The sequence below is a fragment of the Desmodus rotundus genome, chromosome 7 (assembly GCF_022682495.2).
Source record: "Desmodus rotundus isolate HL8 chromosome 7, HLdesRot8A.1, whole genome shotgun sequence".
NCBI classification, from domain to species: domain Eukaryota; kingdom Metazoa; phylum Chordata; class Mammalia; order Chiroptera; family Phyllostomidae; genus Desmodus; species Desmodus rotundus.
The window spans coordinates 69,824,383-69,896,471 of NC_071393.1; positions in this window are offsets into that span (position 1 = coordinate 69,824,383).

Below are 72,089 nucleotides of genomic sequence, written 5' to 3' on the forward strand. Positions count from 1 at the left end.
AAAAAAGCATCACTGTTGAAATATATTTTGAAAGCAAAAAGTTGTCACTCAACTGGTTGATGAATATTATCTGTGAAACAATACTAAGGTAATTTTACTAAGATTAGAAAAACAAAGTTTAGAAATGACTTTAATTTAGAGGTGACTTTATGACAGGTTACATGACTGAGAATCAACTACCTCTGTCCTCTGCCTGAGACTATTGTCTTTTCATTTTATGAGATAAAAAGGATGAATTGTCTAGAAAAGGTATTGAATGGTGTTAGAGCACATCTGTTCCACCTGCCTGGTTTATAGCTGATGCAGTGGAGTGCGGAGAAGGGACTAAGATGTGAACTAAGTAAGTTTCTCTATTTCTCAGTAGAGAGTCCTCCAACTGCATTACTGTTAGCCAATGAAGAATTTTTGAAAAAATGGAACTGGTTAATCAAGAAAGTTTGAATTTTTTAAAACAAAGCTTGACAAGATAAGTGGCCCTGACCAAGATGAAAGCAAACAAATGGGACAGGTTGGCATCAGAATGCTGGAGTTCTGTTATCTCCTGCACTCTACCACATGTTAAATGGTTCAGACCAAGCATCTATTTCGTCCATGCTATGCACACTTTGGATTTTTATTATCTAATGACTAAGTATCTATTGATAGATCTAGGTTGAAGAGAACATTCCAATTTGGTGGGTTTCTGAGGCAGTGCAGTAAATAATGCTTCTCTTCGTTGCTCAGATTCTGAACTAATCAAGAAATAAATCAGCAGTGAGCTAATGGAGTGCTGAAAGATCACCTTTATTACTGATAGAACTCGAATAATATATCTTAGAGTGCATTCAGATGGGCTGGCTAAGATGATTCCCAGAATCCAATGGGCTTTACCAGTCGTGGGTGACGGTGACCTATGTGGGTGGAAAGGCCTGCTCCCTTGAGGCAAGGGGAGGGGCAGGGTCATATCAAACTTACTATTCTGATAAGTAACTTTTTATCTTTTTTGCTGGTGAAATAAAAGGGAAGCAAAGGAATCAGAGTTACATTCTTTGCACTCCCCCATAGGAAGAAATCTACATGGGGAAGAAGAGTTGCCTCCTAACAAGGGTGTTTGAATTTTGTGGATTTTATTTTTTATGATAATTTCCTTCCAGCTGGCTATAAAAGACATGAAACCCAACATTTTTGGAAAGTACCCTCCTTCTTTATCAGTTTAGGGGCCACTGAATATGTGTGAGTGTGAGGGTATGTTTTGAATGGCCTTGGCTCCATGGGCTGAGGGAACATCTCCCTCTAAGGGAGGGTGGGGAGAGAGGAAGGAGGGAGCAGTCAGCTCATTAGAGAAGCAATACAAAGTGGAAAAAGGGGAGTTAACGTTCAATTTCTAATATTCAAATGAGGATTTTTACAAATATATTTGCAACTAGGTGAGAAAAAGAATGAGTACGAAAAAGGGTTTTCTTTCTTTGCATGACAAAAATCAAGCCTAGAAAATTCACTTATCCATAATATTACTGAGTTATGACTATTGATTCAAGACTCTACTAAGCACTGGGAATATAGCAATGAGTCAAAGCTTATATATCCTAGTGGGGGCAGAGTTGAGACTTAGTAGCCTGCCATGGATCTGCTTTGCTGAGTCAATCAGAGCAGGGCCAAGTGCTGGATTCCTCCGTCACTTAAACAGTAAGAGTCAGGGGGTCACCAACAAGTCCCCATCATGTTGGAATGGGCCAAACATCAAGGAAACCAGCTACTGACTTCAGACCTGAATGCCAGCAGGAGAGTAGCAACCAGGGGAAAAAGAGACATGATGGCATAAATCCCATCAGAATGAGGACTCCTTCAATTCACTGTTACAAATACCTGGTAAGCTTCTTCCTCTGCCATACACCCAGACACCATTTTGAGTAGAGAAGGAAGAAGATCGAAAAATCTGCAAATGGCTAGATCTGCAAAGGAAAGGACTTGGATGGATCTTGACTAAGACTTGTGAAAATTAATTTTAAAAAAGCAACAACCTCATTTAAAATGGAATCAAGTTGCTAGAAGAGAGAACTCTCATGCAGATGCCACTCAACACACAATACTGACCCCAATAGGAAGAGACTACCTTTCATCTCCAGTGGAAAGTGACACTACTTTACTGCCTCAGCAGGAGAAAGCAGAGATTCCTTGTGGCCAGGAGGCAGCTCAGCCAATGAGAGACTAACGTAGCTCAGCCAATGAAGTCACTACACTTTGAACTTACACTTTTCTCCAAGGGACTCTCTGTGTATGAAAGCCCCTCCCAAGTTCATAAAAGAGCTTTTTTCTCCTTTGTTTCTGTGGATTTTAGCATGTTTCACCATTAGATCATGTGTCCCAAATTGCAATTATTATTTTTTTGTTCCAAAATAAGCCCATTTTGCAGAAGAAATATCTAGATATTTGTTTAAGGTCAACAGAGTGAGTTATTAGTGAGTGAACTGAATGTTTAAACTAAAGGGTGTTTTATACTACAGTGACTGAAATATTTTTATTTGAGTTAAATTTACTTCCTTTTTCCTGATATCTGCCAGGAGAGAGATCTGCCAGAGAGGTGTGGGTAATTTCATGACCTTGCCTCAAGATGCTGTGGAGATGATGTCACATATACATCAAAGGTACTTGTATGCCTCACTGCGGACTCTATCCCAGACAAATTTTGAGACATTTCCTTCCTTTCTTTGAAGCTGATAGTCTTTGGGAAACTTCACCAACTGCAGGGGAATTATTTGTCAGTAATTCCCACTGTACACTTTATCCTAAAGGTAGCAGAATGTTCAGAGGATAGGATAGAAATGGCCCGAGAACTTAGGACCACATAGACTACACATGGTTTAAGGTACTGAGATTTGGGCTCCTCTTGGGGAAGTGAAGATGTGCCTCAGTGGGAGAGAAAGGGAGTTGGTAAGTCACAGCAGGGCTGGAGCAATGACTGCCCAAAGGTTTTTGTTTGTTTCATTTGGCCCAATGGACCTCTTTAATCTTTTTTGTAATGTCTTGTCTTCTTCCCCTTTCTATTCTAAGTTCAACCCCCATTTTATCATTCAAACTGCTTTTTCAGATATCAGCAAAGACCTCCAAATTACAAATCCATCAACTCACCCACCACCCTCCCATTGCTTTCTTGTTTCTGGGATTCTCTGTTGAAAGTCTGCTTCTTTATGATTCTGAGAATGCAGTGCTGATTTCTTCTATCTTTTAAAAAATTCTTTGTCATTCTCTGTTATGGACTAATCTGTGTTTCCCCAAATTCACTGAAGCCTTAACTCCCAATACCTCAGAATATGACTAAATTTGGAGACAGGGTCTTTAAGGGGGTAAATGAGTTAAAATGAGGTTATTAGGGTTGGGTCTAATGCCATATGAGTTGTGTCTTTGAAAAGAGGAAATTAAGACACAGACATGTACAGAGGGAAGACATATGAAGACAGAGGGAGAAAATGGTCATCTAAAACCCAAGGAGAGAGGCCTCCAAAGAAACCGTACCTGCTGACATCTTGATCCCAGACTTCTAGCCTTCAGAACTATGAGAAAATAAATTTCTGTCATATGCCACTCCATCTGGTTACAGCAGCCCTAGTAGTTTTCTTCATTATTTTTGTTCTCTGCTCATCCTCTAAATGTAGACATTTCCCAAGGATCAGTCAGCACCTCAGTCTTCGTGCTTAGCTTTACTAATGTTATATACTTCCAAACATTTGGAAGTTGTTACCTCCATGAAAATGAACAAATTTATTAAGTTGAACCATATGACATGCCATTTTTATAGGTTAAAGTGGCTGGCTATTGGCAGTTTCAGATGGCTCAACCTAATATGCTTCTACAGTGAATTTTCCTGAAGCTCCAAGCTTGCATGTCCCCATGGTTTTTACATGTATCTACATGATTATACCATAAAAACCTCCTGAATAAGACATCCCAAATAGAACTTACCATCTTCTTAGGAAACCTCTGGGCTTAGAGCATTGGCCTTATCTTTGGGTCATTCTTTTCTTTCAATGTCATATACTATGGTAATGACATGTGTGGTATTATTGCCTACCTGCCACGCCCCCTTCTTAGCACAGCTCTTAAAGGGGAGTACCTGTTATTGAGGAACCTAACACCACTTTGCAGTTTAAAGTACAGTCCCTAGACCTGCACCAAGCTCCTTGCCTGGAAGCTTGTTAGAAATAATGAACTTCAATCCCCAATCAGACTTGCTCAATCAGAACCTGTTTTTAATTTTTTTAAAGGTCCCAAGTGATTCTTTGATCCACCTCTGCCCTGGCTGCCTTAAAATGAGTGGTGGCCATTGAAATTCTATTTTTCCAGAGAGATTATAAAAATTTATTTTCCACTGGCAGCAGGAGAATATAGTGTATAAGAAAGCCCAGCACATGATAGTCTCACATGGACAGCCCTTAATTTAAAAAAATAACTCCATATTTGATTGGTGAAAAGTTATATTTCAAAAATATTAATATTTATCTCTTTAATTACTGGTAAGGTTTTTTAACTAATATTTGGCCATGAGTTCTCTGTACATAGCATTTGATAGTTCTTTTTCTGATCTAATTATTTATGTACTTTTCTGAATTCCATTATTCTTACTCTTATTATTGCAATGTGGACAACTCCCAGGATCGTTTGTTTACCTGCTGAACTTGAACTGGAGGATTCTCAGTGTTCATGACAGCCATGCTTTTAAACTATGTGGAATTTGAGGGATAAATTGTTTTTTCCCAAATTTTCATAGTCATCTATACAAGTCATCTATACTTTGCTTAATTTGTGAGGATGATTTGAGAAAATTAATGAATAATGATGATTTTTGCAAAGAATGCTACAGTGTTTGACACACACTAGGAACTGAGGATGATTCTGAACCAAGTTGAGAGCAGAAAACATAGCGAAGTGGGACTCTATTCAGCAACCACTTCAACACACACGTGCATGCGCACACACAGACTGGCAGTGCCTCTAGAGAGCCAGTGTAGGTACTGAGACACGGTCACTAGGAATCATGCCCTTTCTTATCATTCAGAATGATTAGTTTGATGGTCGTGGCGATCTGGGCAACCTAGGAGGTAGCTTGACAAGGTTACTTAGGTCAAAGCAGGATAACAAGCAGCAGAAGAAAGAGTTCTACGCTATTGAAGAAAATAAATAAACAGACCTGATCATGCTTGAGAGCTGGCAGCTTCACTTTGCAGTTGAATAAGCTGTACTTGTCTTCCTTGTTTCTCTTTGTTTATGAGGATTTCTATGTTCTTGCCTGTTGATAATGTAATTCGCTTAGCCAAACAAGCAGGTACTGTACACAATAAGTTATTCTAAATAAAAAGGGTGATTAATCAAGGAAAATCAAACTGTGAGCCCTAGTACCACTCCTTCCTGGCTGGTCCCAGACCCCCAGCTTGTTTATTTAATGTCACCCATAGTCTGTCATGGCTGACCTAAAACTATCAGGAACAGCCACAATGGCAGCCAAGCATAAACAAAAATCCGAACTGAAGGTGCAGAGGGACTGCCGTTGCACAGATAAGATCTATTGCTGTAATAGCCCTTGATTATGAAGACCAAAGGAGAAAAAAATGCCAAATATACAGACACTTTTCTGTTTATTTATACATGAAGAAGGAGGGGGAAGCAAATCATTTACGAAAAAGAGGGGGGAAAGGGACTAAGGTTTCATTACATGTCAGTGTTTCTCAGTTTATACAACAAGATTCTGTGATAGCAGGGGTTTGCTTCTGGTCTCCTTTGTTTGTGTATTGACATTTTGCAACGCTTTAAAAAAATGGCACGCTGGGTCCAGAGAGAGCAGAGAGAAAGAGGAATTGAGGCAAGAAAACCGGCTAGACTGTTCACCTAGAGAAAAAAGGATTTTTACTTCCATGCAGCTATTGTAACTGAGCAATAGATTTAGGCCAAAAATGAGTACATTGTGAAACCCTCTTTAGTGTGAAACGATGTGTTAGGTTACGCTTTTCAGATGAAGAGGGTCCCTTCCTTACTGCAGACGTGCACAATGCATTTCCAACACGCAGGAAGCAGTCCCGGGTAAATTCCTCAGTCCTGCGTTCGCCATAGTATTCTTTCAGCAATGGGATCCTTTTACTTTTCATCAGATTATTTAATTTAATAAAGTTTGGGAATTATTTGGAAAGAAAGTTAGCTGGAGATGCTTCTTATCAGAATGGGATAAACGTAGGTGCCAGCTTCAGAGCCCACCTGGTTACTACCGTAAGATACACCATGAGAAGATTACTTTCACCCTAAGAGCTCCGCAAGTTCTGAGAAGCAATGGAAATGGATCTTTTCTTTGTTGTTTGTAGGTACCTTGCTGCTGTTGCTCCTGTTCCAGGAGCCAAATTTATCCACTTAATGGAGAAGTGTGCTTGTCCTACTAGCCTTCCGATTTATAAAATGTGTAAGAGGAAGGGCGAGATGCTTCCAATAGGATACTGCTATGGAGGAATACTGCTTTACTGCTCTCTGTTGGTCAATTACTGGGACTAACGGCTGCAAGGAGTTCTCCCCAATCTATTCCCTCGCAGCCCATGCAGTATTACATTTCACTGCAAAGAGGACAGCTCTAATGCTTTATCACATTCCAATGCGCAAAAGGGAAATTGCTAGTAAGGTATTTAATGCTAAATGCACCCATTTTGGTATACTGACATTGCCTGGGATTCCAGATAAATTTCAACAAGTCACTCTCATGCACGAAGGAATTGGGATCTCATTCTCCGAGGTGCTGGTGAAAATAGAAGGCTCTGCCTAAAGAGGGCACAAAATAGGGTTGACATTGTCAAGATGCTGCACTGAATAGGTGAAATGTTCTATCAGCTACTGTGAACTCCCCAACTGTGCTCACCCACGTGACTGACTGACAATTCATTTTCCCTCTTGGATGCTTTGTGGTTTGGAAAAATGCATTTGGGGTGGGGGGCTGGCATTCGGACACAGGAGTCTGAGAAAGAAGAACATGTGCTGGGCTCTAAACTAACATCCACATTTAGATGGATACTTCAGTCCCTTTCCTCCTAACTGTTCTAAGTTCCTATTTCTACTTTAGCAGTCTCTTAATGAGTTAGCATCCAAAGTCTCCAAAGTGCTTCTGAAGTACCATACTAATTTTTCTTCGCCTGCTTAAAGCCTAGCATGCTCTTCCTCGGATCCCTGCCAGTCCTTTCCACAAGGCTCCACTTCTACCTTGGAAGAGCTATTTGGGCCTGAAAGTTGTTTGTCAGGGGCTGCTTCGGTACACACAGATTACTATTGTCATTTTTCTATTTAATTTTTCTTGTCTATAAAAAATGTTTTTCCTCATATAATTTTTAAGTTCAGATATAATTCACATTGTAAAATTTATTCTTTAAAAGCATACAATTCAGTGGCTTTTAGTATATGTATAAAGTTATGTAACCATCACCACTATCTAATTCCAGAATACGTTTATTATCCCACAAAGAAACCCGACTTCAGCAGTCAATCCCCATGCTTCCCTCTTCCCAGCTCCTGGTAACAACTAATTCGCTTTCTGTCTCTACGAATTTGCCTATTCTGGGATTTCATATAAATGGAATCATACTATATGTGGTCCTTTGTTATCTGGCTTTTTTCATTTAGCATATCCATAGATTGTAGTTTGTATTGGTATTCTTTTATTTTTACCTATTTTAGGTTTACATTGAGCAACATTGAGAAAGAAGTACAGAGATTTCCCACTTAGTCCCTGCCCCCACACATGCATAGCTGCCCCTGTTGTCAGCATCACCCACCAGAACAGTACATTTTGCCAAGAATAACCCTACACTGACACCTTATAAACACCAAAAGTCCATAGTTTACATTACTGTTCACTTTGGGCAGTGTACATTCTATGGGCTTGGACAAATACAGAATGACATAACATCATTATAGTATCATACAGAGTATTTTCACCTGCCCTAAAAATCCTGTGTGCTCTGCTTATTCATCTCCCTGCTTCAATAACTCCTGTTCTTTTTATTTTCCAGAATGGCATATAGTTGGAGTTGTACTGCATGCAGTCTTTTTAGATTGGCTTCTTTCACTTAGCAACATGCATTCAAGCTTTCTCCAGGACTGTTTATGGCTTGACCGTTCATTTCTTTTTAGAGATGAATAATATTCTGTTGTCTGAATGTACCACAGTTTATCCATTCAGCTACTGAGAGATGTCTTGGTTGCTTCCAAATTTTGACAATTATGAAAAAGCTGCTATAAACATCCTTGTGCAGGTGTCTGTATAGATATGTTTCTAAATCTTTGGGTCAATATTAGTGATTGCTGGGTCATGTGGTAACACTATGTTTAGAATTGTAAGAAATTAACAAACTGCCTTCCAGAGTGGCTGTACCATGTTTGCATTCACAGCAGCTTTGAATACGAGCTTCTGTAGCTCTACATTCTCACGGGCATTTGGTGTTGTCATTGTTCTGGATTTTGACCATTTTAATAGGTATGTAGCTATATATCGTTGATGTTTGAATTTGCATATCCCTAATGACATTTAATGTAGAGGATCTTTTCCTATGTTCATTTGCCATCCATATATGTTCTTTGATTAGATGTCTCTTAAAGTCTTTGTCCCATTTAAAAAAAAATCAGGTGGTTTATTATCTTATTGTTGACTTTTAAGAGTTCTTTGTATATTTTGGGTAATAGTCTTTTTTTCAGATGAGCTTTTTGCAATATTTTCTCCCAGTTTATATGGTACGTCTCTTGATATTGTCTTTCACAGAACGTAAGTTTTTAATTTTAATGGAGTCTCATTTATCAATTATTTCTTTTATGGGTTGTGTCTTTGGTGTTGTTTCAAAAAGATGACCCACATTCATCTAGATTTTCTCCTATTTTATTTTCTATAACCTTTGTAGTTTTGCACCTTACATTTTACATGTAAGTCTGTGATTTATTTTGAGTTAATTTTTTGAAGGGTATCAGGTTTGTGTCTAGATTCTTCTTCTTCTTCTTTTTTTTTTTTTTGCATGTGGATATCCAGTTGTTCCAGCACCATTTGTTGAGGAGTTTCTCTTTGCTCCATTGTGTTGCCTTTGCTCCCTTGTTGAAGATCAGCTGACTGCATTTCTGGCATTTCTAATTTTTCCTATTGATTTGTTTGTGTTTTCTTTGCCAGTACCACACTGCTGTGATTACCATAGCTGTGTAGTAAGTCTTGAATTCGGGTAGCATCAGTTCTCTGTTCTCCTCGTTCAGCATTGTGCTTGCTCTTCTGGGTCTTTTGCTTCTTCATATAGAACTGGAATCAGGTTGTTGATTTTTTTGTTCTTTTTATGGTTGAATAATATTCAATTATATGAATATAACACATCAATTGATGAACACTTGGATTCTTTCAACTTTGTGGCTGCTATGAATAATGCTGCTAAAAACAGTCACATACATGTTTTTGTTTGAACCCCTGTTTTCAGTTCTCTTGAGTGTATTCTTAGAAGTGTGATTGCTGAGTCACATGGTAACTCCATGTGTGACTTTTTGAGGAATTTCTGGACTATATTCCAAAGCAGCTAAAATATGTTTTTATAACTGGATAGTTCATAATTTATATTCAACAACTTTCCTTATTTCTATCAATTTATCTATGATTTTTTATAAATTTAACTCTTCAACACAGGATAACTAGGGCTTTGATTAGGGCTTCACTGTATATATGGAATAATTAAGTTTAGTTTAATTTACATACCCATTCATTACAGTTTTCTGATTTAAATTTTTTTACTACTCCTCACAGTCAGTATTGAAGACAAACCCAAAATACAATTATATTAATAATCAATAATATTACATAGTGGATTGGATATATTAATAGCTATTAATAGAAAAAATGCATTGACAATGTGTATTAATCCAGTTCATTTTACTCTTTCTTGACTTTCCTTTGTTTAAATAATAACCTATGTCACTGAACAAGATTACCTGAGCCCATGTCTCAGCTGAGAAATATTCTATTTCATTTACACATATTTATAAAAATAAAATATATTTTAATTTATAATGCATACAAAAACCCTTTTAAAAAAGAGAACACACAATTAAAAGAAAGCAACTATTAATCTTGACAGTAGAATAATAAATTAACTACTTTGCCAATGATTCTCTAGGCACTTAACAAATAATTAGCTAAATGACTGATTGTTTAAAGTGTTAGTCTAAACTATGTTGTCGGGACTAGTAAATTTGGAGGCTAGATACCTTTTAAAACATCTGATAATACTCAAGAACTTTTTAAGAAATATGTACAAATATTGGAAACAAGTCCTACTGTTTGTTTCCATTAAAGGAGACATGACCCTTTATTCTGGATTTGATTGTGTAATCATGTTTTTTTAATACATTAAGAATGTGCTGGATTCTCTGTTAAACTTAGGAAATTACCTAGCTCCTATTTTTACTTAGGTTCCATTTATCCAGCTCTTCAAATTTATAGCAAGTTTAGATGTATTATTCCTGTATACTATTTAGTGTTAAGAATGGGATTAAAGGTCCATGAAAAATTGAATGAAGGGGAAAAAAATAATACCTCTGGGAGAGAGTATGAAGTGCACTTGAGAAAATATTAAGTTTTTAAAAACTCAATCACTAAACATTTCTAAAGGTAAGTAATACTAGACAGGAAGGAAACAAGCACCAGTATGGCCAGTGGTCGGATTAGAGACATTTTCCCTGGTGAGGATCTCATGGCACCAGGGAAACCAATACAGACTCTGCTAAGATGTTGAAATTGTTATTCATTCAGGAGAGTGTCTCATATAAAAGATCTAATAGGGTGTTTGAGACCACATAGCCCTTGCAAGTGGACAGTTACTCGTAGATCTGAAAGGCTTGGTTGTGATGTGAAAGGCTGATGTGCTTTTGTGGAGTAGCAGATCAATTTGTGTGGCAAATAAGCAACATAGATTTTACACAGTGAGCTTTGGACAGGTAACAAAACCTTCTTGGGAAAAGCTTGTGTATTTTTAATCTAAAAATAATTAATAGTTGATTCCAATTTTAAAAGGGCATTCATTATTCTGCTTGTCTACTATTGAGATTTATAATAATAATGTCGTCATTATTCTTTCAGAGATGAAATCTCTACTCAGTGCCACATTGGAATATTCCTTGTTTTTGTTATAAGTTAAGCAGGCAAGTAACAGATAACAATTTTAGTAAGCTTAAGTTGGTAAGGTGAATTCATTATAAGGATAAAAGGATGTCTCGTAGAACCCAGTAACAGGAAGGAACTTAGGCTTAGAAAGAAGCTGGAACCAGGGAGTAGAAAGTTGTTTTCTTTCTGAAACTTTTTTTTTTTTCCTGCGTGGCAGTTGTGATATTTCCTTCTTACATTTGTAAACCTATACCTTATATGTCTGAACACCTAAAAGGACCGTCTTCAAGTTCTAAATCCAATTTCCAGGAGAAGGTACTCTGGCTGGGAGTGAAGCAATGTTGATCCAATCCACCACGGCCAAGGGGATGGAACCATTAATACAATGACCATTGATATGTCTGCCATCATGGATAGGATGGCAGTGGATATAGCGTATCTGGCAGTGTAATGTAGTGTGTTTTGTGTGGTATGGGGAGAGACTGGTTCAGTAAATATCAGACAGAACTAATTTCAGATAAGTCACATAGAATGCAAGTGTAAACAGACGACTGTTTGTCCCATTCCCCAACAGTAGCCATATAATACTACTGTCTTAGAAAACTCTGCATGTGGTTACTACAGAAAGAAAACAAATATTGATTTACATGTATATTTTTTCAAAGTATAAATCAAAGGATGCATTCTTAAGGGAGAACATGGCAGATATTGTTTACCAATCTTTTGAATTCATACTCCAACCAGGGGGAAAATCAATTGCTTTTTAGTTGTCTTTATTAAAAGTCTTGTGAGGTCTTCAACAAAGAGCTGTCAGTTCAAGAAATTTCAGAGCCAAGTAACTATTTATTCAAGGGCAATGTATAAAAGTGCAGTTGAACACAGCAGCTGGGAGGTTGTTGGAGTGACTGTTAAAATACAGTCCATGCTGTTGTCTTTCCCCACACCCTTGAGAAATAGAACCTGCATAGACTTTGATCTCAACAGAGATGTTTCAGAGGTATTCAGTATTCTATACATATTAAAATGTCATAATACTATGGTGACTGTTTCCCAGAAAAGTTCTGCTTTAAGAATTTTATATTTCTTAAAAATAAGAGAGAAGTTCTAGCATTTCCCTCCTTTGTCCATTTTGCCTTTATTTTTATACACATATGTTCAGCTATATCCCATTTGAATCAATCGATTCTCTATTTGCAAAAATAAGCTAAAAAAATCACAACTGAAAACCAGACATATATGTCTTTACAACAAAGGTGTTTTAAGAGGTGATTGTTGCTAATTTGATAGGTGTAATTTTATTATAGTAGGAAGTAGAGGCTTCAAAACAGGAAGGAGGGACCACCTTAATTTGGACACCCAGAAATCAGAACATGTCTTCATGAAGGAAGATGAATTTAAAATTGTAAGGGGGAGGAATTACAGGAGAAGGGAATATTATGGTCAAAGTCACTGGGTGAGGAGGGAGTGATGGAAATAAATGTTTTTAAGCCAATATTATGGGACAGAGATACCAAGAAGGATACAAATATTTTAAATTGGTGGCAATAATGAGTATTTGACTGGAATATGGAGTAAAAAGAATAGAGTCCTGGCTATTATAACTTTGCACATTAGTGTGGAATCATTGTGCAAAAATGGCTGTGCAAGCTGAAACCACACAAAGTGATCCTAATAAACAATGGAAAGATTATAATTACACAGTGACTTTTAAAAATTGTTGTCAAAAGACTAAAAGCTATCTTACTGTCAGTTATAAGTATATAGGAAAATAAAAAAATACAACCGATACATTATAATAAAAAACATGAGAAACACTGAGAGTTAAAGCACATTATTATTTTTGTAAAACTCCTATCTATAGTAGTTTTAACTTGTACTTGTCCTCTTTTGGTCTATAAATTATGATAGAGAATGAATATTTTTCTATGCATTGGCAGACTGTCATACTCTATTCTAAGTTTCAATTAGCTTCCAACATTTTATCTTCTTGCTTTCAGTTTGCAAAATATCTCTAAAAGCTTCTTTAATGTTGAAGTTGTTTGCTGGCATCACTCTTTTTTTTTTTTTTTGTAAAATATCATTTGGGTTTATCACTCAGAGGCCAGAAGACAGCATGGGTGTATGATTTGCTGTCTGTGCTTGAACTGCATAACTGTTCTGTTGCAGTGGCCAGTCACTGAGACTTGGAAAGATGTGATTAGTCATTGATTAAGATGCATATCTGTTATTTACTTAGTGATTTATGGACTGAAGAGCTAGTTGTGAAATTTGTACTTTATGCAGTTACTCACAGTTAATATACTGTGGTTACTGAAATTTGAGCCACTTTGTTGGGGGACTGGTGTAATTTCACTGAGCCGCAGTAACTGAAATTCATACCAATTCCCTATAAAGTAAGGACTGCCAGAGATTAGAGATATGGTTTCTGGAAAATTTGAAAATAAGGACAAAAAGGGCCATTTTAATATCTTTAAAAAAATTAAGATGAAGTAATAAAAACTATGTTTTAAAATATACAAATCAGTGGCATTTAGCATATTTCCAATGTTGTAGAACCATCACCTCTCTCTACTTTCAAAACTTTTTCACCATGCCAGAAAAAACCCTGTGCCCATTACATAATCACTCCCCATTTCCTGTCCCCCATTCCCTGCTTAACTACCAATCTATGTTCTGTCTTTATGGATTTGCCTATCTGCATATATTATATGAAATGAATCATAAAATATGTGACCTTTGTGTCTGACTTCTTTCACTGAGCATAATATGTTCAAGGTTTCTGTAAGTTGTATGTATTAGTACTTCATTCCTTTTTATAGATGAATAATATTCCATTGTATGAATATACTTCAACTTGATCTTCATTCACCTATGGACGTTTGGGTTGTTTTTTTGGGTAGTGCCGTTAGAAACATTTGTGAAACTTTTTGAGGAACTGCCTGTATCTTTCTTGTCATACACTAACGTGTGCATTTGTTTTGGGTGAATTGCTAGGCCTTAGGGTTGTGTATGTTCAGATTTAGTAGATGATGCTAAACAGTTTCCCAAATCAATTCTACAAATTTATATGACCACAGCAGTATATGAGAGTTACATTTGTTCGACATCCTTGTCAACATATTGTATTGTCAAGTTTTCTAACTGTAGCCATTTGGGATGGGTATGTGCTGTATATTGTAGTTTTACTATGCATTCCCCTAATTATCGGTGAGGATGAACAACTTTTTATGTGGTAATTTTCTATTTGGAAATTCTCTTGTGAAGCACCTACTCATCTTTTTTTGTAGGGTTATCTGTTTGTAAAAGTTGATTTATAGGAATTGTTTATTCATTCTGGATATGAGTCCTTTATTAGTTATATGTGTTCTGAATATTTTCTGTCATTCTGTGGCTTGGCTTTTCCCTCAAATGTATCTCTGATGAAAAGAAATTTCTAATTTTAATGTCTTCCAAGTCATCAATCACTTCATTTCTGGTAGGATTTTTTTTTTTGTGTGTGTGTGTGTCTTGTTTAAGAAATTTCTGCCTTACTCCAAGCTAATGAAAGTATTTCCTATGTAATAAACCTCGAAGCTTAATTGACTTTCCTTTCACTGTTAGATTTACAGTCCACCTGGATTTTAGTGTATGATATGAGGTTTAGAGGAAAAGATTAGCTTTTTCCCATAGATTCCCACTCGACTCCAAAGGCCAGTGTAGTGAGAAAAAACTCTCACCATCTTCATTGGCACAAAATGCCATCTTTGCAATAAAGCAGGTGGCCATACATGAACGGATCTGTTTCTGGTCACTTTTGTTCCATTGGTGTTTTTTGTTATCATTGTGTCAGTACCACACTGCCTTGAATATTGTAGCTTTATACTAAATTTACATATCTAGTTATATAAATTCTTTAGCTTAGTTTTTCATGTTCAAGATTGTCTTGGCCATTTTTGTCCTCTTGCAGGCTTATATTGCATTTTGGAATTCATTTGGTAACTTCTATGCACATTCATATCATGTACTCTTAAACAGCAACAACAAAAAAACCCAAAAGACAGCTACTTTTCCTGGTGGGATCTGATTCTCTCTATATATCAATTTAAGGAGAATTAAGGTTTTGTTTTGTTTTGTTTTATTTTTTATATAGTAAAGTATATATATATATATATTTGCTTTGAAAAATTTTTTTATTGTTATTCAATTACAGTTGTATGCCTTTTCTCCCCATCACACCCCACCCCAGCCGAACCCACCTCCGACCCTCACCTCCACCCTCCCCCTTGATTTTTGTCCCTGTGTCCTTTATAGTAGCTCCTATAGACCCCTCTCCCCAGTGTCCCCTCCCCACTCCCCCCTGGCTATTGTTAGATTGTTCTTAACTTCAATGTCTCTGGTTATATTTTGTTTGCTTTTTTCTTCTGTTGATTATGTTCCAGTTAAAGGTGAGATCATATGGTATTTGCCCCTCACTGCCTGGCTTATTTTATTTAGCATAATGCTCTTTAGTTCCATCCATGCTGTTACAAAGGGTATAAGCACCTTCTTTCTCTCTGCTGGGTAGAATTCCATTGTGTAAATGTACCATAGTTCTTTGATCCACTCGTTTGCTGATGGGCACTTAGGTAGCTTCCAGTACTTGACTATTGTAAATTGTGCTGCTATGAACATTGGGGTGCATAGGTTCTTTTGGATTGGTGTTTCAGGGTTCTTAGGGTATAATGCCAACAGCGGAATTGCTGGGTCAAAGGGCAGTTCCATTTTTAGTTTTCTGAGGAAATTCCATACTGTTTTCCACAGTGGCCTCACCAGTCTGCATTCCCACCAACAGTGCACTAGGGTTCCCTTTTGTCTGCATCCTCTCCAACATTTGTTTGTGGATTTGTTTGTGTTGGCCACTCTGACTGGTGTGAGATGGTACCTTATTGTGGTTTTAATTTTCATCTCTCTGATGACTAGTGATCAGAGAGCATCTGCTCAGAGAGCTGAGCATCTTTTCATATGTCTCTGGGCCCTCTGTATGTCTTCCTTGGAGAAGTGCCTGTTCAAGTCCTTTGCCCATTTTTTAATTGGCTTGTTTTTCTTCCTGGGGTGGAGTCATGTGAGTTCTTTATATATTGTGGAGATCAGGCCCTTGTCTGAGGTATCACTGGCAAATATGTTTTTGCATATTGTTGGTTCTCTTTTAATTTTAATGCTGTTTCCTTTAGCCATGCAGAAGCTTTTAATTTTGATGAAGTCCCATTTGTTTATTCTTTCCTTTATGTCCCTTGCTTTAGGGGACGTGTCTGTGAGGATGTTGCTGCCTGGAATGTCTGAGATTTTCTTGCCAATGTTTTCCTCTAGGGCTTTTATGGTGTTATGACTTATAATTAACTCTTTTATCCACCTTGAATTTTTTTAGTATGTATGGTGTAAGTTGGTGATCGAATTTCATTTTTTTGCACATAGATGTCCAGATCACCCAACACCACTTGTTGAAGAGGCTGTTTTTGCTCCACTTTTTGCTCCTGCCTCCTTTGTCAAATATTAATTGACTGTAAAGACTTGGGTTTACTTCTGGGCTCTCTGTTCTGTTCCATTGGTCTATGTGCCTGTTTCTATGCCAGTACCAGGCTGTTTTGATTACAGTGGCCTTGTAAGACAGTTTGATATCAGGTATTGTGATTCCTCCTGCTTTGTTCTGCAGCTATTCAGGGTCAGTTATGGTTCCATATGAATTTCTGAAATGTTTGTTCTATATCTGTGAAATATGTCATGGGTACTTCAATAGGGATTGCATTGAATCTATAAATCGCTTTGGGTAGTATGGCCATTTTGATGATGTTAATTCTTCCAATCCATGAGCATGGTAAATGCTTCCATTTGTTTGTGTCTTCCTTAATTTCTTTCTTCAGTGTTGTGTAGTTTTCTGAGTGCAGGTCTTTTACCTCCTTGATTAGGTTTATTCCTAGGTACTTTATTTTTCTTGTTGCTACATCAAATGGGATTTTTTTCCTGATGTCTGTTTCTGATGTGTCATTGTTAGTATATAGGAATGCCTTTGATTTCTGAGTATTGACTTTGTATCCAGCTGTTTTGCCAAATTCATTTATTAGGTGGAGTAGTTTTTGGTGGAGTCTATAGGATTTTCCATGTACACTATCATGTCACCTACAAACAGTGACAGTTTCATTTCCTCCTTTCCAATTTGGATGCCTTTTATTTCTTTTTCTCATCTGATTGCTGTGGCTAGGACTTCCAATACTATGTTGAATAGGAGTGGTGAGAGAGGGCATCCTTGTCTTGTTCCTGATCTTAGTGGGAAAGCTCTAAGTTTTTGTCCATTGAGTATGATGTTGGCTGTAGGTCTCTCATATATGGCCTTTATGATGTTGAGGAATGCTCCCTCTACTCCCACTTTGCTGAGTGTTTTTATCAGAAATGGGTGCTGTATCTTATCAAATGCTTTTTCCGCATCTATTGATATGATCATGTGATTTTTGTCTTTGCTGTTGTTTATGTTCTGCATTATGTTTATTGATTTGAGAATACTGTACCATCCTTGCATCCCTGGGATGAATCCCACTTGGTCATGGTGGATGATCTTTTTAATGTATTGCTGGATGTGGACTGCCAATATTTTGCTGAGAATTTTAGCGTCTATGTTCATCAGCAATATTGGTCTGAAGTTTTCTTTCTTTGTTGTGTCTTTATCTGGTTTTGGGATTAGGATGATTCTGGCTTCATAAAAAGAGTTTGGGAGTCTCCCATCAGTTTGGATTTTTTCGAATAGTCTGTGAAGGATAGGGGTTAGCTCTTCCTTAAATGCTTTGTAGAATTCTCCTGTGAAGCCATCTGGTCCAGGGCTTTTGTGTGTTGGGAGTTTATTGATTATTGCTTCAATTTTATATGCTGTTACTGGTCTGTTCAGGTTTTCTGCTTCTTCTTCATTCCGTTTTGGAAGATTATATTTTTCTAGAAATGTGTCCACTTCACCTAGGTTTTCAAGTTTCTTGGTATACAGTTCTTTGTAGTGATTTCTTACAATCCTTTGTATTTCTGTGGTATCAGTTGTAACCTCTCCTCTTTCATTTCTAATTGTGTTTATTTGTATCCTCTCTCTTTTTTTCTTGATGAGCCTACTTAAAGGCTTGTCGATTTTGTTTATCTTTTCAAAGAACCAGGTCCTGGATTCATTGATCCTTAGAATTGTGCTTTTAGTCTCTATGTCATTTAATTCTGCTCTGATCTTGGTTATTTCCTTCCTTCTGCTTGCTCTGGGTTGCCTTTGTTGTTGGTCCTCGAGTTCTTGTAGGCGTAGGGTTAGGTTGTTTGTTTGAAATGTTTGTATCTTTTTAAGGTAGGCCTGTATTGCTATGAACTTCCCTCTCAGGACTACCTCTGCTGTGTCCCATAGGTTTTGGGTTGTTGTGAGTTTGTTTTCATTTTTTTCCAGAAAGTTTTTGATTTCTTCCCTAATCTCATTCTTGACCCATTCATTGTTTAATAGCATGCTATTCAATCTCCATGTTTTTGAGTGTTTTGGGGGGTTTTCCTTGAGATTTGTTTCTAGTTTCAGTCCCTTGTGGTCAGAGAAAATGCTTGATATGATTTCAATTTTCTCGAATTTGTTGAGGCTTGCTTTGTGTCCTATCATGTGGTCTATCTTTGAAAATGTTCCCTGTACACTTGAAAAAAATGTGTATTTTGCTTCTTTGGGATGAAAAGCTCTCTATATATCAGTTAAGTCCATTTCATCTAGGGTATTGTTAAGTGACACAATATCCTTGTTGATATTTTGTTTGGAAGACCTGTCCATTCTTGACAGTGGGGTATTAAAGTCCCCTACTATAATTGTGTTACTGTCAGTATCTTTCTTGAAGTCCTCCAAGATTTTCTTTATGTATTTGGGTGCTCCTATGTTGGGTACATATATATATTTACAATGTTTTTGTCTTCTTGGTGGATTCTTCCTTTGAGTATTATGAAGTGACCTTCTGGGTCTCTCTTTATGGCCCTTCTTTGGAAGTCTATTTTGTCTGATATGAGTATTGCTACCCTTGCTTTTTTTTCCTGTCTGTTTGCTTGGAAAATTTGTTTCCAGCCCTTCACTTTCAGTCTGTGTAGGTCTTTTGTCCTGAGGTGGTTCTCTTGTAGGCCGCATAGGTGTGGGTCATGCTTTCTTATCCATTCAACTATTCTATATCTTTTGATTGGAGCATTTAATCTCTTTATGTTTAAGGTTATTATCGATAGGTAGTTATTCATTGCCGTTTTTTTGTACCTGTGTTCCTCTCTCTCTCTGTCTCTCTCTCTCTTTTCCTTCCTTTCCTTAAAGCAGTCCCTTTTGCATCTCTTGAAGAGCTGGTTTGGTGGAGGTGTATTCTTTTAGACTTCATCTGGGAAGCTCTTTATTTGGCCTTCTATCTTGATTGAGAGCCTTGCTGGGTAAAGCAGTCTTGGTTGCAGGCCTGTGATTCTCATTACTTGGAATATTTTTTGCCATTCTCTTCTTGCTTGGAACGTTTCCATTGAGAAGTCAGCTGATAACCTTATTGGGGATACCTTGTATGTTACTTCCTGTTTCTCCCTTGCTGTCTTTAAGATCCTCTCTTTGTCTTGGAATTTTGCCATTTTAATTATAATATGTCTTGCAGTGGGCCTCTTTGGGTTCCTCTTGCTTGGGACTCTCTGTGTTTCCTGGACTTGTGTGACTTTTTCTTTCATCAGATTAGGGAAACTTTCCATCATTACTTTTTCAAACAGGTTTTCTGTCCCTTGCTCTTCTTCTTCTCCTTCTGGTATCCCTATTTTATGGATATTATTATGTTTTATGTTGTTCTGCATTTCCCTTAATCCCTCTTCATTCTTTCTGAGCCTCTTTTCCTTTTCTTGCTCTTTCTGAGTGTTTTTTTTTTCTACTTTATCCTCCAGTTCACTGATCCGATCCTCTGCTTCATCAAGTCTGTTTTTGATTCCTTCTACTGTGTTCTTCAGTTCAGAAATTGTATTCTTCCTTTCCTCTTGGCCTGTCTAGATAGTTTCTATTTCCTTTTTCGTGTTGATGTAGTTTGCAGTGATTTCATTGTAGTTTCCCTGTCATTTCTGGTAATTCTCTGAGCTCAGTGAGCTTCCTGATCACCATTGCTTTGAACTCAGTATCTGATAGTTGACTTGCCTCTATTTCGTTTAGCATTCTTTCTGAGGCTTCCTCCTTTCCTTTCATTTGGGGATTGTTTCTTTGTCTTCCCATTGTTTGTGAGACTCTTCTTGTTAGCCTATTCTTCTTAAATTTATCTGTTCTGATTCCCTGGGTTTATGGTATGAGCTTCTATGGTAGAATGCCAGTGTGATTCAGTGGTGCCGTCTCCTTAATCTCCTGAGGTTACTGGTCTTGAGCTGACGTTTATGGGTCTAACAGGGTCTTACTGTGGTCTTTTCAGAGCTCCTGGTTGTATTGTCTCACCTGTGGGAAAGGAGAAAGAAGGAAAAAAAAAAAAAACAAGAAGGGAAGGAAGGTAAAAGGAATGGAAAAGTCATGGAAGGAAGGAAGGAAGGAAGGAAGGAAGAAGGAATAAAAGCATTGGAGGAAAGATAAGAAGAAGGAATTTTAACAAAAATTAAAATAAAAAGATAAAAGAAGGCAGGAGGAAGGAATAAAAAAAGAAAGAAGGACAGAAAGGAAGAAGGAATTTAGGGGGAAAGAAAAAAAAAAGTCTTCTGCTGGCTTTAAACTGATCAGGTTAGTTCTGCTGGTCTTCCTGTCTGTGAAACGGGAGGGGGTGGATGGAGGGATTGGTTTCATTTTTCTCCCTTCCTGAGCCACACTCTTTGCTGTTGTCCAGCCTCCAGTGGAGTTCCTCAGGGTCCTTCTGCTCCCCCCTAGGCCTTTAGTTCACCAGTTGTGCTGTCCGTGAAGTGCACCAATTAGGGGGGAGCCTTCTCTACCTTCTTGCTCTTGGCTGTCTCAGATGTTAGGGGCTCTTGGTGTTCCTTCAGAGTAGTTCAGCCCCCTATTGGATCAAGTTTTTCTGGGGACTGCAGTCTCCCCTAGTCCTGCAGCTCCCCTCTGCTGGGCATTCTGCCTTCCTCCTAGAGAGTGAGTAGGCCCTGCAGGGCTCTGTGCAAAGGGGCTAGGTGGGATGTACTCAGTCCCAGGTGCTTCAGGCGTGGTCACCCTTGGGTAGCCATGCCATTGATCGGGTTGTGCACTGATCCCAGGCTTTGGGTCTGTGCACCTGGGTAGCTGAGCTGTTGATCAGGGTGCTCAACCACCTGAGGTTTCAGGTGTGGGTGCCCAGGCCACTGATTGTGGTACGTACCCACCCGGGTGCTTTGGGTCTGTGTGCCCAGGCAGCAGGGTCGCTGATCAGGTGCACACCCACTCGGGGTTTCAGGTGTGGGCGCCCAGTCCACTGATCTGGGTGTGTGCTAACTGGGCTTCAGGTCTGTGGTAGGGCTGCTTATCCGAAGTTCACAGTCCAGGGGTTGAGGGGGTAGGGGCGCAAGAGGCCACAGCTGCTGCCGAGAGTTCTCTAAATAGCTGCTGAGTGCCTCTATTTTCTCTTTTTCTTTTTGAGAAACTCCTCCTATTCAAGCCCCCCTGATCCAAACAAGCAGGTGGCCTCTCACACAGCCCATCCTGGCTCTCTCCCAAGAATCCTGCATCAGACCCTGTGCCCTGGCCTGGGGCTTCTGCCACCCTGGTTCCCATGCTGGTCCCAGGGACCTTATTGTCCTTAAGCACTCTTCTTACCGTCTGATCTTTCAACGTCCTCTATCTTTGGTCTCTGATCTTCATATATGCTGGAATACCATTGGCTGTTTGCTCTGTTCCTCAGATCAGCTAGGCATTTCACTGATGCCAAGGGGAAGTGGACTCTGTTCCCACCTATGTCCCCACCATCTTCAACCAAAAACCGAGAACTAGGGTCTTTAGAACATGAGCCCACTAATCTACAACCATTATATATTCTTCCATTATCGAGGTCTTAGTTATGTTTTATAGTATTCTACGCAGAAGATTTACACAACCTTTTGTTAGATTTATTCCTAGGTATTTAATGGTTTTGATGGCTATTGTAATTGGTATATTTTAAATTTTATTTTTAATTGCTCTTGCTGATATGTAATCAATTTTTTATATTACTCTCATATTCAGTGACCTTGCTAACTTTGTTAATGCTGAGAGTGAATATATAGATTATTTGACCATAGTCCTTTCTTCTATGAATAATAAGCTCTCAATTCTTATAAACTATTTTTTCCTTTACTCTTATCTTTTTGGAATAGCAAGAACTTGAATACAGTTTTGGATATTAGTGGAGAGTGCAAACATAGTGGTCTTGTTCCTCATCTCGGGGAGGGGAGCAGTTTGTGACTGTGCCATATGTTATCCACATGGCCAGTCCCCACCCCCTTGCACAGATCCCTACCTCTTTGTAGGTTAGTGCTTCTCTTTTATTTCTTTGTTTTTTATTATTATATTTCATTGTTTATACTGTTACAGTTTTCCCCACATTTCCCCCATTTGCCCACCTCTACCCAGCCTAAAGCCCATCAGGCAATCACCACACCACTACCCATATCCATGGGTTGTGCATGTATGTTCTTTGGCTACTCCCTTCACCTTCTATCATCCAGTCCCCTCCAGCACTCCCTCCCCTCCGACAGCTGTCAATGTGTTCCATGTATCCATGCTTCTGTCTCTATTTTGTTTGTTAGTTTGTTCATTAGATTCCACACTTAAGTGAGATCATATGGTATTTGTCTTTCTCTGACTGGCTTATTTCTTCCAGGTCCATCCATCCTATCTCAAAAGATAAGAGTTCCTTCTATTATTTTTCAGTGTGCCTCTTCCTTATACTTTTAAGGTGCACAAACATGTAGAATGCTGGTTAGAATGGGGTGACAATATTTGGAGTAACAGGTGTCTGATACATAATATGGAGCTATTATTTAAAAACAGAGAAGGATACTCTCCAAGTCAGGGAGGACGTAGTGGTGTCAGTACTTGGGCTGGTGGAAGGGAGGAAGTAAAGGACCACTGGGCATGATTGCCATTATCACAATGTCTTCATAAACAAACAGCAGGGATCACTGGCCTTGCATGTGCTTAGTTCTGTTCTTTTGAGAATGGTTTCCAGTGAACTATCTGGTTGATCGATGTGTATGAAGCATACAACATCTCCACTGTCTACAGCTTGGAGGGCTCTTCCTGGCTTCATTCTGAATCCATTCCTGCATGGTTTGTTGGCCATCACTATCTCTCCTTCCACTAGGTGTATTTCTGTAGCCCTAAGTCCCCAAGCCTAGAGGAAACTCCCAGAAACCATTGACACCCTGGCCATTTCACATTTGGAGATTCTAGAGAATTGCTGGCTTTGCAGGATTTGCCCAGAAGCCAGACTAGAGAGGGCAAAAGGGAAAGGTAAGCAGAAAAGCACCCTTTTGTAAAGGGTCTTAAATGCTAAGCTGAGACCTTTGGACTAACTGTGTATACCATGGGGAGCCACTGAAGGCTTTTGATCAGACGATTGAATTGATCAAAGCTATATTTTAGAAAAATCAATCCCACGGTGGTGAAAAGCCTGGTTTGGAAGGGGAGGGATCAATTAGAAAATGATTTTAAGAGTCCAGCTCAGACTTAATGAGAGCCTGGCCCATGATGTTGGGCATGTGTAAGAAAAGTAGATGAAACGGAGAAACATGGCTCCGGTCCCCAGCCCAGTCCCCTGCCCATTGTGGGTACTCATTAACTGCTGAGGTATCAGGGAGATGCAGCACAATATTGCAATTTATGGCTCCATTCCCAATAGTAAAAGAATTCTGATTAGATTATCTCATCGCTGTCCTCCATCCTGCTATGAGGCCATGTGTAGCTGGTGTGTTCTTGGCAACTCTACAGGACAGTCGCTGCCTTGTGTGCATCTGTATCCAATATAGACTGCACAGGGTCTTTGCATTTTCTTTTCCTGTTATAGGGTTCTCGACAATTTCTTCCCAGCTATCTCCACCACAGATCCTCCCATTTATTACTCAGTTTTTCTGAAGCATCAAGATTAGAGGGAGAAATCCTAGGAACAGTGTCGGGGGGGGGGGCTTTAACGCAGCCCCCCCCCATCCACCACGGATGAAGAATAAGTCTACCAAGACAAGATGTGCTTGGGGAGGAGAGATGGCTGATTTCTCAAAGGAGAAGGGCCCAGAGCCTTTTCCTCCATGGGCTTTTATTAGGTTCATTTGCATAGGAATGCAGATAAAGCTCATCAATCATTGTCAGCCAGTAAGGGTTAAACAATACCGGATTTACAGAGAACTTCGAGGGCTTAGTCTGAGCTACAGCCAATCAGCTAGAGGGCCATAAAACTTTAGGCACCAGACTCATCTCAGGTCTGGACCCTTAGCTTTTAAGCTGAGGGTACAAATTAGGTAGGCTTCACAGGAATGTATGTATTTTTCTTAGGCCTGATTCCCCAGGGAATCCGCCCCTCCCAGCACAGGACTGCACTGCCCTCTGTCATTGTTCCAGGCTTAAATCAGGTAAGGGAAGTAAAGCAGCCAAGAGATTAGGAGACTTCTTGCAGATTGAATGAGGACTCAGGCTATTTCAAAGCCGAGGGGCGAGGGTCCATCACCCCCTTTTGCCACAGCCCCCTGAGTCTTTCCCTGCGAGCTTATCCCTGGTGACCATGCCTGTCTTAGGTTGATCCTCCCTTGAGGATTCTTACCCGTCATTGGCTAACTGGCCAAGCTCAGGGCCAAGCAGGGTGAAGTGGGCAGAGGTGGCACCCCTGCCAGGGAGATAAGTTTTGTCTCCTTCATGACCTGTGGTCCCAACTCTGACTCAGCCTTAACCATGGGGGGTTACAGCCTCTGAAACCAGGCAGGGCGGTTCCCAACAGAACAGATAATGTGAGAGCACCAAATTATAAAACTAAAAGGTGGTTGACTGTGTCTATGTTTTCCTTCTCGAACATAGTCCATTGCACTTTGAGGGGAAAATGCCATGCTGAGCTGGTCTTTTAGAAACTCAGTATTTACTCGTTCTATCCACGCAGCCAAATTCTAATGACTCTGTAATGAAAAAAAAGGTGCAAATAAAAGTATCCAGGGATTCAATAATTAGACTCCCTTGGAAATCTTGATGTCATTGGAAAATCCCAAAGAAATAGGTCATAGAGTGAGGTAAGGGGCATCTTTGGCTTAGCTAGAATCTCAGTGCAAAGAGACTAAAGGAAACTGCTTTATTGAGAACAGGCTCATGTGTATCTAATGTCAAGCATTTGGAAGACTGAGAGAGTCTACAGTGATGTGACATTATTTGGTGGGGAAGTTTCAGTAATGAAAATGTAAATGTTGCTACTGCAGAAACCTGGGAGACTCTACAATGTCAGCAGATGTGAGTCCTTATATAAGCCAGGCCTCCAGACCTCAAGACTGTTACAAGGCATGGGGATCAGTTAAATTGGAGGAGTACAAGGCGGAAAAAAAACATGTGAATTGTGTTAAGCGTGAAATCTTTAAAGCATTTAGTAATATTGTGGCATTGAAAGGCATATAGATATCCAATAAACATTGTTGATTGTTGCAGTACAAGATAAGCTGTCAAGCCTTGCCTTAAAGCTACTCCTACAGATGAAGTCTTTACAGTTACTATGGGTTATCAAGAGTTAGAGTGGACTCTTGATTAAAATAGTTCCATACATTTGGAAGTATTTTAGAAATCTGGGTAAGTAACTAATTGCCTTATGTTTTAATTTCTTCAATTTCATAAATTATTTTCCAATCACTCAAATCCATTTTAAAGTTTCTTGAGATTTCTGTCTAGTTACTATCTTTGAATTTCCTGGATTCTCTGGTGATAGGATACATAGATAGGAAAAAAACCCCAAACTTTTAAGATAAACTATTATAATTTAGACTTGACACCTTAGTCACAAGGCTGTCCTGCTGAGGCTTCCACTTGAGCTTATTTTGAGTTATATATAATAGCTAACTCAACACACATCACAAACATCTGTGGTAAAGATTGATAGTATTGTTGTCATTTGCCTGTGAAGAAAGTGAGAATCTGAATTTAAGAAGTTTCCTGCCCTGACTGGTGTGGCTCAGTGGGTTGGACATTATCCCACAAACTTAAAGGTTGCTGGTGTGATTCCCAGTCATGGCACGTGGCTGGGTTGTGGGCCAGGTCCTTAGTTGGGGGTTTGTGAGAGGCAACTGATTGATGTTTCTCTCACACATCGATATTTCTCCCCTTCTCTTTCTTCATCTCTTCCCCTCTCTCTAAAAAAAAAAGTAAATAAAATCTTAAACATAAAAGCAATGGTTTTAAAAAACAGAAGTTGCCTGAGGACATTTGGTTTCTGAACAATGATGGAGCCCCAGTCTTCTGACTCTAAATTCTTTTTGTGTGAATTTTGCTGTCACATGAGAATTAGCTAATTACTATTTGTTTCATTCTTGACGTTATTGCTTTGGAACATTTTGTTTCCAATGGTGTCTATTTATCCCAATGGGATTTTATACTTTTCCAGGACAAGAGGAATGCTTTATACATCTTTACATCTCTTAAAGCAAATGTTATCTTGCCGCTAAGATTTTAACAAAGGTTTTTAGTGGAATAATGTCTGTTCTAGTTCTTTTATGGTCCTTTCTCTACTTCTCTATTCTTGGTCAGTCAATCAGTACTCATTTATTTTGTGGTTGTCTCATTCTTTTTTATCATAGATCTATTGACTTCTGGTATATGATACTGCTATCTTGAAGGGGGCCAAAGGACACAAATGATTGTCTTCTGAGGCTTATGTAATTATGCATGCCTTTGCTATAAATGTCTGGGCAGCCTTGCCAACCAGTTCATATAGGTGGGCACAGTTCTTCACATACAGTGTAATAGAACAACAGTGAAAGGTAGGGGGAAGAACACCACATGAACTTGTTATGAATGGATTAAAAAATTAACATACATATGAGGTTTCTTGAATCGTATTTTGTCTGTTAATGTTTTCTCTTCAGTCTAAAAGGCCATCTTTTGGACAGCCCAATGACTTTTGGCTACACTGTGGCCATGAATCCCACAGTTTGCTGGTCCCAAAGCCCAGAGTAGTCAAACACAAAGAGTGTGGAATATTTCCACACCTACTTTGACTAGGTGTGTGGCCTCTCTTTCCCTCAGTGTCTCATTTATAAAATAGGAATAGCACTAATGCATTTGATGGGACTGCTTTATAGGCATATCACAATGGAGTGTCAAACATTAGCAAAGCTCAGTGACACGCATGAATGGAATTATGGGAAGCAGAGAAACAGCACTCACATGCTCAGCACACCTGTGTACTTTAGGCTGCAGCTTCTGATGCTCGTTTCCTACCGGTTTTTATGCCCCCATTCTATTCACACATGGAATGAATTTATATGCTTACATTTTTCATGGGTAGTTTGGTCAAACTAAAAAGAAAAGATTTATCAAAAGTATTATCATCATGGGGGACTCTTATACTTCTCATCACTACTCTCCATATTTAGGGTTTACAACTAGCGTATAAACTATTTGCCCCAGACTGAAGCTCAGCAGATGAGGTCTCAGTCAGTCTTGAAATGTGAATTTAGAACAAATGTTCAAAACCAATAGAGTGCTATTTTAAATGTAAATGGGGTCTAAATTGTAGTAAAATCTAGTTCACAATAGCTTGGTTTAACACTAACGGCTTATGACAATATTTTTACAAATATATTCTAATGGGTCGATGGCATCACTTCTATTAGCAGGGTCTAGTGGGCTTTTCAACTATGCTGGCTGTTACTCAGGATGCAGGTGTATCACCATTTTCAGCTTTATCATATACCTAAATGGCTTCACTATAAATAAATATATGTGTTAAACTGAAGTGGGGGAATAAGAAGCACTTTTTTTTGGAGAGAGTGCATTTTTAGAAATTGTCTCTTTTTGTGAGGGACTTAAGGACACTAACTTTGTATCCCAGAACACTCTACTCTATTTACTAATTTTGCTATATGAAAATTGAGTCAGGTTCATATTGGTAGAGACTATTTTTAATTTTCTTTGGGTTGGGGTTAAAGTGGCACTTGGCTCTGGGCTGGCAGGCCAGCTTGCTGGGGATCTCCCGATGTTTGCAGCATCACTGTCACTGAGGGACCTGTTTCGGGTTCCATTACAGACAAGAAGGGAGGCAGGGCCTAAAAATTTAGGAAGTCACTTGACAGGAATTGTTTGAACACCAGCATTCATAATCAGGGTTGAAAACAGGAATCCTTCTGTGTGTATGTTTACTTTTTAATGTTTTATATTTACAAGCATCTTGTCCATTATAAAAATGTCTAAGACACTCGGAGTTTGTGTGTGGAGGATTTGGCTCCTAATACTTCAGAGAAGGTAAATAAATTATGTGTTGTTGAATGCTGGGGTCCTTGCTGACTGTGTCTTTCTGATGGGATAAGTCCCATGGGGAGAAAAGAAGTGGAGGGAAGGACAAAAAAGAGAAGAAGTGCAAATAAAGAGAGGAAGTGGAGAGTGCGGGCAGGCACGGTTGGGCGTGTGTTCCCCATCCCTGAAGTTATCCACTAGGCAGCCTATAGTCAAAAGGTGCCTTGGCAAAATGTCTGGGAGAGGAACTGCTGTGAGGCTAAACTCTCGAATCCCCAGGAGCTGCATGGACCACAGCATCAGAACTTGCCCTAAAAAGAGGCCAAATGAGGGTTCATTCTACCAGCATATTGTCTGGTCATTACAAGAAGGGACTCAGTACTACCTTCCCGCCTGGCATAAGGATGGTTCGGTCAATGAGGGACCACATACACAATGGTGGTCCCTGAGATTATAATAGAACTAAAATATTTCTATTGCCTAGTGACATCATAGCCATCAGAATATCTTAGCCTGACATATGACTCATGTGTCTGTGGTGGTGCTGCTATAAACAGCCTACTGCACTGCCCGTTGCATTAAAGTATAGCACATACAACCATATGCAGTACATAACACTCGAGAATAATAAATGACCATGTTATGAGTTCATGTATGTACTAGAGTATGATTTTTTAAAATATATTTATTGATTATGCTATTACAGTTGTCCCATTTCCCCCCTTCACTCCACTCCATCCTGCTCACCCCCTCCCTCCATATCCCCCCCCCTATAGTTCATGTCCATGGGTCATACATATAAGTTTTTTGGCTTCTACATTTCCTATACTATTCTCACCCTCCCCCTGTCTATTTTCTACCTACCATATATGCTACTTATTCTCCGTACCTTTCCCCCCTCTCTCCCCCTCCCACTCCCCTGTTGATAACCCTCCATGTGATCTCCGTTTCTGTGGTTCTGTTCCTGTTCTAGTTGTTTGCTTAGTTTGCTTTTGTTTTTGTTTTAAGTGTGGTTGTTAATAACTGTGAGTTTGCTATCATTTTTACTGTTCATATTTTTTATCTTATTTTTCTTAGATAAATCCCTTTAACATTTCATCTAATAAGGGCTTGGTGATGATGAACTCCTTTAACCTGACCTTATCTGAGAAGCACTTTATCCGCCCTTCTATTCTAAATAATAGCTTTGCTGGATAGAGTAATCTTGGATGTAGGTCCTTGCCTTTCATGACTTAGAATACTTCCTTCCAGCCCCTTCTTGTCTCTAAGGTCCCTTTTGAGAAATCAGCTGACAGTCTTATTGGAACTCCTTTGTAGGTAACTGTGTCCTTATCCCCTGATGCTTCTAAGATTCTCTCCTTCTGCTTAATCTTGGCTAATGTAATTATGATGTGCCTTGGTGTGTTCCTCCTTGGGTCCAGCTTCTTTGGGACTCTTTGAGCTTCTTGGACTTCCTGGAAGTCTGTTTCCTTTGCCAGATTAGGGAAGTTCCCCTTCATTATTTGTTCAAATAAGTTTTCAAATTTCTGTTCTTCCTCTTCTCCTTCTGGCACCCCTATAATTCGGATGTTGGAACGTTTCAAGATGTCCTGGAGGTTCCTAAGCCTCTCCTCATTTTTCTGAATTCTTCTTGCTTCATTCTTTTCTAGTTGGATGTTTCTTTCTTCCTTCTGGTCCACACCGTTGATTTGAGTCCCAGTTTCCTTCACATCACTATTGGTTCCCTGTACATTTTCCTTTGTTTCTCTTAGCATATCTTTGTTTCTCTCATTTTTTCATCTAGTTTGTGACCAAATTCAACCAATTCTGTGAGCATCCTAATTACCAGTGTTTTGGACTGTGCATCTGATAGGTTGGCTACCTGTTCACTGCTTAGTTGAATTACTTTTGGGGCTTTGATCTGTTCTTTCATTTGGGCCATTTTTTTTTTCCCGGCACACCTGTTACATAAAGGGGTGGAGCCTTAGGTGTTCACCAGGGTGGGATAATGCTGGTCACTGTGCTGTCATGCTGTATGTGGGGGAGGGGCCAAGAGGGAACAATGGCACCTGCTCCACTCTCTGCCGAGTTTCAGTCACTCCCTCCACTACCCACAATCAAATTGGGCCCCTCTAGTGCTGATTCCTGAGTGGGTGGGCTTGTGCATGCTCTAGGCCCCTGTGGGTCTCCACGACCTCTCCTGTGAGGCTGGGAGTTTCTCCTGCTGCTGCCTCAACCTCCACAGGTGTTTTCAATCAGAGGTTTGAGGCTTTATTTCCCCAAGCTGGAGCCCTGGGTCTACTTCCCTCCCCCGCTGTTTCTCCCGGTTTATCTATATGCAAATGTGGGGCCACAGGCTCTGCTAGCTGTTGCACTGCCTGCCCTGTTAGTCCCACAATCCACCAGTCTCTGGGTCCATCCTCGTTGCCACAAGTCCTGTCCGCCCTGGCTGCCCATCTCCGCCCCTTTTACCAGTCTGGATATGTTTCTTCTTTATCTCCTTGGTTGTCGGACTTCTGTGTGGTTTGATTTTCTGTCAGTTCTGGTTTTTTTTTGTTTTTAAATTGTTGTCCTTCTTTTGATTGTGCGAGGAGGAGCAGTGTGTCTACCTATGCCTCCATCTTGGTTTTTCTGCATATTATGTTTTTAGAGTATGATTTTTAATTGCAATTTTAGAGTGTACCCTTTCTTCTTATTAAAAAAAAGTTGCTATAAAACAGTATGCTATGTTACTCCAGTAGCAGACTCACACATCTCATGGTTATCACATCTTCATTGCATCATTTTCTTTTGTGCTTCATTTCATCTCATGTTGTTTTAATCAGTAACATGCTGTATAGGTTTTCAGCCTGGAAGTAAAAAGGCTAGACCATATAGCCTAGGGGTGTAGAAGACCAGACCATCTAAGTTTGTGTAAGTGCCACTGTGATGTTTGCTCAATGACGGAATCACTTAACGATGAATTTCTCAAAATATGTCTTTGTCCTTAAGTGTAACATGCTTGTATTTGGAGAGTTAATCTATGCTTAGTTGATCTTTGGACCCTTGGGGAATATGCTTATTTGTGCATCAGGAGACTGAGAATCCCAAATAGGATATTGCATCCAATAGACTGCAGGGAAAGAAACTCCTTTTTCTGTGTTTCATGGCTGGACTCAGGTACTTCAAACCATCCCCAGCAGGGGCAGCAGGGAGTGGACTTTCCTGGCACACATTTCTTAATTAACAACATAGGAATGTTATAAATAAAATTTCCAGTTTATTTTGTTGATCTTACATTAATACATGCTTTTATTTGGCCATGTTTTATTTAGTTATGTATTAAGGTTATTACTGATATTCAGTCATGTTCATAAAAATCATATTAATATTGGTATAATCTCCTCTCTTTGCAACATTAAAATTATAATTGGAAATATTAATCATTCATTTCTCATAATCATCTATGTCAAGTAGAATATTAACTATAGTTCTTTTCTTCAGAAGTTATCAACCAATGATTATTATAGTTTTTCTGCAAGGATGTTTAGAACAATTTATATCCAGAGTAAGGCCTTTGCTGTTGTTTACCTACTTCCAATTGCATTCTTAATCTTTGCCGTGCATTCTAAATCTGTGTTTACTAGATGTTGAGAAATTGAGAATTGCACAAGAGCCAATACATTCTTGTTTAATTAACAATATTAATAGGAAAATGAAGATGAACATAATGGTTACCTTTGTCATAGAGATAAAATATCACTGAAAAGTGATTTTTAACTTCTTCATAATTTGATATCTACTAGAATATCAATCTCCACGTTGACTAGATACCTTCTGAAAAGGAACATTGTATTTTGTCTTAGGACCAACAGACATCCCAGGTGCTTTCTATTCTCCTGCTCTGCTTCCTTACCAATTTTCATCACGCTTGAACCACTGCTCCATCTGCAGTCACTGCCATCCTTGGGCCTCGTGCATGAGCTTCTGTCTACAGCTCTACCACCAGGCTTTGTGTCCTCAGCACCCCCACCCCCTTCCCGAGTAACAGTGACTGGCACACTGCTGATGGCTTCAGGTCACCACCTTCTCCCATTCCCATGGCTACAGATTGCATGGAGGGACTGGAAGAGTAAAAACCTACAGTGCCATGACTTTTCAATAAAATGCAGTGAAAAGCTTTACTGATACATGAGTTCTTCCATGTAGTACATTTAGGGCTGGAAATTCTTTGTCAAAATTGTTTTTAGTGTCTGTGCAAAACCGGTTTAAAAAAATGAAGAGCTAAATGTTCATCATTCTTCATGGCTGCTGTTTGTACATAACACTGCTGCCATCTCATTGGGGCAGGATATCTGCTGAAGAGGTATTTGTTTCTGTTAGTAGATTGGCCTTTCCCTGAAATGCCTCTCTGAGGAGAAATCCAGGCCTGAAACAAACCCAAATGTGTTGCCGGAAAATTAGGTCTGGCTCAGGGTGGGTAAATGAATCCCATTCGAATTCATTGTCCCACCTCCAGGTTCATCCTTCTTTTAACTCCACCCTTCTTGCCATCTCATGCAAAGAAACAAACAACAAACAAATATATAAATATTGTGGAAAATTTTTAAGTTCTTATTTTCTTTCCCCAAATTCAATCCATCAGCAAGTTGAAACTATATCATAAATTCATCCATTTCTTCTCTATCTCTAATACTGCCATTCTATACCAAACCAAAACTGTGTCTCTTAAATTTCTTAATTAGCCTCATAAATCATATTCTTGCTTTGTGTTTTGCTCTTTTTCATTCTACTTTCCACACATCAATAGCCAGCATGATTTTTGTCCCCCTGCTTAGAATGCCCCAAAACCTTCTCATTAAATTTGGAATAAAAATTCCAAATTTTTATTGTAGACCAAAGATCCATGGATGATTTTACCTCTGCATACTTCTCCAACACTTTCAATTGAATTGAGTGTCTGCTATGTGATTGGCACATAGCTAAGTGATGGAGACATAGTGTCTAAGATAGACAAAATTTTTCCTCAAAAATAGTATGTTTCAGAAGATGAGGATATACTATAAACTTAAGGTTAAAAAGAATAAATATGATGTACTAGAGCAGGTCCCATCTGGGATTGAGCCATGAGGGTGGCATTTAAGTAAAAATCTGAAAGATAAGATGAAACGTGTCATATGGATACCAAAAGGAAGAGCAAAAGAAAGATATTGGAGGATTTTACACAGGGTAGTTAATGTGAGCTGTTTTACATGTTTAAAAGAACTCAAGGCTGTGAGCCTTGGCTTCTGTGAGAAAAATGAAATCAGAGGTGGCTGAGTGAAAACAGGCAGCTCAGTTAGGAAACTATAGCCATGGTCCAGGCAAAAGAAGATTATAAATTGGACTAGGATGATGAACGGAAGGGGGGGTAGATTAAGGATAATGTGCCCAAGCCAATAGGACTTGTTAATTGATTGGATATACAACACTTGTCTTTTCAGCTTGGACAGTTAGGTAGAAATGATGCCAGTGACTGAGATGGAGAAGATTGGTGGGGGGCGGAAACGAAAATGAAGAACCTTCATTTTTGTACCTTTGGATTTACCACACACCAGTTTCTGACATATATATAAAACTATATATATGGTTTTACAGCCTTAGACCCTTTGCACATACATTTATTTTGCATGGGACACAATCCCATGTTTTGACATGGTAATACCTCATTTTTAAGGCCTCAGCTCAAATATAAACTACCTAGAGACATCTTCTGACCACTTGCCTAAATTTCATTATTCTCTATTCAGTTTGATTTTTTACTTTATTAGGAGAGTTAAAAAATTGATTTTCCCACTGTTGTAAAAGCTTCTTGAGGGCAGAGATACCTCCATTTTGCTAACCACTAAATTCATACCACCTAGTAGAGAGTGAATTAGTCATTTAATAATAAACACACTAGGCATTCAATAAATACTTTCTGAATGATTATGTTATGTAGATCATTGTGCCAGCTTATTAGTTCCATATAAATACCCATAAATTATCTCATTTCAATTGGATGGATTTAAAATAAATCAAATTTATGCATCCCCCTTGGTTTATACACTGACAGAAAGTTTCAGTGAATAGACTGTTGGTTTCTTTAGGAAATAGATTGCCCTTCAGTCCATCTTGGAATGCCCAGTGCCTGGCTCAGGGTGACATGAGCAAAGCTCTTTACTTTGATCTCTAAGACTCAGTTTCATAATCTCTAAGACAGATATAAATATCATCCCTGCTTTAATGCATGATTGTAAAAACTCAATGGGACAATCCACATGCAGCATACAGCACGGTTACGAATATATTGTAAACAATCCATGTGACCATTGTTATTGTTATTATTATTGATATTTGTTATGGAAAGGATAGGAAGTTTGTGAGTTTGTGACAGCTAAGGACCTGATAGATAAGCATGCTGCATTCTGAGTGTCCATAAATTGACATCATTATGTTAAGGTTAAAAACCTGCACTCTAAACAATATTTTATAAATGTATGTTGGTCCAAGAAGATTGTTAGAAGTGGCATTCAAATGATTCAACTCCATAATTCTTTTGATCATTTGAATAGATTTAATTAAAGGTCTGCCTTCTTAAGTTTCATGCTTAAAAAGGTTTGAGTGGTATAGGCTTTTAGAAACTCTACAATGTAAAAAGAAAAACATTGGGCCCCTCAGATATGTTCAAGCAGTAGCAGACAATTATATCTAGTAAGTAGATTAAAAGTATCATTGACCATCAGCTAAATAATCCTTTTATTTTCAATATAAGAAACATCAGAATTCCACAGAGCAGGTTACTAATGGGAATTGTTTATTTTTTTCAGTAAACATCTGTCATTTTAATATGATGTCATCATGAGGTAAAATGTCGACATGCTTAAGGACTCAGCCTTGTGAAGACACAGATTTTGAATATTTAAAAGGCTTACGCAGTGATAAATAAGACAGTGCACCCAATATCAGAGCAGGCCTCATGAGAAAAAGATGCTATGTTCCCTTGACCTACTTTCATTGTCATGTTTAGGAAACAGTATCTAAGAAGTAAACAAAGTAGTTGTGCCTCACGCAGGAGATGATTATTGTTTGAATTTATGATTCATGCCTTGAGCAAAATTTTGTTTGTGGCCTCATTTGCAACCATAATTTACAACTTTACCAGAGATATGCTGTGTATTTGGGAGGTAATATATCAGACTTGCTTTGCACTGGAACAGTTTTCTAGCTCTGGGTATAGTATTTTCTGTGTTTCTGTTAGCTATAAAATTTCTAGGCATAACATTTATTGTAGCAAATATGGAAATTTTTTAAAAATTGTATTCCCCTTAGGAATGTCTCATTGTATTTATATTCTTATTATAGCTAAATCCAACTAGCCTTTAAAGGAGTTGTTAATTCTGCAAAAACCTGGTTGCAACAGTAGAAAGAATTAACCTTTACAGATTTCTTAAACATAAAGATTGCCTCATTTTTGCATTTCGTGTACCTCTCAGCTAAGAAACTAATAAACAATATGTGACAAAGATACACTGTGTGTGTGCCCTTAAAATCCAGAAGATTTTTTTCTACTGTAAATAATAGGTAAGCTGTAATACTGAAAAATAATTTTGTCTATTCTTTTTGATCTATGAGTTAGTGAAGAATTTCCCACAGTACTCACTGGGATTTTTTTTGTTTGTTTGTTTGTTTTTGGTTTGTTGTAATTTCAATTGTCTTAAGTGATGCATCTGGAAATTCTGGGAATTTTTAAAAGAAGCAAACAAACAAATTGATAAAACTACTCCAAGTTGCCAAGATCATCAATGGAATATAAGGGTCTTCCCAGTACTGACTTATGTATTTCTTCTCATTTTTTTTCACTTTTGTCATTTTTATTAGAATGATCATTTATCAAGAGTAATACTTATTCCCCCAAGTAAAGTTGTAAAAATTAACTTGAAATTTCCATTAGTTTAAAAATTTAAAGTTGCTTGATTTGAAAATAGTCATTTTCTTGAGGACAAATAAGAAAGATGATCCTAACTGTAATTTAAAATTACTGAAGTTATAATTTTGGGTCTGATTATGTAAGTTTAAAGCACAGCACAGCTAGCAAGTACTGCCATCTTTTCTGTTTGCTGATACAATCCACGAGAAAGGGAGCTTGAAGCCTAAAGGAAGTTTAAGACTTTAGAAAAATCTTGGCAATAAACATTATTAGCCTGATATGCTTCATGCTGCATGTGCTTACATCATAAAATATAGAACAACTCAGGATCGAACCCTCCAGGAGCTCCCCCCACGATGAAGTTCTTAGGGGAATTTTCTGATGTAAAAGGAAGTAGACTGGATGGTAGGCTGCGAAGGGATGCAGCCACTTTTATCAGGGGGCACAGTAGGGAAGGGAGAAGTAGGTAATGTCTTTAGTCACGACGCTGGGACTTCAAAACAGAATTAAAACTGTTTAGCAGTGTGTAGGCTCACGAATCATTTCAGCACTATTACACATTTCTTTTCTCCCCTCAGTAATTATTCATTCAGCTATTATAACTAACCACAGTAATTTTCTTAGAACAAAGGAGACCGTAGCAACAATAGCTACCTCCATTTAAAAATGACGAGATTTAAATGCCCAAGGTCAGAGTGTAACATTTTGATTTCCCATAAGCATTTCAAATGCTACAGGCTTTATGTAATAATTTTAATGTGAAAAATATGGAGGCCACGCTTCACCGCTCTTTGCATATACTGTAAAGAGGGGAAAAAAACCTTAAAAATTGCTTAGCTTTAATTGAGCAAAAGGATTCACATGTGATCTGAACTTGTGGCTCATAATTCCTCTAGACAGCTTCAGTTGCCGTGTGATGATCCTAATTAAATTATGTAACCGCACTGAAAGCTAAAGGGCCTGTGCTTTAACTCACCTGATGGTTTAACTCTTTGCAGGATTCCGAGTTTGAGGCTCTAGCCTTTTATTGCGATTTTGTAATGTTTTTCATTGTTAAGGGTGGGAAAACACATCGATTGAATCGTCCTTGAAAGTTTAGGCCTGTAGGTGGCAGCATTGTAAGGGTTTGGAAGTCTTGAGCTCCAAGGTCTTTGCAGTTCTTGTTGCGTTTCCCCCTTACCTCACCACCCACCCTTCACCCTTACCTTTTTAGGCCGAGTTAACATCATTACACACTCATGTCAGGTGAAACTAAAATGGAGAGAAATGTCATAGCTCCAAAATTAGGCTTTGTTCACTCTGGTCTGTGTTTCATTATATCTCTGATGATACGGTACATACATTTATAATTCTGACCTGAGATTCAGCTAATGGAGGCATCTCAGTAGTTGGGCATTAACCCATTGCAAACCATACTCCTTCCAAATAGGTATCATACCAAGTACAGGAAGGGAAATAACACTTTGGGGGAAAAGTTAATTTAACTTAAGCATGCCTGTTTTAATCACTTGGGAACAAGTCAAAAGGCTTCGAGAATGCTAATCAAAACCACCTCATGAGGTCCCCACAGCAACCTTAGCATGGTGACAAAGGTTACTCTTTCTTTGTTATTTCTTTTTTTCCCCTCTGCGTAACCACATGTTTCAGTAAAGTTATATGATTGCTTTTCTGATCTGGCCAGAGTAGAGAAGAAACAAAGATTTACCAAGTTTATATACTTGATTTAAAAATCATGATTCCTGTGGCTTTTAATGATGTATTACTTTATGTAACACTAATGTTATTTAAGATGGCCATAATGAAAGTATAATAAGAAATAATAAATGTGTATACTCTGATACTAGCATGGATTTCATTGACTGGGCCGTTTTTCATAAGACACACAGAGATCTTGCATTGGTCGCCTTCTGCTCTTCAAAAGTTACACTCGAAAAACTTCCCTTGGAAATAATGGGAAGAGATAGTGTGAGGACACTGGTATCAGGCCTTGTGTGAACACTTTGGTTAACTGAATCCTTGGGGAAATCATTTCTGAGGTCAAGATTGACAAAATTGTTTTAAGTATTATTGAAAATATAAAACAAAATTGTTTCCTCAATAAATATAATTAGCTGTATATACGGCAGTTTCAAGAGCAAGCACTGATACTGGGACCAGCTCTTTAAATAAAATAGGACCTCTGTGGTCTCTGGAGGGAACGTGCATAAAGCAAAGTAAATGATTTTCTGTCAACACTAAGTAGACAGGTGCTTACATTGAACAGCATTCTAATATGTCTCTGAATATTTATGTCTTCTTTTTCAAATGCATTGCCCATGAATGTCACAGCTGTCAAACGTCTGTACACAAGAAGATAAAAAATGAAATTAATAAAAGGCAGATCAACATTTCATTTGTTCTTTTCCTTCCTGCTTTTCTTTCTTTCTCTTTCTCTCTCTCTATTTTTCTTTCTCTCTTTCTTTTTCTTTCTTTCTTTCTTTCTTTCTTTCTTTCTTTCTTTCTTTCTTTCTTTCTTTCTTTCTTTCTTTCTCTCTTTCTTTCTTTCTTTCTTTTTCTTTCTTTTTTTTCTTTCTCTCTTCTTTCTCTCTCTCTCGTTCTCTCTCCCTTCTTTCCTTCCTTCCTTTCTTCCTTCCTTCCTTCCTTCCCTCCCCCCTCCCTCCCTCCTTCCTTTCTTCCTCCCTTCCTCCCTTCCTTTTCCTTCCTTTTCTAACTCAGCTATATTTTAGGATTTTGGCACATCTGAACTTTCTAAAAGGCCAAGGGAAATGTGAGTTGACTTGTATTTTGGGTTGGCACCAGGGCCTGTCTCAGTATTTAAATACCAAAATAATCAATGGAATTAATGACCTAGAGAACCAGGGTTTGAGGATTTTTCTAGCCATTTCTGCTATCCATGTGCTTGGTTTGCTTGGGTGCCACAAACGAGATTCTGACAGGTTGTCACTGCTCTGACCTGAAACCCAAGTTTGTGAGGTGAGAGGCTCTTAAATCTTTCTGCTTCTGTAGTTCAGAGTTTTAACTATACGCAGTTAGAGCCAAAAAAAAAAAAAAAAAAAAAAAGCCATCGTGTGCCCTCAGAGTCATAGAGGAATTCAGTTTTCAGAGCAGAGAGGACTAAATAGAATTGGAGGTGGATCAAAGCAATGGGAAAGGGGACCATTTAGTCGTCACATCCCTGCCTCTATGCTGCTCACGACCACTGAAGGGCCGTGTGTACAAAGAGCCTGTGGGGAGATGGACATGGCAGTAACTTGACCAACATTTACATATTCAGAACAGCACATATTGTGGTGTCTATTATTGCTAACTAGTCCTCAGCAAAAATATCTCCCCAGCTACTCCCATATCTACCCTGAATTGTCTGAACAAGCCATTTCGACACAGGAAAAGAATAGAATTTAATTGATGAAGCAGGAATTTAAGCTTAGGGACTCTCTTCTCTTGTTTTGTGCCTGATAAAAATTGTTCTGAACAAAAATTCTCCAAATCATTAAATAGCTGTAAAAGCCTCAGATTGCTAAAGCTTAAGACTAGTGTCCAAATTGTGGTGACCTAATTGGTATTTTATTGATAACCACAGATGTAAACTAGATGTAATAAGTATTGGTTCAGCTCAGATTTGATTTGGAGAACATGCTGATTTCCCTGATTTTGTTATATTTATAAAAGTAAAAAAAGAAATCAACCATGATGTAAACTATGGATTTGTGGTGATTATGCTGTGTTAATGTAGGCTCATCATTGTAACAAATGTACCACTGTCGGGGGGGTGCTGACAGTGGGGGCAGCTACTCATGTGTGTGGGCAGGGGTACCTGGCAATCTTGGTACCTTCCCCTTAATTTTGCTATGAACCTAAAACTGCCCTAAAAAATAAAGTCTTAATTTAAAAAAAAAGCCCACATAAATTTAGTTCTAATTTGAAGAGTTCACTGGACTACTTTTTTTTTCTCCTAAGAAGATTCCAGTTGGCAGTCTGATTAAACAAATACCTGAGTATATTTATATTTGGAGTTCTACAAATACAGTTTGTTGCCTGGCTCACTCAGTTCAAGTACCTTTGGTTGGCATTGCACTATCGATAGGGATCACTTCAATGCAATACCAACCTCTTTCAAATCAGTCATTTAATGTCTTAGGAGTAAAATGGGAGTGAACCTATTGGCATGACCTTTGAAGGTTTTTTCGGAGGTTGCTGCTGATACGGTGCTCAAGCCCTGACTTTATTCCATCTCTACTCTCAAGCTCCAGCACAAACATTATATTTTCCATCTAGCCCTCCCTCATTCTCCTTAGAAGTACTTTTCTCTTCTCTCTTTTTATATAACGCTTTCTATATTCCTTAAAGTAATTATCATATTTTGCTTTGGGTTATAAGTAGTTGCTTATGTGTTTACTTATTATAATATATCATACACTCTTTGCAAACAGGGGATTTGTCTGTTTTAAAATGTGTATTAACACAGTTCTAGTACTCTTGTTTGCAGATTACTTATGAATACTGTAGCTTTCAATGGTGGTTGAATCTTTGCTGTTGCTTGTTCTGTTTGTCAGTTTGTGTTGTTTGGGATGGGTCATTCGGTGGGAAAAAAGCTTGATTCAAGAGCTGTGAAACATAATCTAAATGCTTGCTATTGAAACCCTTCTAGGGCATTTCACAACGTAGACAGAGACTATCTAAAAAATATGCAGCCATTATGAGCAGTTTATTCAAGTTCACATTTCAAATAGGTTGCATCTGTTTCTAATCAGGTAACTGAATGATTAGCAGGAGAAAACATATGATTAGAAAGCAAGCAACCCTTGCTGATATGTATTATTTTTAAAGCTCTCCAAAGCTAAGGTCAATGAAGAAATAGTACATACAGCAAGAAGAGGAAGAGTTTCAGCTGTAAACCCTTTTGTGAGCTGTTGTAAAAACAGAACTAATTTAACTGATGGGTTGAGGCATTTGGGACTGACATGAAAACTAAGGAATGTGAAAATAGATGAGAAGAATGGTGATTAGGAAAATTATGAGAGTTGTAGTTGAAGAAAATAAAAAAGTTTACTGAGTAAAAATTAATGAACGGATGATTTCATTTCTTTTTATAGAGCCATACTTTAACTCAAGGAAATCTGGTAAGAATAATGGAGAAAAGCCCCAAGTTTGATAAAACAAAATTAACAGGGACTATTAAAAACAAGAAATGTTGGCAAGCCCTTTATTTGCTTCCATTATTAATGGGGAAAATGACTTTCTTGAGGTAGTATATCATTTTAAGATCATACTTAGCTCTTACTTTAATCCATCACTATCTCCCATTTTTTAAAATAGTTTTTACACCGTTGAGCTCGATGTTCACAGAAGGAAAGAACAAAAAGCTCTGTTCTCTACTCCTGATTTGAACCAGACACAACTTACTGCAGAGCTGCAGGCTGTCCTTCAGTTAATTACTCTCCTGAATTCCATCAGATGGCCCTTCTGTGCAAGCTACAGGCTGCACTGGTAGGAAGGCATGGTGAAACTTGCTCTTGCTGACTTGCTTTTTGACTTGACTGGGTACAGTTTTCCAGGGTTTATTATAGACACTGGCTACACTTTTCTCATAAACATTCTTACTCATATCATTGAGGCTTACTGGCTTAATGGAACTTAATGTCTGACTACCAGCGTATGTACAAATTTCGATAAAGGAGGGAGATTTGGTTTGATGTGAAAGTCCATTATGCACATAATACCTTATAACACTGTTTTTAATTTTTTTTATTGTTATTCAATTACAGTTGTATGCCTTTTCTGTTTTTAAATTTTTTTAAATTTATTTTTTAATTGGAATTTCAGACCCAAGTGAGACTTACAGTTCCAAGTTAAAAGGAACCTGAAACTATGGGGCCCTTAGCATTGGAAAATTTTCAAAAATCTTGGAGGGTGTGGACCTTCCAAAGGACATGGGGTAGGGATCTTGTGCCAAATTTTGACTAAGTGGAAAGGATTGAATGACCTTACTTGACACTGAGTTTACTTTTTGCCATTATTTCTTGTTGTCTGGGTATGTTTAAGTTTACAAATTAACCACATGCTGCAGTTAATTAACATGATTTGAACAATTACAACTTACAGTAATAATTTTCTTAAAGCCCATGCTTCTGATCAAATCCAAACTTTGATAACCAAAGTTGACAGGAATTATTAATACAAATTTTGAAATATCTGTCTATTTCCAGTATGAAATGCTACTATGTTATTTATAGAATCCTAATGTCTAATTTAAAAAAACACTTTAAGGAAAAAAGACTTACTGATTTTTATTATTTACATTCCAAATTATTTAAATTTCAACTTTTGCCAATTAAGCTCTATGTAAATGTTACAGTAAAATAGCTATTTGTTTCCTATATGACTTTTTAAATTTTTTTTTATTTTTATTCAGTTACAGTTGTCTGCATTTTCTCCCCATCCCTCCACCCCACCCCAGGCAAACCCACCTCCCACCCTCACCTCCACCCTCCCCCTTGATTTTTGTCCCTGTGTCCTTTATAGTAGCTCCTATAGACCCCTCTCCCCAATGTCCCCTCCCCACTCCACTCTGGCTATTGTTAGATTGTTCTTAACTTCAATGTCTCTGGTTATATTTTGTTTGCTTTTTTCTTCTGTTGATTATGTTCCAGTTAAAGGTGAGATCATATGGTATTTGCCCCTCACTGCCTGGCTTATTTCACTTAGCATAATGCTCTTCAGTTCCATCCATGCTGTTGCAAAGGGTATAAGCTCCTTCTTTCTCTCTGCTGGGTAGAATTCCATTGTGTAAATGTACCATAGTTCTTTGATCCACTCTTTTGCTGATTGGCACTTAGGCTGCTTCCAGTATTCGGCTATTGTAAATTTTGCTGCTATGAACATTGGGGTGCATAGGTTCTTTTGGATTGGTGTTTCAGGGTTCTTAGGGTATAATGCCAACAGCGGAATTGCTGGGTCAAAGGGCAGTTCCATTTTTAGTTTTCTGAGGAAATTCCATACTGTTTTCCACAGTGGCCTCACCAGTCTGCATTCCCACCAACAGTGCACTAGGGTTCCCTTTTGTCTACATCCTCTCCAACATTTGTGTGTTGATTTGTTTATGTTGGCCACTCTGACTGGTGTGAGATGGTACCTCATTGTGGTTTTAATTTGCATCTCTCTGATGGCTAGTGATGCTGAGCATCTTTTCATATGTCTCTGGGCCCTCTGTATGTCTTCCTTGGAGAAGTGTCTGTTCAAGTCCTTTGCCCATTTTTTAATTGGGTCATTTGTCTTCCTGGATTGCAGTTGTGTGAGTTCTTTATATATTTTGGAGATCAGACTCTTGTCAGAGGTATCATTGGCAAATATGTTTTCCTATACTGTTGGTTCTCTTTTTATTTTAATGCTGTTTCCTTTAGCCATGCAGAAGCTTTTTATTTTGATGAGGTCCCATTTGTTTATTCTTTCCTTTATGTCCCTTGCTTTAGGGGACGTGTCTGTGAGGATGTTGCTACGTGGAATGTCTGAGATTTTCCTGCCAATGTTTTCTTCTAGGACTTTTATGGTGTTACTACTTGTATTTAAGTCTTTTATCCACCTTGAATTTTTTTATGTGTATGGTGTAAGTTGGTGGTCGAGTTTCATTTTTTTGCACGTAGCTGTCCAGATCTCCCAACACCATTTGTTGAAGAGGCTATTTTTCCTCCATTTTATGCTCCTGCCTCCTTTGTCAAATATTAATTGACTGTAAAGACTTGGGTTTATATCTGGGCTCTCTGTTCTGTTCCATTGGTCTATGTGCCTGTTTCTATGCCAGTACCAGGCTGTTTTGATTACAGTGGCCTTGTAATATAGTTTGATATCAGGTATTGTGATCCCTCCTGCTTTGTTCTTCTTTCTCAAAATTGCTGCAGCTATTCGGGGTCATTTATGGTTCCATATAAATTTCTGAAATATTCTATATCTGTGAAATATGTCATGGGTACTTTAATAGGGATTGCATTGAATCTATAAATCGCTTTGGGTAGTATGGCCATTTTGATGATGTTAATTCTTCCAATCCATGAACATGCTTCCATTTGTTTATGTCTTCCTTAATTTCTTTCTTCAGTGTTGTGTAGTTTTCTGAGTGCAGGTCTTTTACCTCCTTGGTTAGGTTTATTCCTAGGTACTTGATTGTTCTTGTTGCTATAGCAAATGGGATTTTTTTCCTGATTTTTGTGCCTGATGTGTCATTGTTGGTATACAGGAATGCCTTTGGTTTTTGGATATTGACTTTGTATCGAGCTGTTTTGCCTAATTCATTTATTAGGTCAAGTAGTTTTTTGGTGGAGTCTATAGGATTTTCCATGTACACTGTCATGTCATCTGCAAACAGTGACAGTTTCATTTCCTCCTTTCCAATTTGGATGCCTTTTATTTCTTTTTCTTGTCTGTTTGCTGTGGCTAGGACTTCCAATACTATGTTGAATAGGAGTGGTGAGAGAGGGCATCCTTGTCTTGTTGCTGATCTTAGTGGGAAAGCTCTAAGTTTTTGTCCATTGAGTATGATGTTGGCTGTAGGTCTCTCATATATGGCCTTTATGATGTTGAGGAATGCTCCCTCTACTCCCACTTTGCTGAGTGTTTTTATCAGAAATGGGTGCTGTATCTTATCAAATGCTTTTTCCGCATCTATTGATATGATCATGTGATTTTTGTCTTTGCTGTTGTTGATGTGGTGTATTATGTTTATTGATTTGCGAATATTATACCATCCTTGCTTCCCTGGGATGAATCCCACTTGGTCATGGTGGATGATCTTTTTAATGTATTGCTGGATGCGGTTTGCCAATATTTTGTTGAGAATTTTAGCGTCTGTGTTCATCAGCAATATTGGTCTGAAGTTTTCTTTCTTCGTTGTGTCTTTATCTGGTTTTGGGATTAGGATGATTCTGGCTTCATAAAAAGAGTTTGGGAGTTTCCCATCAGTTAGGATTTTTTTGAATAGTCTGTGAAGGATAGGGGTTAGCTCTTCCTTAAATGCTTTGTAGAATTCTCCTGTGAAACCATCTGCTCCAGGGTTTTTGTGTGTTGGGAGGTTTTTTATTATTGCTTCAATTTTATATGCTGTTATTGGTCTGTTCAGGTTTTCTGCTGCTGCTTCATTCAGTTTTGGAAGATTATATTTTTCTAGAAATGTGTCCACTTCACCTAGGTTTTCAAGTTTCTTGGTATACAGTTCTTTGTAGTGATTTCTTACAGTCCTTTGTAGTTCTATGTTATCAGTTGTAATCTCTCCTCTTTCATTTCTAATTGTGTTTATTTGTATCCTCTCTCTTTTTTTCTTGATGAGCCTACTTAAAGGCTTGTCGATTTTGTTTATCTTTTCAAAGAACCAGGTCCTGGATTCATTGATCCTTAGAATTGTGCTTTTAGTCTCTATATCATTTAACGCTGCTCTGATTTTGGTCATTTCCTTCCTTCTGCTTGCTCTGGGCTGTCTTTGTTGTTGTTCCTCGAGTTCTTGTAGGCATAGGGTTAGGTTGTTTGTTTGAAATGTTTGTATCTTTTTAAGGTAGGCCTGTATTGCTATGAACTTCCCTCTCAGGACTGCCTTTGCTGTATTGTTTCCTATATGACTTTCATAGGCTTGAAGACCATGTGTATTACTACTCAACCTTCTTTTCTACAGCCCAAATAATTTCATGTCCCTTGATCTTTTCCTAGGGATCTCACTTTCTATAACTAATCACAAAGTCTCTGAACCCATAAAATCTTGATTCAGAATCTGTTATATTTCAATTCTTTTCTCTTTTACTTTGCTTTCCTTTTCTTGCTGACAGGAATATATTAAGCTAAGAAATGCTTCTTCAGAAGTCACGTAAGACAGAGCACATGGTATTTTTTATTTTACTATTAAAGTTGTGGATTTTCATCATAGTTTATCTTTTGCTCATGACATTCAGTAAAGTCTTTTTCCTAAAATCCTGACTACGAGTTTATGGCAATCAATTTACACCCTGCAAAACAGACCAGCTTACTTCTCAGATCAGTTTATAAGCACATAGGAATCTAAGCAAGCACTTGTCTTCATAGAACCACTTAGTTTAAGCAATTAACAATCAAGCCCTATACACATAAACCCACTATAATTAACTGTTTAATAGTGCAAGCTTGCTTTTCAAATTTTTCCTTTTGAGTGTAGTCAAGGTGAATTACTTGATTTTTCCATCACTAAATGCTACAGCACCTCAGTCTTTTGCAAGTCTCCACATGTTTTCCTATACCCACTATATTTGACAGTAAAACTGCCAACCTCCATCATTTCCAACTGGCAGCAATTTAATACATAGTTGAGTCAGTTATTTAACTAAATAAATTGCTTAAAGTTAACTCTATTTGTAAGACCACAAGGTGTTTCTAAAACGTGCTGCTCTTTTATATCATAAACCTGGATTAGGTTTACAGCCCCATTTCCCCTCAGCAGTTTATAAATCAAACAAAGAACGTAGAACAATGCATAAAAATCCCTGTGAAACCACCCTCCGAGTTTTTGTTAATGACAAAAGCATACTGGGAGCTGGATTTACTCTGTACGAAGGAGAATAAAAGTTTGATTTTAGGTAACTGGAGGTTGTAAGGGTTATCCAAGCTCCTTTAAGAGTGATCGACTTTAAACAGAATTTTGTGAAGCCACAAGCCATCTGTTCAATGCTTTATCTACAAAAAATGGCAGGCTGTGCTAAAAAGTATTGGACATGCTTTTCCATCTCCTCTACCCATTAACAAATAACCTGCCAAATCTTCTTAAAAATACATGGGAGAATAAATATTGACTTACTTGTGATGTCTCTGCACAGTTGCTCATTGAATATAAATGAACAAATATACTCATGTACAACAACACAAAAACATGTATGCCCACAATGAACACTAAGTGATATGTCCCATTTTCCTTTTCCAGTTAATCAAGAGAGATTTCTGAGCCATGTAAAATTTGTAGTCACGGCTGCCACTGAAGGTATATTTAAAGAGTAGAAGGAAGCTGAAGATTGGGGCATTTTCTCTAAAATTACAATGACTAACTCCTAAAAGCGAACATACTTCACTTTTTATGACTTTGAGATCTATGTTTAGATAGAAAAAGAAACTATAATGATTTGCTCTGCAAAGGTTAGAAACCAGGGGTAAGAAACCCATGTCATATGTAAATGTATATTGCTTTGTTTAGATCTAGAAATCTAACCATGGTAGCAGTTTTAGGAAATAGTTTTACTTGCCAAATGACAACCTAGGTGCTCTAGAACAGAGTCTGGCATTTCTCAACTACCAATTTGTGAAAGGATATAAGGACTGCAGAGTAGGTAGCCCTAGCTACCGAGGTACTGTTAACTCCTGGGTAGCTGCACTAATAAAGGCAGATAATCCCCAAAGCATCTGTATTTGCCTCTGGAGGAACATTTTTATATTTGTTTACATTTGAATCTGAGCACACTGCACTATTTAAAGAATTAAAGGTGCTGTCATCTTGTGTCTACTCTCCAGGGCCTAGAAAGTTCACCACCTTCTTAACTTGCCTGTCTCCCACATTACTTCCCCTCCCAGAAGCTCTGTGCCACTTCCTGCTGGAGCAGACTCATGTCTGGTAGACTGAGCTCCAGCTAAAAAGATCTGCATAACTTATTTCTTAAGTTCAAATTTAGAAACATAGGCTTCTGAGACATGAAGACTAAACAAAAATGCTGGAGTGGAGGCCAAAGTCCTCAATAGAAAGAGGGCTGAAAACGCAGCTTCAGGCTTATTTCCTAGGCTGTTGTAAATGTCTCCCTTCCATTGCTGGCCACCACTCACTGTGCACTGGTCCTTGAGTCAGTTAAGAGATGATGATTCATTAGAAAGGTTAAGACCAAAGTACCATGTAGGTTGCTTCAATTTCAGCTTTCACTGGTGAGAGATGAAACATTTGCAGAAGACAACAAAACAGAGAAACATCTGCAGCTGATCAAGAGTGTACATGCCAGGAACTAAACAATTATTATCTGAGGCAACTTTTACTTACAGGTGGGAAAGAAAAGAAATTAAATATTAATAATGTAAACATATAAAAACCAAAAAGTTGGTTAATTAAAACAATATTAATTTTTCAATATGATTACCAAGCTGCCAATAAGCCAAATACAGCGCCCTGTGATTTATTCTCTTGTTGCCTACCTTGACTTTCCATGGAGAGTTAAAGAAGTGCAAAATTTCCAGAAACCAAAGCAAATAGGAAGCAATAAGTGATCTGAAGAATCCACGAGTTTATTTTACTGAAAAAAGTGTGAGAGCAACGCTTACGACAAAAAATAAAACTAAACAAGATCACTGCCATCCCCCCCAAAAAAAGCAAAACAAAATAAAGCAAGAAACCTGCCCAACCGCATAAAAACTCTGATATGAGTTATCTCTACAAATTATCTGATTGCCTATAGAGGATAAAGTTGGCAATGGAGGGGAAATGTCACATAAGGTAGTATATGGTAAAGAGACATATTTTACTAAAATAACTAGACATATAATACAAATAAATACTGATGTATTTTGGATCTCAAAGTAGATAACAGTTCTATTTAAGTTTATTAAATCTGAATTGTGTAATATTTACGTATAGACAGATCCTCTAAGCAGATCTATGTGAAAGTCCTAATAACGAACCATAACGAGGGTGACTCTCCCCTCGATGCCACTCTGAGTTCATCTGGGTTCACCTGAGTTCTACTCCTTAGCCTCCCACCTCCGGATCACTTGTTGATTCCCACTTGTTTAGCCCCTCTCCATCATTGCTTATGTTGCTCCATGTCATACCCACAATTTTTTGTATGTTCAATAATGTTCCACTTACATGGAATTCTTCATCTTTGTAGTTGTTCTAAATTCTTAATTACAGCACAACTTCAGTGTTTGCATTTATTTCTGTAGGTGAGTTCTTACAGTTCTAATTTGCTATTGCACAAATTCTTGCATATAATGGAGATTTAAGAAGATTTACAATCTTCTAATTTCTTAAAAATATGCTTACCACTTTGCCCTTAAATGCTTTACTCTCTCTTTGTGCTGCTGGAGTGGGAAGAAACCTATATACGTTTGTTGCCTCCCACAGAAAGCAGACACTCTCTCGAAGGGATTCCTTAGTTAAAAGGGCTTTACATTAATGTAAGCTTTCTTCTTTGTTCCCTGTGCCATTGTTTTGGTAAAAATTCCTTGCCACTTAATGATTTTATGAATGCATGAGTATATAAGAATGATTTATTAAATTTAATAAATTTTATTACGAACTAACTACAATTGATTGAGCCAAACCATAAACTCAGGTTTCTGACCCTGAAGCTATCCACTAGACCACAAGCCTTGCTTACCAGAGACTTACCCTCTAGTGTATCAGATACACACTCCATTTGAAATGGAAGATACCCCTTTATGGAACCAGTTTCTCATATTGTTCTAACAGATTCTGGGCATTTTAATTTCATAGCCAAGATCCATCAATTTGTTGGAGCATATGCTCCAGGGAACTCGTTGCTGAGAGAAGGAAGCTTGTATTAAAAGGTGATGTTAGTTTTGAGAATGGGTTGATATTTGTTTTATTGTTTATTTGTCTTGCTGATCACTTGCATGGCATGTTTTGATTTAATTGTGTTGAGGTTTTGTTTTTTTTTTTAAGTCTGCCTAAGGGCAGTAGGGATGGGTTCATTGAGAGATAAAAACTGAAAAATAATGAATTCTGAGCATATTTGGTTTCTTACTGCCCTTTGGAAAATAACTGAAAAAAATGTTTTACTTTTCTAATGTCATTCATATACTAGAAATGACACCAGTCTATAGAAACAAATACCACACATCTTGCAGTTTATTAATGGGAGAGATAACTACCCATAAACACAGCGTTTCTATAATACTGAAAATACTGAAGCCCCAAGACCTCAAAACACTTTGTAAATAGAATGTTTAAGATTAATTGCTTATTTATATGTACTTATTCCTGAAGGTTGATGCCAACCTAGGGTGACCTCTGCTTTATCTGTAGTCAGCTTGAATTTTTCTAAACAATTTACAAACCTTTGCTATAATAAATCTAGAGTTCCTGAAACTTTTCTCTCAAGAACTTTTGTGGCATTGACTCAGAGTTGAAAGTCTTACGTGGACATTTTGGTAAATTTTGTGTTACTTATTAGGTTGAAGAAAGACATTGTAGGAGTGGAGAGGAGCAGACTGTTAAGTGGCACCTACACTGTGCCTATCAGTGTGCTAGGCTGTTCACGTTTATTATCCCATGTAATTCTCGAAATAGCTTGTTTCTTTCTCAATGACTAGAAACTAAAAGTACATTTGTTGGCATATAAAATATATGCAAATATTTTTGATCTTAAAAATATGTTCTTTGGCTTAAAAACTTTGGGAAATGATAATATTATTCATGCTCATTTATCATATGAACTTATGAACCATCTACCAATTGATATTGCATAATATGTTTGTAAGAGTTCTGGCTCCTAGGTGAGATTTTTTTGTTTAATCTCTAACCTTTAATTTTTAGTAGTGCCAGGATTTAGTCTGCTGAGCCAATGGATTCAAACTACTTCTCTGTTCAAAACTCCTAACTCAAAAGAAAATGCTGAAGTAACTCTACCTGGAACAATGTGTATGTGGTGGCTCTCAGAGCGGCGCAGGGGCCCTGAGGGCCCTCAGGACTCTCTCAGGGTGTCTTCCAGGCCAATGCGTCCAATAACAAGGTGGTGTTTGCCTTTTTGCTCTCATTCTCTCATAAGTGTACAGTATAAAGCCTTTCAGATGCCACATAACTTGTGCTGCTGTTGTCTGACAACTAATAGTTTTTTGTTTGTTTTTGCTGGTAAAATCTTATGTTTAATGGGATTTTTTAAGGTAGGAGTTTGAGGGTATAGATGTCTATATAGTTTTAGAAATTAATTCAGTTTGTTTTTAATTACTTCTGTTTTGCTCTTACCAGTTATTTTTGGTTATGCCTACTGCAATGTCTGTAACTCATTAGTATTCAATAAATTGTTACTTTTAAGGCTGAAATTTTCTTTGTACCTTCATAGAAATGTGAGATGTAAGTACAGCTTGTGCCTTATTTTGTAATAATAAGAAAGTATCTTTAATATTATATAAATTTTTAAACTTTAATTTAAACTATATTTAGTATTTGGTAATATTTATCATAAAATTTAAAAATGAATATATTTTTGTATTTAAAGTTGAATTATTGGTTTAAAAAAAGGAAATTAGAAGACTTGCCTCTCAATGTAATTTCATGCTTTGTCTAAAGTTGACAAAATGAATGAAACCTCATGGAAGGGATTACTCCAAAGAAGTTGGAAAAAAAAAACATGAAAAAGAATGAGAATATAAGGAAAGTTATCTTTGGTTGTATAGAGGTTATTAATTTACCTTGTTGTATCTTGTGCATTAGAACATTTTTGAATAGTGTTAACATACCAGTTATGTTATTGTATTATTTGAAGTATCAAACATAGAGATGATGAACTCTTTAAAGGGCAAAAATTATTTACTACATATTTTTCAAACTAGAAATAAAAGTAAGTAACTGTACAGGTAAGTTATCACACAGCCTTGTGAAGGTCACACAACAGCTTGTACAGTGGATATAGGCAAATTCCCGTGAGTGAAATACCAGTAAAAAAAGGCATGCCAGTGCCAACTCACTGAGCAAATTAAAGATTTCACTGTAAAACTGAAGGCTGAGTTAATATCTTGTGGTTAAAATTGTACAAAAGGGTAAGCCATGGCCGGACTTAACTGTTTTGCTTCTATTTTCCTGGTCTCAGCGCCAACTAATGAGGAAAGAAGTTTTTGTGTGTGCACGAACACTTGGCAATCAAACAAATGCTGATGAGATAGTCCTAGTACTTTAAAGTACTGGATAACCATTTTGAATCTCAGAGTTTGCCCTGGCCAACAATTTCTTTTTTGTCACTTACACTGATATTGAGGAGACTTTTCTGGGTACAACTGCTGGTACGTTTGCAGGAATCAAGGCAAGGCTCTCGACTGTGTATGTAGTCATTGTATGTATCACCAACACGCACTCACAGTAACATAAATACCAGTTTGATTTAAGAATGTCCTTTGTGGAGCAATAACAATGATTAATTTTATTAAATCTCATTCCTTGAGTCCATTTTATTCAGTAATCTATTGGAAGTATGTGAAAAGCCCATCTGCTCTGTGGCGAAGCACTAGGGTTGTCTCAAGGAACAGCCCCTGTGTGATAGTCGTGTGGTTTTAGGGAACTTGTTATCCTCCACAGTGAGCTTAATACTTTTCTAATTCTTATAAACTTGCTCATAAATTTGGGGTGTTTTTTTGATATTATATAGTAAAATATGTCAACATTTGGAAGCTTCATAAAATTCATTGAAACAATATTTTCTAAATGACCAGTTTATGATACAAAATCATTATGAATAAAAGACCCATGTAAACACAAAATAGACCAGTGATTTTAATGTAACAATATAAAAAGTTTATTGATAAGTTTCAGAATTCACATTACCACTACACTTTAAGAAACTACCAACTGCCAAATCTTGATATATTATCAAATAAGAATCTATAATTATCTGAAAAGACTATTACATTACTCCTTCCTTTTCCATCTACAGGTCTAGGTGAGGCTGGAGTTTCTTCATGTACTTCAACCAAAACAACATATCACAACAGATTAGATGCAGAAGCAAATATGATAATATAGCCATCTTTATTATGCCAGATATCAAAAATATGCACAAATGCCACTCTTATCACTACTATTTTTGAAAATTATAGCTATTTATTTTAATACCATGACTTTATCGCTATTTTTAATGAATTAATAAATTCATTTAAAAATACATTTTCCATTTTAATTTCCAACACATTAAATATTGAGATTTAATCCTCATAAACAAGAGCCTTTGATGACTATTGATAACTATTAGGAATGTAAAGGTGTCCTGAGCCTAAAGCATTTGAGAAGTACTGATAAAATAGAGGCAAATTTATAAATATTTTGCTAGAGATATAAAACATATCCTACTCATCACCATATTACTCAGAGACTTTTCAAAAATATATGACATTTAAATAAGATGACAGAAGACAGTTTAATGAAAGAATGATTTCCATACATATAGACAAAATTAAGGGAAACCAATTAAGAGAGAGAGAGAGAAGTATACTGAGGCTAGCAGGGGAAGGTACCATTTCTATTAAGCTTAGAGGAGCAAGAAAGTGGCACATTTCCCATAAACTGGAGAGAGCTGCATCTGTAGAAGAGGAATTAACAACACAAACAAGTCTGAGTTGTCCTTTCTGCTAATCTTCAAGCTCAGAAGACTCAGACTTTGGGTCAGCCATAGATCAGGCCGTCCTACCCAGAATGTCTGGTAGAGACCTGTGTTGGAAGTCTGGTCTCTGGGAAAGGAAATTCTTGATGGTAAGAAGCGTTGACGATCTCCTACAAAGTCAAACATAAAATCCTTTAGTAGATTTCACAAAAAACTAATCTTGTAACACAGGAGCACTTTGCTTATTCATATCTGACAAACAAAGGGAATGTGGCATTATGTACATGAGGTTCAAATAAAAGTCCATTGTAAGTGAGGTTGGATGTTAGATGGGGAAAGAGCAAGTGAAAAAGCATGTGAATACAGAAGGAATCCTGGCTATTGACCTTATCTTCATTATCGAAAACTTCTTTTAAATAAAATATTCCTGCAACATAGTCCTTTGTAGACTTAAAAAAGGCTGACAGCTTATTTTAAAGGGCTAATGATAACACAATTTCATGGAAGTCATGCTTTTAACCTGATACTAAAAAAAATGTTTATGGGTGAGGAATCTGCCTCCTCTTGGCCCATGAAAATCAATAATATGATTGATATTGGCAAATACTTTTATTATCGAATGCATTGTAAATAAATGGAAGTTGAATTTTCAATCACCCTTTTTTTTCACCTTACTGATACCATTGCTTTCATGTTTGTAATATTGTGGTTTTTAATACTAGGAGTTACTGATCTTCTAAAATTCCTGTCGCCTTTTTGGTTCCCACTGGGATAAAAAAAGTTTTATTAATAAGATTTTTTCTTGTGCTTTGGAAATCACATATTCTGCATTTTCTGAGAATTTTAAGTAAGAAGCTGGCATTAGTGGGGAGAACTCTACTTGCTCTGTGGAGTCCTCTTCTATTTCCAGCAACACAGCAAGCCTGTAGGGAGAAGAGGGCATGTCATTTTGTAGTGATAAATAAAAATCATGGAAATTAATTAACCTCATAAAGTGTATGTAAGAGGAATGCACAGAAGTTAATTAGTAGACTGAGAGAATTAATATAATCTAGTTGTCTTCCTAAGTATGAAACCAGTCGGTAAAATGGCGTACCAGCGAAAGGCACAGTCGCTAACTAGAGTGGCTGCCCAAGCTGTCGGACAGACTTGGAGGCTGAAAAATAACTCTCTCATAGAAAGATTTGTAAGAGACCTAATCTGTGCCAGGATAAAAGAGAAGACAAACAAAACTTGTCTTCTGTTACCAAAGAAACTGCATTCGATGATACTTTACAAACCATTTGAGAATCATAAGAAATTCTTACTGGTATTTGAATGACACTCAGTGGGAGCTTTCTCAACAAGAATGCAGATGGCATTCCAACATTGTGCAGATTTCATAAGTCTCACAGCAGTTAGACTTTACCCAAGTGTCTAGTTTGTTAGTTCCAAACATTGCATTGCAGGCCTCGTAAAGATACTTCAAATCTTTTTTTTTTTTTTTTGGTGATAAAGACTTTTTAAAACTCGATAAACTAACAAAACTTGTTCTGAGAGCCCTCAATAGTCATTTAAAATTTCTATTTCCATGATGCATTCCTAAAGGTGGAAACAACTGAAGCAACGACTAGGGTAACATTCTAGACTGTAAATATTTATCATTTGTGGCTTACTTTCCCCCAATTAGGAAAGCTAAAGGTATTTCTGTTGCTAACAGGTAGCTATGTAATACAAAAGTAAGTTATAAGCATTTAATTTTCCTTCTTACCAAACTTAAGAATCATGCATTTGATATGCTAAATAAACCCTAAGGAAGAGTATTAATTAGTTAAATTAAACATGGGGGGGGGAGTGTCAGTGTAGAATTGGTGCATTGTTGTATTGTTGGATATTCACTAGTTGAAAAATGCTGGTCACAGTAAATAGACACTTTTAAGATTATATTTTAAATAGATATATTTTATAGGATTTTAGAGCCATTAAACTGAGAAAAAGGGAAGAGGTCACTAAGTAAGATCATGAAACTATTTTACTATGCCTGAACAATATCTTAAATAACAAGTAGAAGCTATTACCACAATAGCAAACATTCTCTGAGTAATTCTTCCATGGCAGGCACTGAGCAGGCAGATGAATTCCTTTAATCATCATACCAACGTTTTGGTATAAGAATTATTATCATAATTCTCATAAAAGAAAAATCCTCAAAATAGAGCGTAAAGTCTCATGACCAAGGATAAACAGCTAGTAAGTGGCAGAGCAGAGATTTGAACTTGGGCAGTAAGGCTTTAAAACTCACTTTCTTAGACCACTTACTAAGATTATTAGAATATATTGGTAACAAAAATAAAAAATAAAAAAGGTCTTAACATGTTTGAATTTTGCTGATTTGTAGAAATCAGACTAAAAGAGCTAAATTCTGGACATTTTAGATGTGTGTTAGAGTATCATTACTAGTTGTGGACATTCTTATATCCTGGAAAAGATCAAGATAAAGAAGAAAATATGAAAAGGACAAATACCAGGACAAATACAAATACCAAATGGTAAAGGACAGCTAAGAAGATGATGCTAAGTATGAAAACACTGTTCTTTAACTCAATTTTCCAATTCAATTACTTGTAAGATTCTTTTCTTATGGAAAAGTAATGGAAGACAATGGAAAAATGAGTTAAATGTTTACTTCAGTGATGTTTCCTTAGCAGTCCTTTTCTGTTTTATAATATATAAGCTAAGAGTTAATCCTGCCTCTATTAATGTACATATTTGAATAATAGGAATATATTTATAACTGGACAGAACAGTTTGAATTTTAAATGTTTATGAATAAAAGTAGACAGGATTGCTACTGAAAAAAAGCCTTATTTCAAAGACAACTCTGAAGTCCAACTTTAAATAATCTTTATTGACAGTGATGCATTCCTTTAGTTTCCCACATAGCCTATACATAAATATGATATTGCACAAATTATTATTATAACAATAATAGTTACTTTAATGGAATGTTTGCTCAACTTAATCGCTATGCTAGATGACTTACATAAATGTTTCTGTACAACTTACAATAACCCCATGTGTTAGATATATTCAAATCACTTTAAAGATGAGGGAACTGAGGCTCAGTAAGAGAAGCTAACTTGTCCATAGCTGTATGCATCAAGCCTGTATCATTTGCTTTCCATATATTCTACTTGGGCAGCCATCTCCTCAGATATTTTAAAGGCCTATGAAGAAGTTTTTATAGTGATAGGCAGTTTTTAATTTCAAAGCAGGCTTCACCAAGATAAAGTCAAATGAATTATATTTGTTCTAAAGAGTTAGGAAAATGAGTGATGATGTGCTAAACTCATGTCCTCCACCAAAGAGCTATAGTAGGTCAACTTTACTCTCATAATGGTCATGCATATTATGTTCTGTTTTCCCTTTTTATCTAGATTCTAGATATAGATGGAAAAGGAGGGACTCCACCTACTGTGTTAGTTACCTCAGCTAAAAAATTACATTCCTGGACAAAATATTAGCTCCCTAGAGGAGAACTAAGCAATAATAAGATTTTAAAAAATTAGTTGTCCTTTATTAATAAAAGCTGCTGTCCAAAAAAGTGAGTGTTGTCCTCAATACGTAGACCCAAAGAAAACCAAGAAAACTACTTTTTAATAAGGCAGCACTGAAGCATAAATACCATTATTTCTCTTATTTCTTGACTTTGACAGCAGGTGATGAGACATGCCACATTAAAGGGCTGGTGTTTTCCTTGTGGGTGGAGACCCAGCCAGCTTTGATTGGAGTGGTGGGTGGGAAGTATCACGCTTGGCCTTCTGTGAATGTTGATAACTTAACACTGACAAATGATCACATTATCATTAAGCGGGTGTTTGATATCAGGACCTGCATATTCATCATGTAGACACTAGCATTAAACTTGAGGCATTCCTAAATAGTCATATATATCAGCTTTAGAGGAGGGGTAGAAATGACATGGATATATGGACAGTAAATTTAAATTACCCTTCTAACTTGAAAGTCATTTCATTGATTTAGAAAGAAGACCACAAACTCTATCTAGTTATTCATGAGCTGAAGCAAAATGATGTGAATGGGAAGGAAGACGCACCTCCACCCTCCAGGGCCCCATTCCTGACTCTGTTGTACCTATCATTACTATTCAAACTTACAAAAAAATATCCTTATTCCAGTGTCTTTTACTGCTTATTGAACATATTGGAGATATCAACTAGCTCTTACAAATCTGGTTATGAACTATATAGAATCACTAAATAAAATAATTAGATGTGGCTTTTAGTTTTGCCCAAATACAGTTGCTGGCTTCAGAGTATTGTCATAGCATGAGTACGTGGTACAGGGTGATATTAAAAGCATGAAGTAGACTGCCTGTGTTTGTGCCCTAGAACTGCTACACTGGGACTGAGACCTTGGCAAGATTCCCCATCTTCAAATAATAATAGCTACCTCACAGGAATTCAGGAGGTTTAAACAAGTACATGTAAACACTCGTGCCTGGCATGTTGTAAAGACTTAGTAAAGATAAACTGTTTTAGTTTACGTACACTTTCATAATGTCAATTATTCTTCACTGAGAAATTCTTTGGAGTAGGTAGGATGATGTCTTGTTTATGTCTGCATCCCTAATACATAATGCCCAACCAATTAAGTTCGGCAATTATCTCTGTATCTCCTTCTATCTCTATCTCTGTCTCTTCCTATCTATCCTTCCCTTCCTCCCCTTATCCCTACCTCCATCCATCTGTATAAAATCATCCCGGGTTCCATATTTGCTGAAATGCCAAATAGAGAGTTTGGCATTTTGTGTTTATGGTGAGGTGTTTTTACCAAAGGTATTTTAATATCATAAAAAGTCCTCAAACTTTTTGCTCCTTCTGCAGATCTATTCTCTTCTCATTTGAAGTCTGCTAGGTGTCTGGTGTTTGGAGTGGCAAGGTGAGCCATGAGTCTGTTCAGTCAGGACATTTGTATTGAGCACTGACTGCATGCTAGGTGTGGTTCCAGTGCACTGGGGATATTCAGGTGAACAAGACACATGAGGTCCCCGTTCTTGTGGAGACTTGGGCTGAGAAGGGACAGGCAATAAATTTGAAAAATGAGTCAGAAAAATGTCATGTCATTACAATTCTCCACTATTAAAAATTAAAGAATATACTGAGATATGAAGTGACCATTTATATCGGGTGGCCAGTCTTTTCTGAGGAAGTAACACCTGAGCTTTGAATGACAGGAAAGACCCAGGCAAGTGAAAAAGGAGGTAAGGGCCATTTCCAGGAAAGAGAATCACTTGTGCAAAGATAATGAACAGGAGGAGCCTTAGAGTATTTAAAGAGATTAAAGTGGGCTGGGGGCAAAGGGGAGAACAGAACAGACTGTGTAAACTGTCTTAAGGGGTTTGGACTTTATTCTAAATGCAGTGGGAAACCATTGAAGAATTCTAATAGAGCAGAAATGTTTTAAATATGTCACCCTGGCTGTTATGTGGAAAATAGACCATGGGGTCAAGAGTGTCAGATTCTTTTGGTTAAACCATAAGATGTCTTGGGCAAAAGGACGTGTACTGATTAATGGAAACCCAGCAAGGGTTGAACAACATGGAGAGACCAGAGACACAGCTGGGTCCAGGCAGACACAACTAAAAACCAGTTTTGGATGCTGACAGGACTCTCTTCCTCTGTTTTTTTATCCTGCATCTCTTGTATAAACTTTATTTTCTCTTAATCCAGATGGAACAATATCTTTCTTGTGAGACAACATGGCTACAGACAACTCCTAAGGGTTATAGCTTCATGGATTCCACCACCAGAATGAATTAAATCTGCCTCCCAGTAACAGTTGGAAATCTCAGGGGAGGACTCTAATTGGCTACTCCTGAGCTAAAGCACTGGCATCATGGAACAAGCTCAGGAGTCTCCCATATGATGTTGAGGGACAAAGGAGTGGGGGCACCACCCTTGGCAGACCCAAAGGAAAGTAAAAGGGAGGTGACTGGGCAGGCAATTCCATATTGTCACTACCAAAAAAAGAGTATGCTTGGGAGTGGGCAGAGGGAAAGGTAAGTACTAACGTTTACTGGAGTATTGACTTTTCTAGATGCTGGCAACACAGCAGCACACCCAAACAGATAAAGATCTTTGTATTCATGGAGCTTCCATTCTAGATCTAGCATTTGAAAGGTGCTATTTATGATGCCACTAATCAGTACTCAGTGCTGCTTTAGCAGCTGGGAATGCACCGAGGAAGCAAAATAGACACAGCCTGTCTGACATGCAGGAACTTAATGTGTACACTCAGAAGTAAAAAGGAGAGAGTCCCTGGCTGTGTGGCTTGGTTGGAGCATCATTCAGTACATCAAAACGTAGGTTCAATCCCTGATCTAGATGTGTGTGAGAGGCAGCCAATTGATATTTCTCTCTCTCTTTCTCCTTTTCTCTCTCTCTAAAATCAATGATCATGTTCTTGGGTGAGGATTAAAAAAAGAAAAGAAAAAAAAATAGGGAAAAGGAGAGATGTTGGGAATCACCCTGCCTGGTTTCAGAAGCTGTAAACCCCCATGGCTAAGGCTGAGTGAGAGACCTTGGGACCATAAGCCACTAAGGAGACAAAGCTTATCTCCCTGGCAGGGGCACCGCCTCTGCCCACCTTACTTCACCCTGCTTGGCCCCCAGTGCATGACCCGCTAGCCAATGACGAGTAAGATTACTCAAGAGAGGGACGACCTAAGACAGGCATGGTCATGGAGGCCCTCAGGGAAGGACTTGGGGGGCTATAGAAAAGAGGGTGATGGACCCTCACCCCTCAGCTTTGACATAGCCTGAGTCCTCATTCTGTATGCAAGAAGTCTCCTAATCTCTTGGCTGCCTTACTTCCCCTCCTTGATTTAAGCCTGAAACAATGCCTTAAGCCTGAAATAATGCCAGAGGTGGGTGCAGCCCTGTGCTGGAAAGGGCAGGTTCCCTAGGGCAATCAGGCCTAAGAAAGAGTGTATAAAATCCTATGAAACCTTCTTTGCTAATACCTTCAATTTTCTGATAAGGGTCCATGCATGGAATGAGTTTGTTCCCCAAAGTTATATGGCCCTTTAACTATCTGACCCTGACTCAGAATAAGCCCTGAGTTCTTTGAGTGTTATCTATTATTTGATCATTTCTGCCTGACAATGATTGATGAGCTTTACATATATGCCCTGTATTCCTATGCAAATTAAACCCAATAAAAGCCCATTGAGGAACATGTTCCTGGTCCTTCTCCTTTGAGAGATTGGCCACCTTTCCTCCCCAAGCAGATCACATCTTGGTAAATGTATTCTCATCCATGGTGGATGGGGGGCTCTGGGGGCAAAGCTCCCCCACATCTGGTACCAAAGCTTATCTCCCTGGCAGGAGCACCACCTCTGCCCACCTTACTTCACCCTGCTTGGCCCCCAGTGCATGACCGGTTAGCCATGGGGATTTACAGCTTCTGAAACCAGGCAGGGCAGTTCCCAACAGAGAGAGAACAGGATCATGGCACTCCTGCTCTGCACAGCCCTTACTGATGAAAATGAAGAAGATTCTTGAAGTTGATTCCTCTCCCTGCCATTCTGAGGCCTGCATTGCCATTGTAAATAGTGCAGCAGGAGGAAGGTTGCCTGGGCAGAAGCTGCCATGGTATGACACCTTCCCTGTGCCTAGTAGCATATGCCAGGCTGAAGCCTGAGCAGAGCTCCTCAGCCTTTACTGCCAGCCTGTCCTCTGCAGGCTTTACATTCCAAGTGTCATGATGCAGGAAGCCACTGTCACAGTCAGCCTGTGGAGAAACCTGTCTTTTATTCTAAGCATTGGATTTGTAAAACCAAGCATTCTAGGTTTAATGCACCAGAGTGTTCACTGCACACCTGTCAATCAGTTTCAGTCACTTGCCAATCAGGTAAGAGAGCCAGAAGCCAAGAATCTGCCCAGGGCAGGAAAAGATCTAATGTGTTTGTCTGTCAAATGCATCTTAATCCTCTGTGTTAGTGAAATGTTTTGAGTCAACTACCAACCACAGAATGAATGACTTAAATTTTTTTATCTTTTGAGAAAAAAAAAATAAAAAGAAAACTGTTAGAGATAGAAATTCATTTTGATAGAATGATGGGATAATATTAAATTGACAGTTTCATAAGTTTAGGAATACTTATTATAATAATTGAAAGATTATTCCAGTGATTTTCAACCTTTTTCTTCTCATGGCACACATAAGCTAATTACTAAAATTCTGTAGCACACCAAAAAATATATTTTTTACTGATCTGACAAAGAAAATAGGTATAATTTTGATTCATTCACACCTGATAGCTATTGTGGTGTTGGCTCCTGTCATTTTTTTAACTTGACAGTCTGAAAGGAAAGAGGCCAGTGCCCCTGACTAAGCAGTCAAGTGTTGCATGTTTTCAGAATCCTTGTGGCACGCTGATTGAAAATTACTGGATTTGATAATTGGGCCTACAGTCCTGGTCAAGAAGATTTTGTATGTTAGAGCTTCAGTTATATGCTGACTATACCTGGATGGCAACCAGAATGACCAACTAATGTTTGTAAATATTATTTTTTGTCAGCAATAAGTAGAGAAATAAATATGAATGAGGTCCAATTTGTGGATTTGTGTTCTGTGTGGGCCAGTGATGTCACCACACTCCAGTCCTGTTGACTTTGCTACTGTGGCCATTATCAGTTTATTACCCAAGCTCCAAATCCACCTGTCATTGACTGATTCTCAAAAATAGAGATGGGGACTTCAAATATTTTTCTTTTCTACTTTGTACCATGTTAAGCTCTGGCCATAGAAGGCACTGGACAGACGTGGCAGGAAGAAGGGGTTTTCCTTCCTGGCTCCCTTGGGGCCCTCTTACCAGGTTCCTGTGGCACAGGGGTCCTTCCTCGCACTGGGTATCTACATTTAGGGGCACATTCATGCAAGCCCTGCTATCACCCAAGGCCCTGTGCTTGGCGAGTGCTCCGCTGTTACCCTCTTGAAATTATTAACAATGTTTAAACAAGGGGCCCTCATTTTCATGTCAGACCAGGCCCTGCAAATGACAGAACCCACCCTGCCTGCATCTCAGAGTAGCTTCCTCAGTGCAGCAGGGGTGCACCGAGACCCGCAGGCCACCCAGGCTCAGCAGCACCCAGTGTTCAATAGATCCTTGACTTCCTTGGAGGCAGTTCAGTAGCAGAATCCTCCCTGTGAATAGCTTTCTCAGCACCCTAGATTTGAAGAATCTTTGGCTCCTTTCTCTTATGACCTTAGTGTTGCGAGGCTATTGAGTCCTTTCTCTTGGTATTGGGCTTAACAAACAAGGTGGCAGCACTCCTTGGGCAGGATGGTAGGGTGTATGTGGTGGGGGATGTTAATCTGATGCAAAGGGCCTTGAGGACTACAATGGACATCAAGAAGTCCTGGAGACAGGGAGATGAAACAGTAAATAGAACAAAGGGGGGAAGCAGAAAGAACGCTGTAGGGCTCAGGGGCAGTCAGGGACTGATGGTAGGAAAGGCTGGGGGAAGCCAGGCGGACTGAAGACAACATGTTGGACACCACCTCTGATGATGTCAGCTGCTGCTGAGGCTTTCCTATCCTAAGCTTAGGGATCAGAATCTGTCTTAGCAGCTCATTCACATACAGACAGACACCAGAACAGACTCTTGCCCTCTCTGTCCTCTTTCCTTCCTCCATCCCTGGGGCAACCTGGCAGTGTTTGTTCCACCTTCACAGATAGGGAAGAGCATCAGATAAAATCCCCAGACTGTCAAATGAACTTAAAGAAAGTGCCGATTACTTGGCTATTGTAAATTGTGCAGCTATGAACATTGGGGTGCACAGGTTCTTTTGGATTGGTGTTTCAGGGTTCTTAGGGTATAATCCCAGCAGTGGAATTGCTGGGTCAAAGGGCAGTTCCATTTTTAGTTTTTTGAAACCTAAGTGCCCATCGGCAAACGAGTGGATCAAAGAACTATGGTACATTTACACAATGGAATTCTACTCAGCAGAGAGAAAGAAGGAGCTTATACCCTTTGCAACAGCATGGATGGAACTGGACAGCATTATGCTAAGTGAAATAAGCCAGGTGGTGAGGGACAAATACCATATGATCTCACCTTTAACTGGAACATAATCAACAGAAGAAAAAAGCAAACAAAATATAACCGGAGATATTGAAGTTAAGAACAATATAACAATAGCCAGGGGGGAGTGGGGTGGGGATAGTGGGAAGAGGGGATTACAGGAACTACTATAAAGGACACATGGACAAAATCAAGGGGGAGGGTGGAGGTGGGGAGGGCAGGTGGGTTCAGCTGGGGTGGGGTGGAGGGATGGGGAGAAAAGGCATACAACTGTAATTGAATAACAATAAAAATTAAAAAAAAGTGCTGATTACTAGGGAAATTAGCACTTTCTATGATTTGTGATTTTGTTTTGATTCAAGCATGTTGATTTGTATTTTATCTTTTATAGTTTGATGGCCCTAACATTTCAAAATAGATACAGATCTCAATTCACTTTAACTAATTTTCCCTCTGTAAAAATGTGTAAGAAACAGTTGCACATGGGTTGGAGACTTCTTAGTAGTCTTAGAAAATGAAGCACCTGTATTATGTAGCAGTGCAGTGACCAGTTTCCTGTGTATTGTAATCTGAGGCTGTGCAAAATTGCTTTTTTCTTGTATTTTGTTGTCTTAAATGACAGTATGTATTACAGAGTTTATGGAATTTATAGTTTTCAACATGAGCAAAGTTTAGTGCTAAATACAATCAAAATTAGATAAATATCAGAAGTGGGTTCTACTTTTAAACTTAGTTGATTTTCATGTTCTCTTCAAAACGTGACAGAGGTAAAAATAATCTAACAAACAAATTATGGTGAGAAAAAATTTTAAAAAGAAACAAATAAAATTGAACCATATGTATTAGTATAAAATATTTTAAGTGATGAATGAGATGGAAAGGTTACACAGGCTGACTATTTCACATTTATTGTCCATGATTCTTTCTGCTTTTGGAATATTATGAAACTTGAAAATAATGTTAAATTTGATAAATACTATGTTTTAGACAGTTCATTTTGCCAACTCCATGCTTAACATTTTAAGTTGCACTACACCCGTCTTTCATTAATCCTGGAATATTCCCAAGCATTATCTTTTGTTTTTAGATTTTATTTTATTGTATTTTTTCTGCTACCATTTAGTTCCCTTATACCCCCTACTCCCACCATCACCACACTGTTGACCACGTCCATGAGTCCTTTTTTACATTCCACTGTTCTGCTATTCCATTAATTTCTTCTGTTGGAATATATATTATATGCATGCCAAAACCTCAGATTTAACTGTCTTTTTTTTTCCCACTGCTATTTCATATTGTTTGATCCCTATGTCCTTTAGTGCTACATTCTAGGGCAATTTCTCAGTACTTTCTTACCATTGACTCACTTTTTCTTCAACTATGTTCAGTTTAGAGTTTAATTGTGTAAGATTTTACATTTCAACTAGTTTATATTGTTTTCATTTTTCTGGATTTTTAAAAAGATTTTTTTAATTTGTTTTTAGAGAGAGGGGAATGGAGGGAGAAAGAGAGGGAAAGAAACATCAATGTGTGGTTGCCTCTCATGCATCCCCCACTGGGGACCTGGCCCGCAACCCAGAGGCATGTGCCCTGACTGGGAAGGAACCAGCGACTCTTTGGTTCACAGGCAGGCACTCAATCCACTGAGATACACCAGCCAGGGCATATTTTTCTGGGTTTTTAATTGTTCTTTTTCATGTCTTCCTGGCCTTGTTTAATTTTGTTTTCTTTTACATAATTTTTTGAAGTACTGGTTTTGCTTTTTGTTTTATTTTTGTACTTTTTTGAACTCTAAAAATAAATTTACTCATTTAGATTGTGTTTTCATTCTTTCTCCCTACCTCCCTCCTGCCTCCCTTCCTTTCTTCCTTCCTTCCATCTTTCTTCATTCTATACTTCTTTTGCTTCCTCCTTTCATTCCTCCTTCTCCCCTTATGCTCTACTCTGATTTACCTGTCTTGTGGTTGTTTCCATTGTATGTCAAATCTGTAGTTTAAATCCAGGTATTAACAGAGCAACTCAGGGCTGATATCCCACAGTGCCATTAGATATTTCTTAGATTTGCTCACCAAGCCAATTGGTGAGTTGGACCAGATCTAGGCTGCAAGACTCTGCCTGTTTTCTGTTACTCCCTGTGAGATGTAGCCCTTGGCTGCAATCAATAGCAGTATGATTCAGACTGCTTTTTTAGAGTGGAGCTTCAGTAATATGGGAAGGGAAAGGAAGGGAAATGGAAAGTCCTATCAGGTACTTGTTCTTAAACAGTGAGCCTTGTTCTGGTCTCCTGCCTCCTGGGGGTGCAATTTTAGTTCCTGATTCTCTGCAAAAGTTGAACTAAGTCCTGTATTTGTAAGGTGCCTTAAAGCATGGATTTGAATGATGGTCTTGGCCAGTAATCTCAAGGTCTTATACAATATTCTTCTAGCATGTGTGTGCATGTTTGTGTGTGTATTTTTTATCCAAGGTTAGGGCTAAGTGGTATATTATGTTAATGGTTCTGAAATAGAATTTTACCCACAAATAGTATAATCCCATTACCCAAGGGCCATTTAGTCAATGCACACTATGAACTAACCAGTAGAACACCAGTTCCTGTAGGTACAGAGAAGAGTGAGGTAGAAGCCCCTCTCCACTGCTATCTTAAGCCAGTGAAGGAGACAGAAGGGACAACCTCCCTGTCCCTGACTCTGCTGCAAATTTGACCTATGCTATTTCTACTTAATTTTGAGATTTTAGGAATTACTGTGTTTCAAGTGGTTCCACAAATACATGCATTGCATTGGACAATTATAAAATATTCTCACCAGGTCTGCGATGTCAGTTACTGCAGGACATGAAAGAGTGGGGCCACACGCGCACATCCAGGGGTTGCATGGATCTGGTCAGTACAACTGAAAGCGTTCTAATTTTTCTCATCTTGTCTGAAAAATTAGCATAGCTCTTGGCATGCTTATGAAAATAACTGAAACTTTGGAACTCTAGTTTAAAAAAATAGACTTCACCAGGGTTAGTAAGCAGTGCCCAGATCAGCTTTATTAGTAATAAATAGAAAGCAGAAACACCATCGGCTGTACCCAATATGTGTGCTGTTTTTTTTTTACCCAGTTTTATCTTGTACTTATAACATTTTTGTAAAGTAAAGAGGCAAGCAAGAAGGAAAAGGCAGATAAAGTAGAACAAAAGATTTTAAGGAGAGAGGAAGGGGTTATTCTGCAAAATGAACAGTACAGAGGTTTATTTAGATAAGAAAAATAAAAAGAGAGGAGGTCAGAAAGAAAATTAGAATGGGAGTATATGAATTGTTCTTTCATTCACACTAATAAAGTATATATTTTTGTAGATATATTTGTATACATTGTATATATGTTTTTTATGTAATACCTTCCTTTACCTCACTAGTCACCATCATATATTTAAGAGAAAACATACCGCAAAGCATGCACCTACTCTTCAATACAAGCAGGAGGATAGCTCTCAAATAAACTCATCTCTCGTTCTGCCCCTTCCCACAAGTCTTAAATGGATTCATTCTCCTAGGAATAGAAATTATGGAATCTAAGAGTAAGACAATAATCCGGAAAAAGAGAATGGAGAGAAAGGGCAAAATTTTCTTTTGTTTGCAAATCTAGTGTATTAATTGCATTCCTGGGAGACTTTCTGGACAGAGCCTCTGGTAAACAAATTAGATATAAACCGAAGGCGAGGGCACCAAGGTCACTGTGGTGAGGGAACGTCAAGTGACAGGCGCTGGGACCCCCGATGCATGGCTTGCAGAGCAGATGTTCGCAAGGATGCAGTGATTATTGAACTGGTAATAAAAAAGCATCAGCTTACAGGCAGCCACGATGGATGCTGGTAATTATAAAGCATCCCCTGGGAGGAAAATGACACAAGTCAGCCACAACTCCACAATCACCAGGGCATAATTAAAGCTCCAGTAACAGTTGTTAATAGGGTGCAAATAAAACAGGGGGAAAATTTGAACACAACCTTTTTTTTTCTCTCTTTCTCTCGCTCTTTTTTTAAGAGACGGCAAAGGGCAATGCAATTACAGGGACAGCAGATTTTATAATTTTGCTCCACATCATAAAACAAAGGATTGGGGCTGTTAGATGATCATCGATATTTAAAGTACGGAAACCCAGATATACCTATGTATATGTGTGTGTGTGTGTGTATATATATGCACACACCAAAGGGAAAAAAAAGTGTGCTTGCTCTTTGAATATGTAGTATGTGGGGGAGAACAGATTTTTAAACAGAATGTTTATATTCTAATTTTCAAAATGGTAGAAATACAAATATGTAAAGAAAACGGAATACATGTAAATATTTGGCCATTTCAGCCTTTCCGGAAGATCTGTAGTGGTATAATGTGCCAAGCTATATGATACTGTTGGTTAAAATGGTTTAGATATTGTTAAATAAAGTCAGCAAATCACTTACAGTGTTGAAAGTGTCACTTGTTCAGAGAATGCTGCCAGCCACTCCCTAACCTAAAACATTAAGCAAAACAGGGCTTGTTTTCCATGGACTAAATCACTGAAGCTATTTGCCAGTAGAGCCGCTAAGACAAATACATCTACACCCATTGCGACCCAGTTGCTTGGGCAATTGGGCAACTAACTATGCATCTGGGTGTGTATTACCAATTAGGCCTATGTATAGATCTATTTTAAGAGGCACATGGGTAGCGCCATGAGAACGAAAGGAATCCTCTTAAGTTCCTATTAGCCAGTTTTTCATTCATGGATATTTGAAAGATTGGTTTTAAATGTAGAAAGTGCACTCAATACCCTTGCACTGAACTTCATGGGAGAAGTACATGAATACCCACAGGTATCATGTTTCAATAAATCGAGGGAAATAAGGGTAAAGGGAATAGCAATTTTCGGTAGAACTTTCACTTTTAGGTTTTAATGTGATCACAATTAGCTACTGGAAAGCTTTCTGCTGCTTTCTTTTGATATCTGGAGATTTGGCCAATTAAAACATAACTAAATGCTGATGTATTTGGTGTGGTATGCATAGAGAATAAGTTGTATTTCATAGATCTGGAAAGGACCTAGGCGTTTATGGCTCTTATCACCCTAAATACCTACTGTGTGTGGTGCAGTGGTAAACATGAAAGGTGCTGAGACAGTATCTGCCTTCTTAAAAGACTTGACACAGATACAGAAAAACTTAAATGATAAAAGATGAAGTCCTTGGCTGCTTCTGGGCCCTGAGATCATGGAAAAGTAATAAAAACTTCATGAGAAACTTCTGGTGTTCTAAGCAAGATTCAGAGGCACAAGACATCCTATCCCAGGACTGCGTTATTAAGAAATGTGGATATTTTGGCTTTAGGGGGCATAGGACTTCCTTTAGTTGGGAATTAGGTCCTAAAGGAGTATAAGATGTGTAACTGTAGGGCCCAGCCTGAAAGGAATAGAACAAAGAGGAATGGGGGTGGGAGAGAAAAATGGAAATTCTATCCTCACCTAAGGGAGAGAACAGGAAAGAGTGTTGTGCAGGTGGCTCAGGGTTCTCTAAGAAAAAGGAGGGTTATAATCAAATAAGTGGGAAGTGCTGTTTATTGCATCTCCCTCTTGGAGATTCACAATCACATTAGCCTATTAAATGCTTTGATAAAATCCTGCAGGGAGACTATACATCAAACTGGTTAAATGTACAGCAAGACTTTGGAGCTTAAATGATCTTAGTTTGAACCTCAGCCTGCCAAAAACTAGCAAGTCACTTCACCTATCAAAATAATAATTCAGACAGCCTGATCTTTTGTTTGCTCAACTACAAAATAGGGAGGATCATGGTACCTACCTCTGGGTTGTTGTGAAGTTTAAATAATACATTCCATGGAAAGCATTTAGCAGGTGTTACAGGTGTATAGGTGTATAGGGAACACTCAAAATACCCTAAATGTTATTGAAGTTAATATGATATGACATGATAAATAAGACAACCTCTTTAACTTTTGGGGGGGGTGGGAAAGGCAGTAGTTTTGGGGCCATCAGAAAGATGACTAGAAGAACGCAAGTGAAGGAAGGGGTTTAATAAGGGGGCAGTAGATATTTTAAGCTAGTTTTTTTTTTTGTAATTGTTGCCAATGATTGAACAATTATCTTAATAGATTAAAGTTTTATTTGTAAAGTTACCACTGTCTGTCTGTGTCTGTCTCTCAAAACTTAATTGCTACATTATCTATAGACATTCCGTTCCTTATCGCTATAGTCTTAATAACCTGTTCAAAGCTTCAAATAGAGCTTTTAAACCCATTCCTTAGATGAGGAAACAAGAGACTGTTCTCCCATTTTCCTTTAGTCTGCTCTCATACTTCAGGAATCTCCATTTGTACTCTTTTTTTTTTCTGTTTTCTTATTTATTTCTGTCTTCTCTTTTGCCCAGAATATGAAAACGTAGAAGGATGAAAAACGTAAAAAAGGTAAGTAGATTGGTCTAAGACTGCAAGAGGGTGTGAGGCTGGCCAGGATAGGTGAAATATGACCATGCTCTTCCACTTTCCCTGATCCCAAACCACATTAAAATGAAAATGATCAAATATAATCTATTTTAAAACTAGCCACAAAAGAAGAGAAAATACAAATCAGATTATTTTCAGTTTTTAAAAAGTGTTTCAAGAAGCGGTCTTAAAGACTTCCCCCCGCCCCGCACCCCACCTTTGCCTAAAATTTCAGCCACTCAGTGTGCTTAGGATTCTTGCCAAGAAATTTAGCCAAATTTGTTTTAGATTGCTGATAGGACATCTTTATAGCAGATTTATTTTTAATTCTTCCTCTAGGGGATTTGTGCTCTATTAAAAAAATCATATGTATCCCCTGGAATGTTACTAATCTCCAGGTTCATAATATAAAAACTCTTTTTTTGTCCTTGTACAGAACTGAAAAAAAAAAAAGCTGGTACCTGCTTCTACCTTACAGTAGTGAATCTTTAAACTGGTGGGGCAATAAATGCTCATTCATTTACTTTGGTCAACAAAGTTAATGATCATGTTCTATATTTCATGGTCACAGAAGGTGTTGAGGGTGTGATAATATTCAGACAGTGCCAACCTTAAGAAATTACCAGTGTAATGGCATGTTCAGAAAACTCAATATTGTGCCATTATATGCTATTGCAAAGTTATGTATAGGATGGAATGGGAGCAGACAGAATAGGGAAGGCTTGATAGAAAAGCTCCTATTTACATTGACTCTTAGAGAACAAATGAAAAATACAATAGAATCGTGTGTAGGAGTGACAAGGAATACATTTGACCCTTTTCTCTTTTCCTGTCTTATCTCTTCTCATTACATGACAGTTTCATTCATATTCATGTGATCACTACATTTATTTCCTTAGTTCTGATTTTTCCCCCTACATTCTACATTTATATCTACCTGTTTACCTAATATTTAATGTCACACTTTATATGTTTAAGATGGAACTACTTTTTAAAATATTTATTTAATTTTAGAGGGGAAGAGGGAGAAAGAGAGGGAGAGAAATATCTATGTGCAAGAGAAACATTGATTGGCTGCCTCTCCCACTCCCCCAATCAGGGTCTTGGACTGCAATCCAGGAATGTGCCCTGGCCTGGAATCGAACCAGTGACCTTTCTTCTTGCGGGATGAAACCCACTGAGCCACGCCAGTGAAGGCAAGATAATACAACTGTTTTTTAACTACCTGTCTGCCAGTTTGTTCTTCCTCTAGTGTTCCCTGTGTCATGAAATGGCAGCACTCTTCACCTCGTTGCTAGGTAGGTTCCATTGGCCTTCACATTGTATCCTGAGCCTGACCATTTGCTGCTACTGCTCTGCCCAGGCCATTTCTCTTCTGGATCTTGCACTAGACTCCAAAAAAGTCTCTCTACTCATCTTACCCTCCCCCTGCAGCAGGCAGAAAGCTTCCTTTGAATCATAAGCAGATGTGTCACTCCCTGGATGAAATCATCCACTGGCTTCCTATTATAGAATAAAATCCAAAGTCTTGAGCATGGCTTCTAAACTGGTACATGATCTTGCTGGGTTCCTCTTTATCTGTCCTCACTTACCTGTGTCAGCTACACTGGACTTCCTGCTTTTTGTTGAACTTGGATGCTGCACGTTAATACCGTTGCACTTGCTGTTCCCTGCATGAAATGTCCTTTCCCCTAGAGTCCACATGGCTCATTTCCTCTTCTCAAGTGTCAGTTCAAAGTGACCTCCTTAGAGAGGTCCTCTTGGATCAGCAAAGTTAGCAAAGCCCTTGTCATCTAGCAGTTTCTATTCTCTTGCCGAATTCATCATCACATTTGTCACTGTGTGAAT